The sequence below is a fragment of the Mercenaria mercenaria genome, chromosome 7 (assembly GCF_021730395.1).
Source record: "Mercenaria mercenaria strain notata chromosome 7, MADL_Memer_1, whole genome shotgun sequence".
In the NCBI taxonomy this organism is placed as follows: domain Eukaryota; kingdom Metazoa; phylum Mollusca; class Bivalvia; order Venerida; family Veneridae; genus Mercenaria; species Mercenaria mercenaria.
The window spans coordinates 65349539-65421627 of record NC_069367.1 but is presented as its reverse complement, the minus strand read 5'-3'; the positions used below and the strand labels follow the sequence as shown (position 1 = coordinate 65421627).

The 72089-nt window shown below is 34.5% G+C and overlaps 1 protein-coding gene across 1 annotated transcript; it reads left to right on the top strand.

The window, feature by feature from the left end:
* The first annotated feature begins 40411 nt into the window (after nucleotides 1-40411).
* LOC123555349 (somatostatin receptor type 2-like) lies at nucleotides 40412-71101 on the top strand. The gene is made up of 2 exons (XM_045345997.2): nucleotides 40412-40595; nucleotides 69528-71101. The coding sequence occupies exon 2, from the start codon at nucleotides 69542-69544 to the stop codon at nucleotides 70718-70720; it is 1179 nt and encodes a 392-aa protein (XP_045201932.1). The 5' UTR covers nucleotides 40412-40595; nucleotides 69528-69541; the 3' UTR covers nucleotides 70721-71101.
* Nucleotides 71102-72089: the final 988 nt, after the last annotated feature.

Below are 72089 nucleotides of genomic sequence, written 5' to 3'. Positions count from 1 at the left end.
ACACTTTTTATATAAGCACAAATAGTTTTCGGTTTGTTTATTTTGACTCAAACTAACTGTAAACACCTCTTGAAACACGGAAATATTTATTTTCCGTGTCTTAAATATTAATGAAAGTTGTCCAGGCAAAGTCAGAATACGGAATCGACAATAAATATAATTTGACTTTCTTAGTATTCCATTAAGTAATTAAGGAAAAACAGATTACCTTCTTTCTGCTTCTTCTCTATCTACATTGATGTAAAGAAATTGTTGCGTAAAAGCCTTAACACATGCAATATTGACATTTTAAGTTCATGTTACATCTTAATGGAATGTAGTATTTGTTAAATACCGAACATATTTGTTCATTATGCATTACCAACTTCTTTGCTATTTTTTTTATTTTTTATTATTTTTTGCATTGAAAAACGAAATACTTCATTTCATGACAATGACAAATGTGCAAATTTAAACTATTTTTAGACTGACGTGCCGGTACTAAATTTTATTAGGTGAATATATTCACTAATTCAATTTTTCAGAAGTAGAAGAAAGAAATGGACATATCTGTGGATTTTTAGCAATTTGATGCACATGACCACTTTTTTGCCACGTTGCATGAAGTCACTCTCACAAAACGAAACCGAATATCAGGTTTATGGAATGGAATGTAGCATTTACCACAACCAGGATCACTTTTGAAAGAGAATGGAAACGTTAATGTCCTAGGTTTAACAGTGAAATGTGATGTGAATACTCCATGACAAAGACTCGCACTTAAATATAGATAATGTTTATTAAGAATACGTACAATGTATAATTAATTAACTAAGTAATATGTGGCGAAATAAGCAACACTTTACTAATTGCCGACCGATAATGTTGGCAATATATTGTGTTTTTTTCCGGCCAATACAGGATGTTTAGGGTCAATATCCTTTAATTTGATTGACCAACTTCTTATTAGTTCAGCTACCTCGGCCAATATCTGGATCCATTCTTGACAAAAAAGAGACACAATCTTAGTTTACTTTAAAATTAATCACAAAATGTAATTAAAAAGAACAGATTACTGAAGAAGAAAGTGTACATCAGAAATTCGTCACCAGGTCAAATAAAAGGAAAAGCTTGTTAACACTCTAGAGGCCAAATTTAAGACTTATCTTCCTGAAACTTGGTCAGAATGTATATCTTGATGATCTTTAGGTCAGGTTCGAATCTGGGTCATGTGGGGTCTAAAACTAGGTCACCAGGTCAAATCATAGGACAAGCTAGTTAACACTCTAGAGGCCGCATTTATGACCACATCTGAATTAACTTTTTTTTCAGAATGTTAATGTTGATGATATTTAGGTCAAGTTCAAATCTGGTTAGATGGGGTCAAACACTAGGTCACCAGGTCAAATCAAAGGAAAAGGTAGCTACCACTCTAGAGGCCGCATTTAGGGCCATATCTTAATGAAACTTAGTCAGATTGTAAATCTTGATAATCTTCGAGTCAAGTTTAAATCTGGGTCAGGTGGGGTCAAAAACTAGGTCACCAAGTCAAATCAAATGAAAAGATTGTTAACACTCTAGAGGCCACATTTATGAAAATATTTTTTTGAAACTTAGTCAGAATGTTAATCTTGATGATCTGTCAAGTTCAAATCTGGGTCATGTGGGGTCAAAAACTAGGTCACCAGGTCAAATCAAAGGAAAAGCTTGTTAACACTGTAGAGAATACATTTATGACTTATCTTCCTGAAACTTGGTCAGATTGTTTGTCTTGATGGTCTTTAGGTCAGGTTCGAATCTGGGTCATGTGGGGTCTAAAACTAGGTCATCATCAAATGAAAGGAAAAGCTAGTTAACACTCTAGATGCCAAATTTTTGACCATATCTGAATTAACTTTATTCAGAATAATAATGTTGACGATATTTAGGTCAAGTTCAAATCTGGTTAGATGGAGTCAAAAAGTAGGTCACCAGGTCAAATCAAAGGAAAAGCTACCTAACACTCTAGAGGTCGCATTTAGGACCATATCTTAATGAATCTTAGTCAGATTGTTAATATCGATAATCTTCAAGTCAAGTTTAAATCTGGGTCAGGTGGGTCAAAAACTAGGTCACCAGGTCAAATCAAATGAAAAGGTTGTTAACACCCTAGAGGCCACATTTATGAAAATATTTCTATGAAACTTGGTCAGAATGTTAATCTTGATGATCTGTAGGTCAGGTTCAAATCTGGGTCATGTGGGATAAAAAACTAGGTCACCAGGTCAAATCAAAGGAAAAGCTTGTTATCACTCTAGAGGCCACATGTATTTCCTGAAACTTGGTCAGAATGTTTGTCTTGATGATATTTAGATCAAGTTTGAATTTGGATCATGTTGGGTCTAAAACAAGGTCACCAGGTCAAATCAAAGGAAAAGCTTGTTAACAATTTAGAGGCTACATTTATGACCATATCTTAATGAACCTTAGTCAGAATGTTAATCTTGATAATATTTAGGCAAGTTCAAATCTGGGTCAGGTGGAATGAAAAACTAGGTCACCTGGTCAAATCAAAGGAAAGCTAGCTAACACTCTAGAGGCCACATTTATGATAATATCTTAATGAAACTTGTCAGAATGTTAATCATAATGATCTTTAAGTGAAGTTCAAATCTGGGTCATATGTGTCAAAAACTAGGTTACCAGGTCAAATCAAAGGAAAAGCTTGTTATCAGCTTTTAAATTTGGATGACATGTACGGTTTTGCAGACTGATCTTAAAACTGAATTTCAGTGACCATGAATGTGACCTACAGACCTACTTTCTTGGTTTTTAAGATACAGTGTGGAAATTTGGATGACATGTACAGTTTTGCATACCGATCTTAAACTGACGTTCAGTGACCATAAATGTGACTTACTGACCTACTTTTATAATATTTTAGCATCAGTTTGACATTTGAACAGGTGAGCGATCCAGGGTCATCATGACCCTTTTGTTTTACATATTCTATCATGACTTTTGCCTCGCGCTAACGCTAATTATCGTGTTTTCGTTTTCATGAATAAATCTCAGTCATTCGCATGCTGTCTATTTTACAACATTAGGTAGATATATTACATTTATATCGGTAAATGGTAACACGTATCCTACAGACATTCATGGATAAATAGAACAATTGCAATCAGTGGTTTATACTATTTTTTGTTTGGAAAATGTGTTTCGTAAATCGTTTTTTTTTTGTCTATATCCTGAGGAATATTCGGCGAATGTTGATCAAGTTTCTTGTACTCTTTTCGAATTTCAGTATCTCACTACTAGCATAAATAGTAAGAAGAAAAAATTATCTATATCAGAAAATATTTCTTAGACATAAAAAAAAATATTTATTTATTTATTTGGGTTTTACGGCGCACCAACACAGTATAGGTTATATGGCGCCAAACAGGACTACAAATTTTGGTTTCACATCTCATTTACATCGAAATAAAAACATGAGGTATGGAATCAAAATTTGCATACCTGCTGGAATCACAGAGTTACAGCAAAACCAAGTGTTGCCCTATTAGTCGCCTCTTACGATCATTCAAGGGTAAGGCAGTGGTTCCTATTCTTTTCAAACATAGATCGTCCCAGAACCACATGGGGCTAGACATATTTTTTGCATGTGAATTTTTGGAATTCATAATTATTGTTTGTATCAGTTATGTAATAGTCAATGTACTGAAATGAACATTTAAGAAAATTAAACTAATATCTCTTGGCCGCGAAATTATCCGTCATATCCATATGTTAAAAACGAGCATGGTTTCATACTCATAATAAGCGAAGAATTTAATATATATGCATTTAAGAAGATGTACATTAAATTAAAAAGAAAATATGTCAATAGATAAAAATATATAAAGGATATTTGTTTATTTCATTGTAAGGTTGAAATATCTCACAAGTGAACACCAATTGCAATATTTTCACGAGAGTGGAAGATATTTTGATCGTTCATGCAAACAAACAAATTATTTTTATTTTAAATTTTGTCTTAATCACCCATTTGATGGTTTCTTACCGGTAGATATATTTCACTCTTATATTTCAATAGGTTACTGAAAACATGTTGTAAATAACTATGTATTTTGACAGTATTTAGGTAACATTTTGGTCTTAAACTTTAATTACTTAAGAGTTATTACGTTAGTTCATCTATATATCTAATATATGCGTCAGTATATCTGCGTTACACGTATTGCGAATTCACGTCCCCAAGTGACATCCGTTTTTTTTTGAAACTATGTAAAAATAAATGATTTCACAGTATTCTAAACCCGTCATTTATCAATCAAATTCATCCCTCTTCAAATAAAGTCAGACAAAAACACACAACAGTTTCTCAAATAAAAACATGTTCTCAAATGTATAAATAAATAATGATGGTTCGTCTTTAGGTAATGATCAATAATAAAATATGATGTAATATTCATCGTTGTGTACACTTACCAATCTTTTGCAAGGAACGTCTAGTCCAAGTTGTGTTGTAGTTATATCATATCACAGTAAAAAAAACCTAAATACAATCAGAACATAGATCTAGTTATATTTGAAGAATAAGATAAAACAATTGCTTCAAATGAACAACATTACCTCGGATGTACATTTGTAATGTATTTACGTGCTTTAAATGACTGGCTGCTGTGACGTAATATCAAAATTTGTCCGCGGGTAAACATTTATTAAAAGTTTCATGTACCTGTTTCGTACTACGTGGCAAGTGTATACGTTTTGGCTTCGGTATGATAATACATCAAACATGATGGCATTCTAGCGATTAACGACAATTTTAAGCACAATTCAGTTTAAACGCAGAAGTATACAGTGTTTCCCTTGATATTCGGCACATAAACCCGCTTCAACGTTCCTATATTTTTGCCAACATTACAATCAATACCTTCTCGGTAAATGAACTTGCATGACAGTGCAGGTTATATCAGTTATATCAAACATAATTGATTTTTAAAGTAACGTAACTTTCATTTGTATGTTACTTGAAGAACAATTATTATAATACATACCCAACAGAAGTAGTCACTTTCAAATAACATAGCCTACTCAGAATGCAAGCAGTTGTTAGTATGTGCGTTTTTGTGTTGGGGTGCATGCGGGGGCTGTAATGTAGCGGTGAGTGGTAGTTTTTTTTTTTTTTGGGGGGGGGGGGGGGGGCGTGGTAATGGGATGCTAGGGCATAGAAAAATAAAATTGGCTAGAGGTTAAACGCGGAATTGGTAGCAGAATAATATGAGTTGTTGCACGCAACATTTTATCTCATCACCAGTCACTGTTTTATAAATTGTACTGCGGACACAGACTTATTCGATCGTTGAACAAGTATAGGTTATATGGCGATTTTCCAGCTGTGAGAGGCTTGAACCCACATCGATGAGGAGCAAGTGATTTAAAGTCAGACACCTTAAACCATTCGGCCACGAGGCCCCATTGACGTACCTTGACATCGAAGGAATGTTATTGAAGGGTAAACAAACATCTAAAATATTTTTATGCGGAAAATATGCTGCTAGTCGATCATATAAAATATTACTGAGTATGTACACACGAAACACTATGGACGTTTGTGGAAAAATGGCATGACTTAAGGACTAACAGGTTATATATTTTGTTAATTTTGACAACATCAGTCTTGCATGTTGCATAGCGGCCATAAATCTCATACTTATCCACTCTATTTAATCAAACGATATTCGTTACCTATTGTGAACACATTATATGAAACATAGTATGATTGCGGTCTGGGCTTCAAGGGCATTTTCTTATAGATTTTATAGACAAAAGCTTTTTATGTAAGTTAGGTAATTTTCTCATGGGAAATTTAAATACCAATTCAATATTATGTTTAGAAAGTCAGTGTGTTGAAACTTAAATGTAAGATACAAAAGAAAAACTATTATCATTACTAATTATCTGTGGTCTACCAAAAGCCCATATAAATAAGTATAGCTTTAGAAAACATTGGGAGCGGTAACAATAATAGCAAAGATTTTGAAATACGCCCAAAAGTTTCGGAATTGTGGCAATTACTGGTTTCGTGGAATTGGGGTTTAGAATTAGGTAGTCAGCTTCGGAAGGTCGATTCTTTTGTATGTTGCTTGTTTTGGACGTCATTAGTTTTAAAGTCTTATACTTTGAAATTAAAAAGAAAGAAATGAAAAAAAAAAAAAAAAAAAAAAAAAAAAAAAAACGAATAACAACACATGAATGCCCTAGACAGCTAAAACAATGATGAATATCCAACAAGGGAAAGCCACGTTCTAAACATCCAGCCTCCCCAAACGTAAACCCAGCACGCGGACGCGCACACCACCAACACACACTCTCACACAAAGCAAACACACAAGGACAAAACAAACAAATAAAGGAACACAGTGGGGCACCGCCTTGGAACGGTCAGTGGCAAAGACACCAATGGGGAGCTTAAACCGGTTTATGGTGCACTTAACCTCACTCTTTCCCCCACGGGTAACACAAAACCGATCCTGAAAAAAATAAGATCGTAGAATGGTAGGCTTTGTTTTAAAATAATTTTCTCTTCTGAAACAAATTATCAACTTTTAAATTTGTTACTGCAGTGATAATCTGCAGACTGGATCTACTAATCAACAAGCCCCATACTAATCTCTTTAAACATGACACTTTAAAATGTCTGAATACGATAGCTGCATTGTACAGGAGACATTGAAGTTAATTGTTTATAGTTTATTGCTTCTGTTGCTTCTGCAAAGCATGTCAACAACTGTTGTTTTGCGGAAAAGGACATTAACTTTATGAAAAGAGAATGAATGCATTGCTGTTTTGTGTCTAACGATTCAGACTTTATTAATTACAAAAATGGTTTTCGTTTACGACGGTACTGCGCATTTGTTATATTTAAATGCAGTCTTATTTTACCTGTCAAACCATAAATGTATTAATCGCCGTGCTTATAGTACAAGATTGATAAAACAAATATAGCTAAGTTATTGTTGATCATGCTTTAGGTTTAAAAAAAGCAAGTTCCGACAAAAATAGATATTGAAACCGCATATAACCGAGTTGATTTATTTCTGTACATTTGCTGACTTTATTTCAAGAACCTCGGATTAAATATTTATATCGAAATGAGACGTCCGTCAGGCTAGATTGCCCTTTCATGGCTTTTCGATCGTATTCGATGTTGTTTAGCGCCACATAGATCAAATATTTGCTTTCTTTTGTTTCTTGAGTCCATTTAAATACGTAATAAAACGAAAAGTTCTTTGTATCTTTGTTATAATCAATTATTCAAAACCAGTCCTATTGTATAAAAGCTGGTTTCTATTTTTGCATTCATGTCTTGGCTGATATTTATACAAAAATGAATACATTATAAAATATTTTTTTGTACTTTCAGACTAAGCATTAAACGAGTGCTTTTACGTTGTAGCACATTTGCAAAAGTTCTTAATTGATGTCAGTTGCTAAATTAACTTTTCTGTGCCAAAAAAAAAAATTGGTATTGCTTGCATTACACAAAAATCATCAGAACGCCTATATAAAATCTAAGTCAAGAAAAGAGATAAACGACAGCATAAGATATATAGAACTGATTCAAATGTCTTAGCATTTTTCTAACATCCAACTTCGTTGTCTTAACCTGTACCCTGCTAAATTTCTAAAATAGACTGGTCTATCATTCAGTTCGGGTAGTACCACTTCTTATTCAAAGGAGTGTTCACTGAAAATTTACTGACTGAATAGCGAACACAGTCACTGTTACTTTCAGCTCTGCATCAATATTAGCTTGTGAATAGAATTCTCATTAAATTGTCCCATCGTTTGAGTACCTGTTATTTTCAAGGTAAAAATAGAATATGTTTTCATAGGTTATGTTTGAACTGTTATGCAAAAGAAAATATGGTGGCCAAATGATCTAGGAAAATTGACAGTTCCGAATTGCTTTGCTCGCAAGCATAACAATCAACGTTGCTAGATCACGTTAAGTCTTGATAATTTATGTAACTTATTTGGAAAGATAGCAGACTCCTGTATAAAGGATTCTGCCTCTGATCATCCTAAATGCTTACTTTTGAAGCAGCATTGTTGTATTTTCAATTAAACAGATTCTTCTGGCCCATAATCCACAGTGTAACGTGAAATCTCGATATGTCAAACATTTACTGCCATTACAAAAGTAATAAAGCATTTCAAAAAAGGGAAAGAAATCTTCCTTTATGCTTGCATACAATACCTACAAAAATTGTAAATTGACTTTATCATAAATATGCATCAATGTTGATAGATATTTATGGGACGGGCCAACCTCTAATGTTTCCAAAACTTGTGGCCCAACCCTTTTGCTTTTATGTAATTTGAATTCTAATCATACTGTTATTAATTTGTTAAAATAAGCAATCCTTTTTCATTGTATGATTTGTGTATTTGTATTTAAATTAGAAGCAATAAAATATGATTAAACTAAGTAGATATTTATGAGATACATTTATAAATAATACCACCTACTGCGAGATAGCGCGCAAATTTTTTATTTCTTACGATCAGTCCATGGTTCATTAATGTTCCAATGCATTGTGCTTGTAAAGCTTTCATACGAAGCAAACGGATGGTTGTAGCAAAGTTCCCAATCAACTCTATGATTTCATAATATTACTTTGGAGATATTTTGAAGTCGGAAATGATCAAATGTAAAGTAGAAATCTACTTGTAAAAGTAAGTTATCTATTGAAATCACAATATGAAAAGTAGTGCGTTCAAACCCGTGACAAGGCTAATGTGCCTTTATATTATTCTAAAACATGAATTATTCATACTTGCCTGTAGTTTTGTGGGATACACTACTTATGCAAGAAGTGGGTTAAGCACATTTGTTTAAACAGAAATTCAATTATGAAATGACAGGTGCTTAACGTAACATGTCCTGTATTCTGTACCACATGTAGCACCTTCCAACATCTCCACATTAATCAGAGGTGCAGGACTAAAGATTTCAAACACAATGTATTTTTGTCAAATCGTCACGGATAACATACGCCTCACTCGGAAGTCGAATTCATGACCCTGCGTATTGAGCTGGTCGGGCTTTAACTGTGGAAAATTTAAGGTATCAACTTGTTTATATTAAGATAGATGGCGAACTAAGAAAAGAGGCCTTACAAATATCTAGGCATTGCTAGGTACCCTACGCTATCATACATAAAAATGTTGTTATTATCTCTTCGATTCGACCCATGTAGATACCAGGCTCAGAAATTCATTTTAGATCGGTATGAGGCCCAAACAGATGACAGTTATTTTCTTCTCATTTTTGGAGTTATTTTAAATAACTTTCATTATCTATTTTATATTAAATTTATTTTTACATGAATAATCTTATTCGTCACATTAATTACTGTAGAAACTGAGGCATCTGCAGGGATTTAAAACTATTTTTAACCTTTAGTTAAGTAATGCATATATTTCTGATATATTATTCTAAACTGCTTATTTATTATACATAGAAATAAACATCGATATAGGGCTATTTTACTAGGAATAATCAATGTCAACTTTCTTACTAACTACAATGCCTTCTAATGTTTTATGTAACAAGTCATAAAATGTACCTGCACTATTTCTTCAGCAATTAAATATTTGTTCTTCACTTGTTCTCTGCACTGGTTCGAGCTTTCTCACACTCCATTATCGTTTAAACTGATAATTTATGATTTATCAATAGAGAAATTCACAGATATATTTAGTACATGACAATATATGATTTAATATTCTATATGCTTCAGAGTATTCACACCTCTGTATCAGGGTATAAGAGGAACTTGCAATTGATATGCAACAGTATGCATGTTTTTCTAAAACAACCGCATTGATAAAGCAAGTCTCAATTTGTGAATAATTTTGTAACTATCTATCACCTATACGGGTTTTTTTATTCATGTGATTTTTTCTGAGAAACTGAGAAAATCTTACAACATCTAAAGTAAAATTAGTCCCAGGAGAAATCCGATCACTTACTCAGCTTAGACAAGTCCGATTCATTCTTAATCAAAATCAAAATTTTAATTCGGTATCAGGGAAGTTTTTGGTCTAGCTTTGGTCTAAGGTACCGGCCGCTTAACCTGGAGGCCGCCGGCACATTTGCCACTTGGCTTACGTATTACTGGAGTGAGTGTGTCCATTTGAGCAAATGTGACATTGACAATGCACAGCTCATACAAGCATTTTGATATTGTAAGTACTTTTATTAGTATACATAAAAAGGATCACACTTTGGAACTCTAAGTGCCTATGTAACCACCCAGTTACGCATTTTGAAGGTTGGCTTACCAAAAGCCTACACAGGTTATAGGATTATAAATATATTTCAATATACATTCAAAGTTATTTCATTTTTTTCTCCAGTCATAAATATTGTGGGAACGAAAGTATATCGTGACTTGTCAAGGTGGTTCGTTGTTAAGTACTTGCACTCATTAAGTATTCATTACCGCTTGGAAAACTGATAAAAAATGTTAATTTGTAGATTGATTTTCCCGTAATGAAAGACAGCTTTTAGCATTTTAATAGCTAAGTGAAGTACTATAACTTACTTTCAATCTAACGAAACACGGAACATTTCAATAACGTGAAATAAGTTACATACATCTGGTTTTGAGATAAGATTTGTTTCGGTATTAAATGCATTAGTTGTCATTTGGTAAATACGAACTATAATATGAAAGAAACACGAACAAACGTTACATTATCAGTAAAAATTGTAAAGCAAGCAGGTCATATACTGGGCTAATTTCTGTATTTCTTTTTAAGAATCTGAGGGTTGCAGGAGCTCGTGTAAGAGTGTACGGAAGAAGGTGAGATACACTAGAAAAATGTACAATAATGAAAACCTATCATAACTGCTCGGCTACGCACGTATACAGAGTATTATAGTATGAAATCCAATTTCAAACATCAAACTGCACCGATGAAGCAGAAACCGACCCTAGGGGAAATTCTAATTGGTGATTTGGCACAAATGTATGCCCTTGTACCTAGCAGACGTCAAAAAATAATTGATCTAATTTTTGTTTATTTTCGTCTAAATTCAATAAAACAGGATGGAGCTAAAGAACGATGAAGCTAAGAAAGTAGACACTGACAAAAAGCTTTCGTTTTATTAGCTCACCTGAGCAATGCTCAGGTGAGTTTTTCTGATCGCTCGATGTCCGGCGTCCGTCGTCCGTCGTCTGTCGTCTGTCAACATTTAGCTTGTGTATGCGATAGAGGCTGTATTTTTCAATTAATCTTCATGAATATTGGTCAGAATGATAACCTTGATGAAATCTAGGCCGAGTTCGAAAATGGGTCATCTCGGGTCAAAAACTAGGTCACTAGGTCAAATCAAAGAAAAACCTTGTGAATGCGATAGAGACTGTATTTTTCATTTCTTCTTCATGAATATTGGTCAGAATGATAACTTTGATGAAATCTAGGCCGAGTTCGAAAATGGGTCATCTCGGGTCAAAAACTAGGTCACTAGGTCAAATCAAAGAAAAACCTTGTGTATGCGATAGAGGTGGTATTTTTCAATTAATCTTCATGAATATTGGTCAGAATGATAACCTTGATAAAATCTAAGCCGAGTTCGAAAATGGGTCATCTCGGGTCAAAAACTAGGTCACTAGGTCAAATCAAAGAAAAACCTTGTGTATGCAATAGAGGCTGTATTTTTCAATTCTTCTTCATGAATATTGGTCAGAATGATAACTTTGATGAAATCTAGGCCGAGTTCGAAAATGGGCCATCTCGGGTCAAAAACTAGGTCACTAGGTCAAATCAAAGAAAAACCTTGTGTATGCGATAGAGGCTGTATTTTTCAATTGATCTTCATGAATTTTGGTCAGAATGATTGCCTTGATGAAATCTAGGCCGAGTTCGAAAATGGGTCATCTCGGGTCAAAAACTAGGTCACTAGGTCAAATCAAAGAAAATCCTTGTGTATGCGATAGAGGCAGTATTTTTCAATTGATCTTCATGAATTTTGGTCAGAATGATAATCTTGATGAAATCTAGGCCGAGTTCGAAAATGGGTCATCTGGGGTCAAAAACTAGGTCACTAGGTCATATCACGTAAAAACCTTGTGTATGCGATAGAGGCTGTATTTTTCAATTGATCTTAATGAATTTTGGTCAGAATGATTGCCTTGATGAAATTTAGACCAAGTTCGAAAATGGGTCATCTGGGGTCAAAAACTAGGTCACTAGGTCAAATCAAAGAATAACCTTGTGTATGCAATAGAGGCTGTATTTTTCAACTGATCTTCATGAAATTTAGCCAGAATGATTACCTTGATAAAATCTAGGCTGATTTCGAAAATGGGTCATCTGGGGTCAAAAACTAGGTCACTAGGTCAAATCGAAGAAAAACATTGTGTATGCAATAGAGGATGTATTTTTCAATTGATCTTCATGAAATTTGGTCAGAGTGATTGCCTTGATGAAAACTAGGTCGGTTTTGAATATGGGTTATCTGAGGTCAAAAACTAGGTCACTAGGTCAAATTAAAGAAAAATCTTGTGTATACGATAGAGACTGTTTTTTTCAGTTGATATTTATGAAATTTGGTCAGGTTGATTGCCTTAATGAAATCTAGGTCGAATTTGAATATGGATCATCTGAGGTCAAAAACTAGGTCACTTGGTCAAATCAAAGAAAAAACTTCTGTATGTGATAGAGGCTGTATTTTTCAGTTGATCTTCATGAATTTTGGTCAGAATGATTGCCTTGATAAAATCTAGGTCGAGTTTGAACATGGGTCATCTAGGGTCAAAAACTAGGTCATATCTAAGAAAATGCTTGTTTTATCGCAAGAGACCAATTTTTTGGTCCAATCTTAATGAAAATTGGTCAGAATATTTGTTTCCATGAAATCACTAGGTCAAACATGTTTTACACTGTTATGGAGTGTTTCTTAGGTGAGCGACCTAGGGCCATCTTGGCCCTCTTGTAAATGTATTTTTACGTTTTGAGGTCAATTACCGGAACATACATGTAGATAACTGATGTGTACTCACATTGAAAATAGCAACAACTTTATTGCAAACATAAATATGCAGATATCATTTCGTTATATATGCCTGCTTTGTAGAGCTCGGTATTTTAAAGGCGTCCAGTAAGACGTGTATCTTTTCATGACAAAATTTAGTGAAGAAGTTTACAAACGTAAATGTTAACCTAAAACATATGTTGTATGTCCGCATCAAAAGACTAAAACTAAAACCCACATTTGGATATCAGAAACAAATTAAAAAACGAAAAACAATAACTATTTAAGAGGGAACTAAACAAACAACACTATGATAAATTAAAAGGAAACAAATTAAATGCAATGCAGCCAGGTGCATTCTTGAAATGCAATCAAATACAACAAAAGGAGGAGAGGCTAAGGAGGAGAGTAAAGGTTTAAGAAATGAGTAAATAGTATGAATATTTAGGCTAATGATATTATGTTTGTTCAATTAACGTCCTCTCTGATATTTATCAATATATATTTACTCTTCTGTTGTATGAAAATAAGTTATTTTAATTCTCTCAAAAGTTATGACTGAGGATTCATATCTGATCATCGGTGATTTTATGAACAAATTACTCTTCAAATTGTCTTCATATAAAATGGTTGTGATAATGTGGCCACATTTTTGTGTAAAAAACTGTAACAGTTCTGAATGATTTCACCCGAAAAAAAAACATCATGTTAATACTTGAAAATTTATTTTTGCTATAAGGTTTCCAACTATCTTTAAGATCGAATTTATTATTCTGAAGGTAGTTTAAAAAAAAACAGAAGTGTTAAGATGGAAATGTCCAAATGCAGAGGTGGTGTTACAACATACATCGAGAAAGTGCTTCTATGATTATTGTATACACAATATGATTACGCTGAAGTAGAACTATGAAACGCCAGGCAAAGCATGTTTCTTTTGGCAATTTGGCAGACGACTATACAACTTGAATCCTCCATGTATACTTTTCTGTCCAATTGTGCACAATCCTTTTTAGTACAATTTAATTTTATTATTCGATTTATTCATCCCATGCAGCATTCTTAAAATTCTCATGTTCTGTGACAAAGTGCAAAAAAAAAGAAATTCATTCTGTCATGATGCTCGTTAAAAAGTATAATCTTTTTTTCTGACCTTTACTAGACTCTAGTACGAAGAAATATTATTTACATTAATTCATATGTAATGGTCGCAGCTGGACCCAGTGTCTACTCAACATTTAAAAGCAGATTTTTAATATTAAGCGAACTAGGTTATATTTCGCTCACGATCTTTAGCATGTATTTGCGTAATTCTAGACAGTTTATGAATGTTATCACATTTCCTTCTTTGGTCTTGTAAGCAGTTATACGAAGACCAAGTTGTTATTAATTTTCATTAGACTGAAATGATCGAACGCAACCAAACTAATATTTTTTTTAACTGTATCTTTGAACTGTCAGGTAATAATATCACACAAGGTAAGGCGAAACGTTCATCACATAGCTTTAAACGGATTGCATGATCCGAGTAGACCAAAAGTAAAAACATTACTGTCAACTTACTGGAAGTTGTACCTGCGTATCTACTGCGATCTAATTTACGACTATTAGTAATTTCAGGATAGTAGTCAACATAACCTAACTCGCGTGCACACTATGTTTGTTCCGCTACAGGAGCGAGCTATTTATCAACTTAACCCTCATCATGCTGGACATAATTGATTCTGCTTTTGCGACCAGTGCAAATCATGATCAGCCTGCACATCTGTGCAGTCTGGTCATGACCTGTAATGTTCGCCATTCAGTCAGTATCTGTTTGGTATGCACCCCTTTTAATAGTTAATGGTTCTGTCCAAATTGAAAGATGGACCAGTTCATTATAGGAATTTAGCAGGTTAATGGTTAATATTTTCACATAACTAAGTTTGTTTTTTCAAATGCTTGTGTAAATAAGACTACGAACAATAATTACATATCAAATTTTTATCGAAGTATAATTTTTGTAAAATGCGAAGAAATATAAAGATGACATTTAAACACTTTTGCAATATAAGAAACATCTCTCAATCTAAGTTCATTTTTTTCGTAAAAGAGAAATATATTTTATGATAAAAATATGGCTGTCTTTGCAAATCTTTGGTCAAACTTTTTTAATTTTAGAGCTACCGAAATAGAGAATATAGCGATTAAATACTAAAGTACTAAACAGTATATAGAAAGAAATTGTGAATATGTATATTTTTGTGCGTGCAAGTTTATTTGAACGCTTTCTAGGCAGTGGATTCATGTTTTACTTCATATAGTGATGATATAGTCATGCGAAGTGTGTTGCACGTTTCAATACGTTAAGGAACAGACTCAGTTAAACTGTAAACTGTCATTTAGTTTTGTTGCATGTCATGATTCCAAAACGCAATCTGATTATCAATTCATTGTAAATGTCTTTGTTTGAGAGTTGATGATATCAATGTATACGCCGTTTCCCTATACCATGCTTAGAATACGCCGGTTCCCTAAACCATGCTTAGAATAAACGAATATTTTTACACATTTCCCTTCATACATGTTATGAAATATCATTATTAATTTTGTCGTTTCCTAACTGTATGTAGCCCTGATCGGCAACATTTATTGCATATATTAATACGGTAAGGTAAAAGAAAATTTAAAGTACAAAGAGTCTATGCTATTACTTTATGTTACGTCTTTTTATAGCTGACTTATCAAATCCAGTATAATATGATATATTCTGATCAAATCTATTTATTTCCTGTTGAGCGTAATGTTTCTGCAAGTATATATGTCGTGTAACAACGAAATTAATGAGTAGAGACTAATATATAATAACGTAGACTAAAAAACCATATGATAACCAAATAGCACCAACTATAATTATTTCTGGGACTTCCTGATCAACAAAAATTTTAGCGTGAAATGATCGCGAAAGCCTCTTGTCTTCAAATTATAATAACACTTTGATAACAATTTGAATGATTTTCTTTAACACATCATAATCTGTATAAATTAAAGAACGCCTGATTTTCAGATTCAGTATTTCCAAATTCATATAAAACCTTGTTAAATAAAGAGGTATCAACCGGGCTGTGCTTTTAATTGAGACTTACATGCATGGCTCATCACTAGACATATAGGACGTCAATTGATAACTGGCATACCTTCAGTCATTCATTCTCTTGAAAGTGAGTCATCTATGGACGTCAACCTTGTAAGTGAGTCATCCATGGATGATATTTCTACATAACGTTGGGTCTTGAAATGAGTCACCCGTGGATGGCTCATTCACATTTTTTCAAGTAAAAATCAAACTGAAATAGATGTGTGTGTAAAAAGGGTGGAGGAAATTATAGCTTTTAACCTAATATACAAAACTCTTACTGTTACTAGTACGAAATAATAAGTTTCTAAATATGACTTTTCTTATTTTGCCTAGGGCAGTCTTTTTGAGAAATGTCAAATTGCACACAGGAGTTGCTTCCCTTCAACTTCAGAAATCTCTACATATAGGTAAGGGAGATCACTGCGTAGAAGATTGAAGAAAAGAACTATTATTTTATTAATCCGATTCCTTTATTTCTTAAGCACCTACTTCTAATACGTATGCGGCATTATCGTTAATTTGACACATTTAAATGGACAGTAACCGAAAATTGCTTTTATAAAACATTCACTCAAAACACTCTATGTGCAGTAAGATGCGCATAAAGCCATTATAAGCAAAATTCGTTTTACCTCATATCATCATCGGTTAAAAGGAATCACACGGTAAACCCAATAATTTTATTGAGGGTCAATAGATGTTCACGTTGGGTTAAGCTAAATCTAAGTGGTAGATAAAACAAATCAATTACTGGCTGTGTTAGTGACCTAGAAAACATATATGTTCAATATGATAAATATGTGGGGTGGGGGGTTGATGGCGGGTGGTGTCGGCGTAAATTTATCATATTGACCCATCCCATTTGAAACCCAGTAATGAATATTACCCATTTAATATATCCTCTAACGTATCTACCTGAATCCACGGGTACTAAACAGTGCCTGCGGTACTGACTGTGCCGACGAGGATTGAAGGCACTTCGCTTCCTGTACCGCAGGTACTTCGTCAATGTTTACAAAACGAGCGAGATCGGTGAGTGATTTTTGTCATTTTTGTCATTTTGTTACTGCATGGAGTATTTTTTCAAAAATCGGGGAATGTAGCGGGGTGTAGATGTATCTTATCTACATATCCATGCTAAAATTTGTGGCAAATGATCAATTTCCTAGAAACGTAAGGACAAATAAGTTGAGAATGAAACGTGATTTTTTCACATCAGTGACTGTTTACACTCGATTTCTTTTCGCTGACCCAAACGATGTCGTCTCTGCCGTCGTAAATTATATTTATAAATGACATGTGATCTGCTAAAACATAAAATGTGTCCAGAAAATTCCGAATTTGAACGTTATGCCACTTTTGGAAAAGTGCCGCAGGCATTTTGACGATGCCGCAGCCCCTTCGAGGTGCCGCAGGCACTTTCAGAAAGTATCGGGACATAAATTTGGCCGAAACTAGACAGATGGAAGAACAGAGAATCAACATTTCCTTCAAGAAAACGAAAAGAAAAAGGGGTGTTGAATAGTATGCAGTGGAATGCAAGTCAGCTGAAGTCAGGTACCTTCATATTGCCGCATTTCAGAAAGCGGTCCGCAGAATAAAAACCCTATGCTGCTCGATATGTTGTTGCTGTTTTTTTTTTCAAAGTTTTGTTTGCAGGGAATAAAATAGGGTTTTACGTACATGTAAAAACTATTAAAATTCTCCCGTTTGATCGTTTATGAGCTATACTTATTAAATTCTCATTTTTTCTGAAAACATTTTTAAAATATTTTTTTTTTGTAGATATACTTAATATTTCCAGGAAACGTTAGGCTATTAAAATAACTACAGAAAATTTCAAACATCGATATAGTTTCTGATTTTATACCGTAATAACTGTCTAGCTAGTAAATGTCAGCTGTCCACAATGGGCTCTTACACAAATGGTATCGAGATTATAATGTGAATCATCGCAATAATATTTACAGGAAACTTCTGACTATTGAGACTCTTATTAGAAAACTTCGCTTTATCATGATAATTTCTTGAAGTATTCTGACAGCTACCTACCTATCTCGTGGCAGAGGTTATAATGCAGTAATCTGGTCAAAAATGTGCTTCCGTGGTGTAGGTGTAGTCGAAAGAAGTCCCTAATAAATAGATCTTAAGTTTTCTATTTTTCGCGCATTTTCGCATAAATCGGGAGCCAAATGGGCATCATTCCACTCGTGGAATTAATTTTACATAAAATAGGACATTTTTCATGCTAATATTCGCTTGTTTTCGAGTTGTTTTACGTGAAAATGAAAGTAGGGTTTTTATTCTGCGGACCGCTTTCTGAAATGCGACAATATGAGGGTACCTGACTCCAGTTGACTTGCATTCCACTGCATACTATTCCACACCCGTTTTTCTTTTCGTTTTCTTGAAGGAAATGTTGTTTCTCTGTTCTTCCATTTGTCTGTTTGTCTAGTTTCGGCCAAATTTATGTCCCGATACTTTTTGAAAGTGCCTACGGCACCTCGAAGGGGCTACGGCATCGTCAAAATGCCTGCGGCACTTTTCCAAAAGTGGCATAACGTTCAAATTCGGAATTTTCTGGACACATTTTATGTTTTAGCAGATCACATGTCATTTATAAATATAATTTACGACGGCAGAGACGACATCGTTTGGGTCAGCGAAAAGAAATCGAGTGTAAACAGTCACTGATGTGAAAAAATCACGTTTCATTCTCAACTTATTTGTCCTTACGTTTCTAGGAAATTGATCATTTGCCACAAATTTTAGCATGGATATGTAGATAAGATACATCTACACCCCGCTACATTCCCCGATTTTTGAAAAAATACTCCATGCAGTAACAAAATGACAAAATGACAAAAATCACTCGCCGACCTCGCTCGTTTTGTAAACATTGACGAAGTACCTGCGGTACAGGAAGCGAGGTGCCTTCAATCCTCGTCGGCACAGTCAGTGCCGCAGGCACTGTTTAGTACCCGTGGAATCGTTTAAATACATTTCATTAAAATTGAAAGTTTATCTGAATATCGTATTCATACTTACTGATGTGTTTAGTACATAGAACACCGCCTGTGACACTAGCCAATTTCATTCGGATCCCATAAATTACATCACTTAGAAAGTCTGGAATTAACAGTATCAATAGAGCATAACTGAAGACAGATTTTAAATTTAAAAAGAAAACTATTCACAGTGAATCTCAAATGAGTTAAGATATTTTTTTATGTTTTACGTGGTATAAAACATTTTTCACAGTCATTTACTATGTAATTAACAATATTAGAAAATTAATGTTAAAAATACGTTAAAGGCCTAGATCTTGGCAGTGAGCTAAGGGGTTGTCTTCATTGGTACAGTTGGGAGCTAATGACCTCCACAGTATGGTTCCAGTAAACAAAGGTCATTGTTTATTGGAAAGTCAGTCTACCATACATGTGTATATCTGTGTCAATAAGTCAGAATAGGAAAGAATGTATTTAATTGTCAAATTTTTTTAAAAAGGAATGTGATAACTTTAAAAAATTATACCAATTTTGGGCATTTCTTTATCAAAAGAAAAATGTTCATTTCTCAACAGAAACTCATTTATTACAAATTTCACCATGTTTTAGGAACAAAAGGAAGTTCTTTTATGTTTTTCAAGTACTATCTGGAGATGAGCATACATTCAAATTTGATTTTTAAAAAAAATGTGACATTCGCTCAACTAAATAAAATCTATATGAAGATAATATTAAAGTTTTGTTATACTATATGGATAGATAGAGTGTTCCTCAGAATAGATGAAACACTATAATTTGATTTTATCATGATGATTGCACATATAAGAGACAATCATTTTCCCATTCGTTTTGTATTGTAAATAAATATAATGGTACTTATGACGTTTTTCAATATTATGATATTAGCAGGTACTGTTTGTCATTAAAAAGAAATTATTGAGTTGTCACTATACCTGTATTTTACTATAATTTTTTATTACTATCATTAATAATAATAATAATAATTATTATTATTTTACATTTTATAAATGGAAACTGAATTTCTTTTAACTCCACTGCACATATCTTCATGGTCTATTGGTGACCCCTGTTGTGCGATAAGCAGCAGATAAGACGGGAGTTGTTTATTGGATGGGGGGGGGGGACATATAGTAGTAGCCTTTAACAAACAATTTGCAATCTTTAAGCCAACTACAATATTTTATCGAGTGGTTTATATAGGGCATACTCCAATTTCCTTGTTATCTTACCGTTTGTTTCTCTGAAATTCAAATAAAATCAAACTGATGACTTGGAAACAAACTAAATAAGAACACCTACGTATCTCACCTAACGGTAAGATAACAAGAAAATTGGAGTATGCCCTATATAAACCACTCGATAAAATATTGTAGTTGGCTTCAAGGTTTGCAAATTGTTTGTTAAAGGCCTAGATCCACTACTATATGTGCCCCCTCCACTCCCACCCGCCCCAACCCCAATCCAATAAACAACTCCCGTCTTATCTGCTGCTTATCGCACAACAGGGGTCCCCAATAGACCATGAAGATGTGTGAAGTAGAGTTAAAAGAAATTCATTTTCCATTTATTAAATGTAAAATAATAATAATTATTATTATTAATGATAGTAATAAAAATATAGTAAAATTATACAGGTATAGTGACAATTCATTAATTTCTTTTTAATGACAAACAGTATCTGCTTATATTATAATAATGAAAAACGTCGTACTTACGATTATATTTATTTACAATACAACAAGAATGGGAAAATGATTGTCTCTTATATGTGCAATCATCATGATAAAATCAAATTATAGTGTTTCATCTATTCTGAGGAACACTCTATCTATCTATATAGTAAAATACAACTTTAATATTATCTTCATATAGATTTTATTTAGTTGAGCGAATGTCACATGTTTCTTAACAAGAGCTGTCGGAGGACAGCAACGCTCGACTATTCAACAGCCTTGTCAATTGAATGAATACAAAAGTCGAAAAAGGGGCATAATTTTGTAAAATGCAAAGTAGAGGTATTGAACCTCTGTACTGCATGTCATATCATGACAGTGAACAAGTGTGTGAAGTTTCAATCCTTTCCAAAGTGTGGATACTGAGATACCAGCTTACATACAAAAACTTAACCAAAAACTGCTAAGTCAAAGGGGCATAATTTTGTAAAAATGCAAAGTAGAGTTATGGGACCTTCACAGTGCATGTTAGATCATGACAGTGAACAAGTGTGTGAAGTTTCAATCCAATCCAATTAGTGGATACTGAAATATCAGATTACATACAAAATTTAACCAAAAACTGCTAAGTCGAAAAAGGGGCATAATTTTGAAAAAAAAGTAGAGTTACGGGACTTGCTTAGTGCATGTCAGATCATGACAGTGAACAAGTATGTGAAGTTTCAATCCATTCCCATTAGTAAGTACTGAGATACCAGCTTACATACAAAACCTTAACCAAAAATTTCTAAGTCGAAAAAGGGGCATAATTTTGTAAAAAAAGCAAAATAGAGTTATGGAACCTGTGCAGTGTAGGTCAGTTCATCACAGTGAATAAGTGTGTGAGGTTTCAATCCATTCCCACAAGTGGTTACTGAGTTACCAGCTTACATACAAAATCTTAACCAAAAATTTCTAAGTCGAAAAAGGGGCATAATTTTGTAAAAAAGCAAAAAAGAGTTATGGAACCTGTGCAATGTAAGTCAGTTTGTCACAGTGAATAAGTGTGTGAAGTTTCAATCCATTCCCACAAGTGGTTACTGAGATACCAGCTTACATACAAAACCTTAACCAAAAATTTCTAAGTCCAAAAAGGGGCATAATTTTGTAAAAAAAAGCAAAAAAGAGTTATGGAATCTGTGCAATGTAAGTCAGTTTGTCACAGTGAATAAGTGTGTGAAGTTTCAATCCATTCCCACAAGTGATTACTGAGATACCAGCTTACATACAAAACCTTAACCAAAATCGGAACGCGGACGCCGACGCATGGGCGAGTCCAATAGCTCTACTATTCTATGAATAGTCGAGCTAAAAATCAAATTTGAATGTATGCACATCGCCAGATAGTACTTGAAAAACATAACAGAACTTCCTTTTGTTCCTAAAACATGGTGAAATTTGTAATAAGGTTTCGATGGAGGCCTTGAGAAACAAAAATCAAACAACACCAAATCATAGAAAGAAAGAGTTGTTTGACATGAAAATTGAACAGCATGTAAAACATGTATATTACTTTACGAAACAAGTGTCAGTATACTGATATAAATATTGAATTCCGGAAAAGGACTGCCTAAAGGGGCTCCAATTCCGGACAGTTAAACGCCTTTAAAAACTCACCATTTTCAAAGAACTGTTACACATGTTCGTTTTGATGCATTTGCAATAGCGTGCGAGTGGTGAAATTTCGCATAACAAGGTGGAACACAGTTTTCAGCAATTGTTTATCATTATTTCTTTACATATGGCATTCATTTTCAAAGGGAAACAACTTTTTCCGATTATTTTAAGTAATCTTTGAGAAAAAGTTGTCTCCCTTTGAAAATGAATGCCATTTGTAAAGAAAAAAAGATAAACAATTGCTGAAAACTATGTTCCACCTTGTTACGTGAAATTTCACCACTCGCACGCTATTGCAAATGCATCAAAACAAACATGTGTAACAGTTCTTTGAAAATGGTGAGTTTTTAAAGGCGTTTAACTGTCCGGAAGTGGAGCCCTTTTAGGCAGCCCTTTTCCGGAATTCAATGTTTATATCAGTATACTGACACTTGTTTCGTAAAGTAATATACATGTTTTACATGCTGTTCAATTTTCATGTCAAAACAACTCTTTCTTTCTATGATTTGGTGTTGTTTGATTTTTGTTTCTCAAGGCCTCCATCGAAACCATAAATGTTTCCGTTGAGAAATGAACATTTTTCTTTTGATAAAGAAATGCCCAAAATTGATACAATTTTTTTAAGTTATCACATACTTATTAAAAAAAGTTTGACAATAAAATACACTCTTTCCTCTTCTCACTTATTGATACAGTTATACACATGTAAGGTAGATTGACTTTCCAATAAACAATGACCTCTGTTTACTGGAACCATACCATGGAAGTCATTAGCCCCCAACTGTGCTAATGAAGGCAACCCCTTAGCTCACTGCCAAGATCTAGCCCTTTAACGTATCTTTTAACATCTCTAGTATTGTTAATGACATAGTAAATGACAGTGAAAAATGTTTTATACCACGTAAAACATAAAAAATATCTTAACTCATTAGAGATTCACTGTGAATAGTTTTCTTTTTAAATTTAAAATCTGTCTTCAGTTATGCTCTATTGATACTGTTAATTACAGACTTTCTAAGTTATGCAAATTTCCCTCTGCCGTAAACGGTATCCTATATTTTGACTCCTCGGCGGGATGGGCATCATTTAAAAATGCCCTCTTCGGTGAAGTTTATCATACGTGACCATACCCGGGTCCCTTTGGAGGACCAGAACGTTGGTGTTGACGTACGGACAGAGTTGAAACTTGCCAGGACTATCCCAAGTTGATTGATCGTATGACGTGTAAACACTTCGAATCGGGCCGTTGAATATGATTTTCGCATCGATTTTAATAAACGTCCAATTTAAACAGCTGAATACTTCTTTATTTTGCAAAGTTGGCGACCAAGATTACTTTTATAATGTGCTTAGGCATTTACACGTATGACTTTTAGCATGTGTAAATTTTGAGTTCTGCTCAACCCGGGGCTAGAGGGCGTGGACGGTAGCATGCATTTCCACTACCGTCCATGAACAGGCTCAGTCAAACCGAGCCTGCAACATTTTCGTTTTTGTTGTGTTGAGCGACCTGTGGAGTTTCCACTTTTTCTATTTTATTATCACAGCAGCGTTGTTTGTGCCGTGTGGCGGCCGTAAAAAGTCTCCCCGTACATTCAATCAGGGTTGTTATATTTCGATCTTCTCAGATCGTTCAGCACGACTTTTATGTCGTGTTACTGGTACTGTTTAGTTTCTGAGCATGAACATTTCGGCCTGGGTGGTTCCAATACTCCCGCTTTCATAGCTTTGGGTATTGTTTAATCACCCCTTGGATATGGTGCCTGCTTTTTAATTTTGTCTTTTGGCAGTTCCAGTGATATGCAGGCTCCATAACCTCAGATCCCCTTTCTAAATTCCAGTTTGTTTAGTTCTGCTCATTGTTTTCTCGTTTAGGGCAAACCCATTATTTTAACTGGGGGCCATACGCCGCTTTTCATGGAATTACACACTGGTGTAGCATTGAAGGTTCCATGTTCACCGCCGTATGAACACATCTGCGGATGTCTCTAAATTGTTTTTGTACTTTTAGCATATGTAAATGTTGAGTTCTGCTCAACCCGGGGCTAGAGGGCGTGGATGGTAGCATGCATTTCCACAACCGTCCATGAACAGGCTCAATCAAACCGAGCCTGCAACATTTCCGTTTTTGTTGTGTTGAGCGGCCTGTGGAGTTTCCACTTTTTCTATTTCGCCAGCATATCTTCATGGAAAGTCGAAATAAAAAATACAGCTTAAAAACTAACACCACTACTCACCGTTATTGATTTCAGACCTCTGTGGTATCCGCACCCCTCGGCGTGGAGGACATCAGGTAATAGGATGTGTCATCAGTTATGTTCATCAATGAAAACGTTTCATAACTCATTGTTTTTCAATAAAATCTGTTAGAAGATCATTTGGAAAAATAGAAATCAACAAAGACCCATGATTGTAAGCAATCGGGCAATTTAAGTAAATGATGACGTACAACGTTATCAGAAAAAGTAACCGTGACAATGTTTTATCGGTAGGGTTTTATCGATAGAAAAAAGCATCATTGCTCTATATATTGACGATATCAGCTTTGAATAATAAAAATTGTATTGTTTATCATGCGGCTCGGTGTTTTGCTACTCATGTTGTCACTATATCTCTTTGCAAGCTAGCAATTAATCCAGTGACATTATATTTTAGTGAATTGTACGGTATTCTTTAAAATGTTTAAAATGTGAAACGGAAAGAAATCATTCAGTTATAAAAGTAGACCAGAAAGAATTTTGTCAATACCCTTTCTTTCCCTCATTGCTATCTTTCTTTTATCAAGTTACATGAAATTCCCTTTAGCTTTTGTCACAGATGTTCATAGAAATCAGGGAATTAAAAGGAGATAAATTTATAAATATTATGCAGTATATAGGAGACACTTTTTTTAAAATATTCAAATTAGCGTTATGGTTCTTGTGTCCTACACTTCCTGTCATCGTCATCTCTCACTATTTCAATTAACTCCATTTTGTGAATATTTCTAATCGGCCTCATGTTGAAAAGGGTAAAAGACAAGGGAGTCAATTTTGTTAAAAATAACAAACAGATTTATGGGCCCTGTTATGTCAAATTGCGGTTACTGTGACTTTAACACGCAATATCTTCGTTGGTTTCATAAATATCAAATGAATACAACAGCCTATGGAGTTCAGATATGAATGAAGGAAATGTTGATTTAAGACATTACAAGTGCACAAGAAAAATGTCCCAGAAAAGACAGGTGAGACAAGACATATTTCAGAGTGAATAAATGGAAAGACAGAAATCATTTTGTCAAAAATAAAGTCAAAGTTACGGGACCTTAATACAGTCGGAACTATGTGTCCTAGCATATGAATTTGTCCTATAATCGTTGAACTAGACAATGCAAAAGTAATATGCCGCCCATCACGACAAATATAACCACTTCATAGACGATGGTGGAAATGTTTGCAAAAAATGGTCCTGGGATGAGCAAAACCTAACATCAGCTCATGTTACACGTTAAAACAATTTAAAGACAGGTGCATTCATATGTTGGTGTATATGGAAGTTTTAATGATACGCAGAACGCTGTTCTATGAAAAGCGACCCACGCAAATGTACTCCAGTCTTCTATGTGATGATCACAAAATAATGTACTAGGTTATAGCGCGCTAGATAATTGTTTCATCTGTATTTGATATCAAATGATATCGGCAATATTTTTAAAATGTTAAGGAAATATTAAAACATGCAAGACGGATCTTAATATTGGCCAAGTTTGCTTAAGTGATCGAAGTCGCATCGCTTTCGACAGAGTTGAATTTATCAAAGTAAAGGAATCGATATTATTCGAGAAATATTGTATTGGCCAAGGCGAAGAAAACTCTTTAACTTTGGAAATTAGTATAGAATTACCGCAAATAATTTGCTGTTAATTCAAATTATTAAATATGTATATAACGATAATACACACGATTCATATCCTAAATGTTATTTTATAGTAACTGTTATTGCTTGTACTATAAAGAATCAATTAAAGTCAGAAAAGGGAGAATCTGTTTTCGAGGTGAACTTTTCTATTTATGATGTGAGAACCCTTCATATAGAGAATTTTGAATTTCAATTTTATTCCCTAACGAATGTTATTGTGCCTTTGTTTCTTGATTGCTTTCCATAATTTCCTGGTGGTCGTTTCCTGAATAAATCATAATTAACGCTATTATTGGTCTTCCAAATGTCAAGCACGTGCATTGGTACAACTATATATTAAACACATAGAAGGCACTTTGTCTTTAGAATCGATATAAAATCTCGCTGTTTCTGTTGACAACTAGCTTTCATAACAAAATAAAAGTTAATTTGCTACAAATAATTGCAGAAATACAAGTGAAATTCAATACAGTGATAATTTATTTTCAAACGAACATTGCATTGAAATTGAATATGACAAAGTTTATTTATGTATTCACAAAGCGAAGAAATATGTCTTAAAGTTAGCACAGATGAAAATGTTTACGCTCCACATTTATTTGTAAATAAATACATTTGATTCTAAAAATAATAGCTTTTGTTATTTAGATATTCCTTTGACCAGTTAATATACTTTATTATAATTTGTTGCTTATAATACCATAGTACGTCCTTCTTAAAACTCCATTTATTAATACAAGACAAATTCAGTAAGACCCGGCAAACGTCCTTCTGCTTAACATTTTCAGCCTATGTTTGTGTGTACTTTGTCTCTGTATGGCCAGTAATTGTGTGAACTCCATGCAGCGTCTCCCTCTAGCCTGTAGTTATGTGAACTTTGACCAGTATTTGTTTATATTTATTCAGCGTCTCAATCTGGCCAGTAGTTGTGTGAACTCTATGCATCGTCCCATTCTGGCCAGTAGTTGTGTGAACTCCATGCAGCGTCTAACTCTGGCCAGTAGTTGTGTGAACTCCATGCAGCGTCTCACTCTGTCCAGGAGTTGTTTGTACTTATGCAGCGTCTCACCTCTGGCCAGTAGCTGTGTTATGCAGCGTCTAACTCTGTCCAGGAGTTGTTTGTACTTATGCAGCGTCTAACTCTGGCCAGTAGTTGTGTGAACTCCATGCAGCGTCTCACTCTGTCCAGGAGTTGTTTGTATTTATGCAACGTCTAACTCTGGCCAGTAGTTGTGTGAACTCCATGCATCGTCTCACTCTGTCCAGAGTTGTTTGTACTTATGCAGCGTCTCACCTCTGGCCAGTAGTTGTGTGAACTCCATGCAGCGTCTCACTTTGTCCAGGAGTTGTTTGTACTTATGCAGCGTCTAACTCTGGCCAGTAGTTGTGTGAATTCCATGCAGCGTCTCACTCTGTCCAGGAGTTGTTTGTACTTATGCAGCGTCTCACCTCTGGCCAGTAGCTGTGTGAACCCCACGCAGCGTCTCACTCTGTCCAGGAGTTATTTGTACTTATGCAGCGTCTCACCCCTGGCCAGTTGTGTGAACTCAATGCAGCGTCTGACTCTGGCCAGGAGTTGTTTGTACTTATGCAGCGTCTCACCTCTGTCCAGGAGTTGTTTGTACTTATGCAGCGTCTCACCCCTGGCCAGTTGTGTGAACTCAATGCAGCGTCTGACTCTGGCCAGGAGTTGTTTGTACTTATGCAGCGTCTCACCCCTGGCCAGTTGTGTGAACTCAATGCAGCGTCTGACTCTGGCCAGGAGTTGTTTGTACTTATGCAGCGTCTCACCTCTGTCCAGGAGTTGTTTGTACTTATGCAGCGTCTCACCTCTGTCCAGGAGTTGTTTGTACTTATGCAGCGTCTCACTCTGGCCAGGAGTTGTTTGTACTTATGCAGCGTCTCACTCTGGCCAGGAGTTGTTTGTACTTATGCAGCGTCTCACCTCTGTCCAGGAGTTGTTTGTACTTATGCAGCGTCTCACCTCTGTCCAGGAGTTGTTTGTATTTATGCAGCGTCTGACTCTGGCCAGGAGTTGTTTGTACTTATGCAGCGTCTCACCTCTGTCCAGGAGTTGTTTCTACTTATGCAGCGTCTCACCTCTGTCCAGGAGTTTTTTGTACTTATGCAGCGTCTCACCCCTGGCCAGTAATTGTGTGAACTCAATGCAGCGTCTCACTCTGGCCAGGAGGTGTTTGTACTTATGCAGCGTCTCACTTTGGCCAGTAGCTGTATGAACTCTATGCAGCGTTTCACTGTGGCAAGTAGTTGTTTGAACGTATGTAGCGTCTCACTCTGGCCAGTTGTTATCTACAATTTATGCAGCGTCTCACTCTGGCCAGGAGTTGTTTGTACTTATGCAGCGTCTGACTCTGGCCAGGAGTTGTTTGTACTTATGCAGCGTCTCACCTCTGTCCAGGAGTTGTTTGTACTTATGCAGCGTCTCACCTCTGTCCAGGAGTTGTTTGTACTTATGCAGCGTCTCACTCTGGCCAGGAGTTGTTTGTACTTATGCAGCGTCTGACTCTGGCCAGGAGTTGTTTGTACTTATGCAGCGTCTCACCTCTGTCCAGGAGTTGTTTGTACTTATGCAGCGTCTCACCTCTGTCCAGGAGTTGTTTGTACTTATGCAGCGTCTGACTCTGGCCAGGAGTTGTTTGTACTTATGCAGCGTCTCACCTCTGTCCAGGAGTTGTTTGTACTTATGCAGCGTCTCACCTCTGTCCAGGAGTTGTTTGTACTTATGCAGCGTCTCACCTCTGTCCAGGAGTTGTTTGTACTTATGCAGCGTCTGACTCTGGCCAGGAGTTGTTTGTACTTATGCAGCGTCTCACCTCTGTCCAGGAGTTGTTTGTACTTATGCAGCGTCTCACCTCTGTCCAGGAGTTGTTTGTACTTATGCAGCGTCTCACCCCTGGCCAGTAGTTGTGTGAACTCAATGCAGCGTCTCACTCTGGCCAGGAGGTGTTTGTACTTATGCAGCGTCTCACTTTGGCCAGTAGCTGTATGAACTCTATGCAGCGTTTCACTGTGGCAAGTAGTTGTTTGAACGTATGTAGCGTCTCACTCTGGCCAGTAGTTATCTACAATTTATGCAGCGTCTCACTCTGGCCAGTAGTTGTTTGTACTTATGCAGCGTCTCACTCTGGCCTGTAGTTGTGTGCACTCTATGCATCGTCTTACTCTGGCCGGTAGTTGTGTGCACTCTTTGCATCGTCTCACTCTGGCCATTAATTATATGCACTCTATGCATCATCTCAATCTGGCCAGTAGTTGCATGCACGCTTTGCATCGTCGCATTCTGGCCAGTAGGTGTGTCCATTCTATGCATCGTCTCACTCGTGTCAGTAGTTGTATGCATTCTATGCATCGTCTGACTCTGGCAAGTAGTTGTATACATTCTATGCATCGCCTATACACTCTGTACGTCGCCTCACGCTGGCAAGTAGTAGTGTGTATTTAATGCATCGTCTCACTCTGGCCAGTAGTTGTGTGCACGCTTTGCATCGTCTTACTCTGACCAGTAGTTGTATGCACTTTTTGCATCGTCTCACTCTGGTCAGTAGTTGTGTGAACTCTGTGCAGTGTCTCACTCTGGCCAGTAGTTGTGCGAACTCTATGCAGCGTCTCACTCTTGTCAGTAGTTGTGTGCACTCTATGCATCGTCTCGTTCTGGCCATTAGTTATATGCACTCTATGCATCGTCTCAATCTGGCCAGTAGTTGTATGCACGCTTTGCACCGTCGCATTCTGGCCAGTAGGTGTGTCCACTCTATGCATCGTCTCACTCTTGTCAGTAATTGTGTGCACTCTTGTGTAGTTGTTTGTACTTATACCGCGTCTCACTCTGGCCGGTAGTTGTGTGCACTCTATATATCGTCTTATTCTGGCCATTAGTTGTATGCACTCTATGCATCGTCTCAGTCTGGCCAGTAGTTGTATGCACGCTTTTCACCGTCGCATTCTGGCCAGTAGGTGTGTCCACTCTATGCATCGTCTCACTCTGCCCAGTAGTTGTGTGCACTCTATGCAGCGTCTCACTCTGGCGGGTAGTTGCATGCATTCTATGCATCGTCTCACTTTGGCCGGAAATGGTATACACTCTATGCATCGCCTCACGTTGGTTAGTAGGAGTGTGTATTTAATGTATCGTCTCATTCTGGCCAGTAGTTGCGTGCACTCTTTGCATCGTCTCACTCTAGCTAGTAGTTGTATGCACTCTTTGCATCGTCTCATTCTGGCCAGTAGTTGTGTGAACTCTATGCAGCGTCTCACTCTGACCAGTAGTTGTGCGAACTCTATGCAGCGTCTCACTCTGGCCAGTAGTTGTGTGGACTCTATGCAGAGTCTCACTCTGGCCGGTAGTTGCATGCATTCTATGGATCGTCGCACTCTGGCCAGAAGTGGTATACACTCTATGCATCGCCTCACTCCGGGAAGTAGTAGTGTGTATTTAATGTATCGTCTCATTCTGGCCAGTAGTTGCGTGCATTCTTTGCATCGTCTCAGTTGTATGCACGCTTTGCACCGTCGCATTCTGGCCAGTAGGTGTGTCCACTCTATTCCTCGTCTCACTCTGGCCAGTAGTTGTGCGCACTCTATGCAGCGTCTCACTCTGGCCAGTAGTTGTGTGCACTCTTTGCAGCGTCTCACTCTGTCCGGTAGTTGCATGCATTCTATGCATCGTCTCACTTTGGCCGGAAATGGTATACACTCTATGCATCGCCTCACTCTGGGCAGTAGTAGCGTGTATTTAATGTATCGTCTCATTCTGGCCAGTAGTTGCGTGCACTCTTTGCATCGTCTCACTCTGGCCAGTAGTTGTATGCACTCTTTGCATCGTCTCATTCTGGCCAGTAGTTGTATGCACTCTTTGCATCGTCTCATTCTGGTCAGTAGTTGTGTGAACTCTATGCAGCGTCTCACTCTGGCCAGTAGTTGTGCGAACTCTATGCAGCGTCTCACTCTGGCCAGTAGTTGTGCGAACTCTATGCAGCGTCTCACTCTGTCCAGTAGTTGTGTGAACTCTATGCAGCGTCTCACTCTGGCCAGTAGTTGTGTGAACTCTATGCAGCGTCTCACTCTGGCCAGTAGTTGTGCGAACTCTATGCAGCGTCTCACTCTTGTCAGTAGTTGTGTACACTCTATACATCGCCTCTCTCTGGCCAGTAGTTGTGTACACTCTTTGCATCGTCTCACTGCGGCCAGTAGTTTTATGCACTCTTTGCATCGTCTCTCTATTGCCAGTAGTTGTGTGCACTCTTTGCATCGTCTCACTATTGCCAGTAGTTGTGCGAACTCTATGCAGCGTCTCACTCTTGTCAGTAGTTGTGCGAACTCTATGCAGCGTCTCACTCTGGCCAGTAGTTGTGTGCACTCTTTGCAGCGTCTCACTCTGTCCGGTAGTTGCATGCATTCTATTCATCGTCTCACTTTGGCCGGAAATGGTATACACTCTATGCATCGCCTCACTCTGGGCAGTAGTAGCGTGTATTTAATGTATCGTCTCATTCTGGCCAGTAGTTGCGTGCACTCTTTGCATCGTCTCACTATTGCCAGTAGTTGTGCGGACTCTATGCAGCGTCTCACTCTGGCCAGTAGTTGTGTGCACTCTTTGCAGCGTCTCACTCTGTCCGGTAGTTGCATGCATTCTATGCATCGTCTCACTTTGGCCGGAAATGGTATACACTCTGTGCATCGCCTCACTCTGGGCCTTAGTAGCGTGTATTTAATGTATCGTCTCATTCTGGCCAGTAGTTGCGTGCACTCTTTGCATCGTCTCACTCTGGCCAGTAGTTGTATGCACTGCATCGTCTCATTCTGGCCAGTAGTTGTATGCACTCTTTGCATCGTCTCATTCTGGTCAGTAGTTGTGTGAACTCTATGCAGCGTCTCACTCTGGCCAGTAGTTGTGCGAACTCTATGCAGCGTCTCACTCTGGCCAGTAGTTGTGCGAACTCTATGCAGCGTCTCACTCTGTCCAGTAGTTGTTTGAACTCTATGCAGCGTCTCACTCTGGCCAGTAGTTGTGCGAACTCTATGCAGCGTCTCACTCTTGTCAGTAGTTGTGTACACTCTATACATCGCCTCTCTCTGGCCAGTAGTTGTGTACACTCTTTGCATCGTCTCACTGCGGCCAGTAGTTTTATGCACTCTTTGCATCGTCTCTCTATTGCCAGTAGTTGTGTGCACTCTTTGCATCGTCTCACTATTGCCAGTAGTTGAGTGCACTCTTTGCATCGTCTCACTCTGGCCAATGGTTGTATACATTTTTTGCTTCGTCTCACTCTGCCCAGTAGTTGCGTGCACTTTATGCATCGTTTATAAAGCAGTCCTTTAAAGGCTTTAACAACAATGTTGAAAGGATAAGTTGTTTTTTTTGGTATCACTGTACCAGCTATGCACATAGGTGATGGTTAGAAACAGTTGCAAAATATAATTAAGTAATTACGAGCAGATACAAATTAAAGGCTTTTTTAATTTTGAACTCGATATTTGACACTGACTTAAGCAGGAAGGTAACGAAAACAGTATCAAATATATTTGTAACTGACGGATAGACAGATAGAAAAATGACCAAACAAACGGACGATCGGACAAAGAAAAATATGTCTCCGCTGAATAAGATATGACTGTTTTAGAGAAAACAAATCTTACAGGAAACATATGTATGGTATGTCTTACACTGCCTGACAAATGTACCACTGACTTTAAAACTGTTGATTACATTTACAAACATAATATCTCCACCGAGCCCATACATTAACTACGTCATTGCAACATAATTATATCTCAGAATGTTAGGAAATTTACATACAATTTCTTATATTAAAAACATATGTATGTAGAGCATTAAAATTACGCGTTAGCATACATAGAGAATTGATTTGTTGTAAATGTCAATCAACGGGGTTCAATAATGACTATATATATATAGTATTATTTGTTTGTGAGGACCAGTCTTCTATTTTGTTAACATGGATAATGTTTATATTTCTATTTCAACACCATATTATAATGTCGTATGATCTCTTTCGTCCTTGTGTGTCATATATCAATTTTGCTGAGTTCCATTGACTCCCAATTGCGAAATATTCCAGAGGGCACACTGCTCATTAGACTATGATTTTGAACATACCTTCAGGTGCGGGCGGACAATCGACTTTCAAATAATAGTCAATATGAAGTTACGTAATGAATTAGTTTTACAAATAACATATCTGATACTTATTATTTTAACCCTGATCGTCTTTTACATTTAAGCTTTGATGTGAACCACAAGAGAGAAAAAGATGTTTTCATTTTTCTGTGATTTCGGAATGTAATCTTAGCCCAAATTTATAGCAACGAATACTTTCTAGGAAGAAAATTTCGCTTTGACCAACCTTAATGTAAACAAGAAATGGCTTTAAAAAGACAAACGGCGTAGAGGTAATAATGTTTGGCGCATGAAAAATTCAGAATTAAACAGGATGTACAGATAGAAAAGATTTGGATATGCATATACGAACACGTTATTCATTTGCAAATATTTCAACTAAGCAGCAAATTTAAATGATCAAGAGGTATCCTTTCAGTGATAGAAGGTCAAAATGATTTGACGTCCTAGGCTGATTCTGAAATAATTTCGTGTTGGGTCAGAATCCCCCATAAGTAACCCACTAGCGCAATATGTCGACCAGCGTACAATTAGTTGGACGCAGTTGACATGAAAATAAAGCCCAAGCTTTTAAATCACTAACAGTGGCCCCCATAACTCTATTTACTTGATTAAGTTCTCAGTTTTTTAAAAAAAACTTCAAAATCAAACATTTGCAGATTGGGATACCTTCAATAAATGTTGAAATCTTTTTTATTTGGGTAAAGTAATAGGCAAATACTTACATAATATATGATGGAATAGTGATTTTTAAATTTAATTGCACATTGTTGTTGTTTGCATAGTCATTATTTTTATGAAATTTAAAAATTTTCAGCTGACTTACTGGCTCCCATTGGTGTTGTTATTGTTTTTGTCTGCACTTGCCAGAGCGAGGCTCCAATGGGGAAATACCCCTGGTGTCAAATTATGTAGGGAATAACTCAGTTTCGTGAAATAATAACAAAGAATTGTTAAATATTCTGCTTTATTTTCACGAAGAATATGAATTTGCAGTGTGTGCGAAACTGCGTACAGTCCGACACCGGGTACACTGACTGTACAGTTACAATCAGCCACAATTCATTCATTCATAAGCGAGGTACGCAACCGGGGAAAAAGTTTACTTTCGATTTCTCTAGTAGTGATAAATTACTAAACTTTAAATTAGAATATATCATTTTAGTTTAGGGTAACAAAACTACTAAATATGTTCCATTTGATATGTGCCTTCTGATACTCAATGTCATTTAAGACTTAATAAATGGTTTATCTTCTCAGCGCGCACCTGTTCCGTGTCCCGAGTACTACAGAAACTAGGTCAAAACTCATGTTATTCAGCTAACGCCGAAAAATTTCTTCTATGTCATACAATACATCGCTGCCAACTTAGATAAGGTAAAGTTGCAATCAAATACTTCTTCACAACTCAGTAAAGGTAATGTCTGGTTCAATGTTACAGAACAGGAGGCTACTTTAATTAGAAATAACAGTTAACTTATAAAACTGCTAGAAGCCAATTTTTCGACCAACGCAAATGCACCCTTCCGTCTTCCTGTTAGTTATTGTACAAGTTACCATAGGTGATAGCGCACTAGATTTATATTCCCGCTTTCATAGCTTTGGGTATTGTATAATCACCCCCTAAATATGGTATCTGCTTTTTATAATACTATGACTGTATCGTTAGTGTTATTATAAAGAAGAGTTTTGATTGATTTAATCTAAATTCTAAACTTGAAATCTTATTCATTTTCTATAAAATAGCTAGGCTATGGTAAAGGCGAGACTAACATTTAGAGGTCAGCAATTTTAGATAAAGTATGAGAAATGCCACGGTGGTATCTATTCGGCGTGCTGATATTTAACATAATTATAAAATGTTACTGGATAGTTTTCCTTAAATATACCTTATTAGAATATATTATATACTAATTCCACTAAAATGGCATGAGAAATGGTCAGCAGTTGACACATCATCCTTTACGGTTTTGCTATATAACTCTGGTCTCCTCGACAGACTGCAGAGTGCCTTAACTTCCGGACAGAGCTGTAAGATCATCATGGGTGTCTCTCGATTTTGACATTTACGATTCTAAATTATTATTTTTAAATTTATTTTATTTTTGAGACTATTTCTGAAGTATGGATAAATAAATTTATGAAAGATAGTTTATTCATTTTAAATGTGCATCTAGAGAGAGAGAGATTTTATGTATTAATTAATTCAGGATAATTTTGGGTTTAGTGTAGTATAATCATATTTAAAGAACTATGTAACTTATGTTTTAATGTACTAAATAAAATCCACTATACGATCGACTAATGAACTTATAAACGGTTGATAGGGGTACTTTAGTAATTTTGTCCTTTGACAATTCCTGTGATATGTAGATCCCAGTTCTAAATTCCAGTTTGCTTAGTTCTGCCCATTGTTTTCTCCTTTAGGGCAAAGCCATTATTTTAACTGGGGTGTACCATACGCCGCTTTTCATGGAAGTACACGCTAGCGTATCATTAAAGGTTTCACATGCACCGTCGTATGAACACATCTGCCGATGTCTCTAAATTGTTTTTGTACTTGTAACATGTGTAAATGTTGAGTTCTGCTCAACCCGTAGCTAAAGGGCGTGGACGGTAGCATCCATTTCCACTACCGTCCACGAACAGGCTCAATCAAACCGAGCCTGCAACATGTTCGTTTTTGTCGTGTTGAGCGACCAGTTTCTATTTGTTGTAATATTATTAAATTGTTGACGAAACATTAAAACATACAAGAAGATGTCAACTTTATTCTGATATCGGCCAAATATGGTAAAGTCTTATTCCTGATCTCCTTATAGATTTAATTTACCAGAAATAGTAAAGTCAATTCGTGAAAAATAATTATTTTCTCTCCACTTTGTTAATCCATAATTACACACTGATACGTTTCCGTACCGAGAAAATAATACGGGACAGGAACGAGAACATATGTCCAGCGAGTAAATCAAAATATAATTTTCTGTCTGAGTACGCAGCTGTCAAATTCGCTTGTTATTGAATACTAGCTCTTACCATTTGATCTCTAACGAATGTGACCAGTCTCTGAATTTCAGCAAAATATACTAGTCTAAAGAAACAGTGTTTCACTGCTTGATGTTGTTTGTTTTTAGTAATTGAAAGCCTGAACAATATTAGAATAAGAAAAATCATATGTTAATGGGATTGTGTAATTTCTTTCATTACTGTCTCCCATGTGCATAGTGCTACCTAAATGCATGAAACTTGTTTCTACATATTGTTTAGTGAGTGATCATATAATGCAAATATCATGTAACAGCATCAGGTTAAGGAACAAACCAGACGAAACGCAGAATCTATTCGTTATCTTTCAAAATGTGATCTACCATTGATCTAAATACCATATATATTTCCTACGAGAATAGAAAAAAAGCAATGTAAAATATACCGTGACATCTGTTTTACTGGCTAAACACAGTTAAGTCATCCTGTTTTAAAGAAATATACTTTTTTATTGTTGAATGGTTTTCCAGATGTAATAGTTGTTACGCTATGACCACGAGCAACATACACTGTCAGTTTTTAATGTTATCTGTAACATTTGTTTAACAGAACTTAACGTAGATGTAATAGCGCGCTAAAATGTCACAAAGCAGAGAGTAAACACAAATTGTATTTATTTCTGTAATATCCACATAGACAAAATAAATTAAATATGAGAAGTTCTTATTAATTAATCACAAAGTTTCTTTTGAGAATAAAAAATAGTTGAAATTTGAGAAAGCGAGATATTTTTCTGGCAATCACAAAGTTCTTGTACACAGCCAATAATATAATTATCACTAAGAAATGAAATGTGTTGGTATTTTGTTCTATATTTAGTTTTACAAAAAGTATTCTTTATATACAAGACTTTAGAAACGCTCCAGGTGGCGTTTTTCTCGGACTTTAATAAACAAGTGACTTAAAGTTCCTACTTTGAAAAAGTTTACAATCATAGTTGTAATAAGTTTTAATAAGACAGCGAACAGCCAATCTGTCAATATTAACACATAATAATAATAATGCTAACTTAACAAAATATGACAAAGAAACTGCAAAACATGTGCATGATGACAAGACAAAAGAAAAGTTACATGAAAATAGCATCAGCCAAAGATGTAAAACATTTTAACTTGACATCCGGTCAATGCGAAAAGGTCTTAAATCTGCCAAACTTTATTCACTTACAATTAATGGTCCCGCAGAAATATACAAAACCCTAAAAGTATATGAGAGACGAAACAAAATAATGAATAATTTTCACGCAGAAACCAGAATTTTTACAGCATGAATAATATGCAAAATCGTAAAACATGCTGTCTTATTTTTTTGCATCATAATAACTAAAATTGTTGCCTTTAGTCTGATATTTCTTTGTCTGATGTACTTACAGTCATGAACGGCAGTTCTTATTTACATGTGACTCACCCCTTTAACGTTTTAAAACAGTAGGTCACTGGTGCTATTTCATCTGTCCGTATATTTATGTTTTATGAATAATTTATCCTTCAAAACAACTACCTTTTTTCAATACCGAAAATAGAATGTCATATTACTAAAGCTTACAAAAGCTGCATAATGCTCTCTTTAATATATGTTTTTGTTTTCTGACTGGTTTGTCATGAAGCTTCAGCGCAATAAATGAAGAGCGCAGGTTTAAAATAACTAGATCACATATCTTCTGTCATTTCATAATATGTTCGGAATTGACTTTGTTTGTCGATTAGGACATAAATGTCATTGACAAGAGTAAGTTGAACTGTTCATGTAATATTCACGACATAATTCCGTTTCCATTTTGATTTATATGACACGGATCTTAGAAAACTATGTTCCATAGTTGATATGACATTCATTCATATATAACGTTAATCTATACATAGAACATGCTATAATATACAAATATATTGTAGAATGTAGTAATACAACATTGCCATTCACAATGCCAGTCCAGTCGTATGTGTTTTAGGGCGTCTCTAGTATACTGGCCCTTCTCTTGTCCAGTCTTTGGAAATGAACCAGGTCATATGAAATAAATGTAATAGTACAATACCTTCCCGCATTGAGCATTTTCAGCTTTAACTGAGCAAAACGCCATAAAATCCTCATCCAGTGAACCGATAATCGAATTGTTTGTATATGTTTATATACCAAAACATCAACAGAAGACACATTTTAAAGGACACGCGAAGCATTATTATGATCAATTAAATTAGATATATAGAGGCCAAGCACGTATATAATAACAGAAACGATACATGTGGTCGACAAAGGTTACATTTTAGACATAGGAGGTTTAACTGCTCTTGTGGCTAGAAACCTCTTGACCTTTAAAAAGTAAAAATTTTATTATCAAGTCCATGCTCAAACAACTAAACCCGAAACTTAACACGATTTTCTAACTTCTGAATCATTAACACCACATCGGTAATAACAAGTACCGAAAACCAAATTATTTAGGAAATAATGTATAGAAAAACCGTGTTTTAACGTTATTAATGCACGAAAATAGGTTATACGTCGGCGGAATATTTTCACGAGGGCGTAGCCCGACTGAATTATTCTGGGGACGTATAACCGATTTGAGTGTATTAATTTAAGTAAAACACGATTTTGCTATATATTATTTCGATTCTAATATGCTCTTAATATAAAACAGTAGATAAAATATAATAGTAGTGCTCTTTCTTGGTCGCAGCAAATACATTGACATCATCGCCCGTGAACGTGACGTCATTTTAGCATAAGCGCGTTTTAACAGAAACAAGCATATTAGAATAAGAAATAACCGGGTTTCATGCATGTATTCCCGGGAATCAATTAACCTACATTATGTTTTTTCTTAGGAATACTGTTTGATATTTAGTTTGGAAAGAAATTAACTACATGCTACAGACATGTTCAGCGTTTAATCTAGCTCTACAACTGTTACAACTTTCTTATATTACGCTTCTACAGCTAAATAATTGATAAACTGTTGTTTCTAAATGTCTGATAGTGATATGATACCAATATCAGTAGAATGTCCGTCATCACGCAACAGCAAACTGTCCCTCATCAGGCATACTAGGATCTGAAAGTGAGACTGTGAGAGTGTATTTGTATGATTCTTGAAAAATCAAATATTCGTGATATGCAATATTAGATTTGGTCAGACGCATGAGTTTGCTACAAAGGTATATCTTGGTCATATAAACACCTGCATTTCAGTGTATATAGATATAGTTGTCATATTATATCTTAAAAATTACTATTCACATACTTCTCCATACATTTTTATTTCAGCAACTTGTGGCGCTCTGTGATCCCGTTAGCGGCACAGTTATGAACGTTATTGCATTTACGTAATTGAACTAATTTAAAATGTTATTACTATTTGTAATAAGACAACCGTTACGTTTGTTGTAAAGTATTACTCTGAAATGTACAACGTTTAAACTCTTTGATACTATTTCTTTTCTAACTTGTTCTGTCTTCATCAAAGTAAAAATAATAACAAATAATGATATGACGTCCTTTGAATAAACAGTTAGCGCACCATCGGCTTGCATATTACTATCGATTTAGGATTCAAATTACCAACAAATATTGCAAAACAAATTAAGAAAAAACAAAACAAATGAAATGCAAAACATTCGATGGTACAGAAATGAATAATGAAAAAAATCAAGTTTTTAACCATTACGATCTCCGGTACTTTATTCATACAGCGTTCTACATCGACAATCACCATATTCCAGGCAAGTATTGGTTACGGTAACAGCAGTCAATACAATAATACAGTATTGGATTCTCGGTCTCTTAGACTTCATGCACATCGTGATAGATGCGAGCATTTATAAACAATATTTCGCAGATAAAACACGTGATGTCTTTTCTTATATATAAATGATTTATTAGCACACGGACTTTATATTGCAGTATGACATTACCAGGATAGCAGCTATGCTTGTGGCTTAACTGTGTTTTAAGACACAAAATCGAAGAATAATTATCCTGACCAATAAAAACGTTTAGAGAGGTAAGTAAACATCTAATAAAATTATCTTATTTATAAATAAATGGAATAAATGAAACATAAGTTTCTGTGTGACCAACGTTGACATTAAGGATTTTCTTAATTAAAACTTTATTGAAAAGTCAAATTATGCGCTCAACGTTATGTTTAAAATGTACGTGTAGATGATTTTTGATAAGGATATCTGCATTTAAGTTTTACATTGTTTTGTGTGATTTAATTTTTTACAAACTCTTACTAGGGAACTGTCTGTTATAGATAGATAGATCTTTTATTTCTTCATAAGAAGAGAAGGATATAATAATACAAACATTATCACAATCATATGCTAGATATAATTCGTTTACAAGACGAAATATACACATTAATGGTGAATCTAACATACTTTAAAACTAATATTTTGCATCATATATATGGTTGATATAATAAAACCTGCCACTGAACAAATATTTCATATCAGCATAATTTTTATTGTCAAAACGAATAATAAGTATTCATTATCATTTTAGTGATAGCAAGTATATTTCAATGTAACTGATGAAAATAATATGCGACATAAGTTTAATTCCGAATAAATGCATGTGTTTTGTCCAAAAGAGGGTTGTCTTGGTCGAAATGAAAGTAAACAAAATTGAGAAATGGAAAATCAAAAAAAAAAATCCAAGAATACTGTATTCAATCGAAATTTAAATGTATATTAATTCCCTTAAGATATGATCTTGCAAAATCAAAATACAAGATCAACAGTAGGATATTATGATATAAGTAGTAATTACAATATACTCCAATGCACTCTATACAAATATGATTCATAACATTTGACCCTTTAACACTTCATTTCGGATGTAATCAACATATCGTGTTATACATTAAAGAACATATTTGTGTAACTTATAAAATCAGTTAATAGAATTGTTTCATGCATTTATGCATTAAAGTATTTACATACCAGTCGCTACAACCTCCGTCAATTATATGTGTAATTTAATATAAGCAACGACAAGCGAAACAGGGTCTTTTCGCCATTGTATGTAAGTGCCTTAAGGTGGACTTGAAACATTTCGTTCATTTCGAGCGAAATGAGTCCTGACATCATTTCAATGATCTGGTTCTGCAGGTTCAGAAACATGTGTAATTTACGTTTCCTAAATATTTGTGTAATATTAGCCATAAACTATATCTTTGCGACGTTTTTGTGAACAATACATGAGCAGATGTTTAACAATATATTCAGTATTTAAATTGTATTCAATACAGATAATTGTATATGTTCTTGAAAATAACATACTTGGTAGAAGTAACGACGTCCTAGACTAAGGTAAGTGATTTCTGTACAACTGACTGAAGTACCGGATGTTACAGGGAATAATTATTACATTCTATGTCTGATCGAATTCCTTTAGGGTCTTATCGCAAGCTGCGCGGACACAAAAGTCTCGATTCAATTTAAGGCCAATTGATTTCTTAACTATTTCTTTCCATATATTCTGTTTTGGAACCGTAGCGTCAAGTTGAAATTTTGTGAAGTAATTGGTCAGATTATTTTTACCGAATATTTGGTCGATATCCGTCATGATACCAAGTGCATGACACGGATTATTGACATATTTTAGAAGTGTTTGAATGAATAGACATTTAACGCGCTTTGTATTATCGAGGTTACACACTCTTCCAAAATAATAGTTTTCGTTTATCTATTTCACTTTCAATTAGTAACATTCTCATGAAACCTAATGTAACGTCCGTTCGAGTTTTGCTCGGAAGAGACTGCAAATATTTCACGCATTGTCTGTGTACGCGTTCGAGAGACTGTATCTGTGTTTCTGACAAGGAAGACCAGAACATACACCCGTAGGGTGCCCTTGAGAGTACAATCCATTGGTACAATCGTTTAATTGTGAATGGATATAATCCTTAATTGTAAATTCCACAGTCTGCGATGCTGAAGTAGGTTTTTCTTAGTTTATTACATGCTTCAAATACATTAGTCTCATTACTCATGTTTTTTTTTCGCACACAATACCAAGATGGTTGTAAAGGTCTTTTTCAGCAACCGTATCTGTATCTAACTTCCATATTCTCATAGGCGTTTGCTCGTTACCATTAACTTCATTAAACAGAACAACATTACTCTTATATGAGTTGTATAAGTATCTTTTCATTAATGAATTTTGATGGCATATGTTCATTAAATTGAAAAGACCGGTTTTTGTTAAGGGAAATTAGAACCATGTCGTCGGCTGAAGACGGACAACCGTAGCTTATATTATCAATCTTAAAACTGTGACGGGAATTCTCTAATTAATTCATTAGGTCATCTATGAACGTAAAATACAAATGTGAACTCATGCACTGGCCCAGCCTGGTTCCTTGTAAAATTGGGATCCAGTCTGATGTGGTGCCTTGCGACTTAACACAACTATATTATGTCTTCAGACATGTTCAATACTATCTTAAAGATGGTGAAAATGCTGAAAAGCTTTCGTTATATTAAGACCAGTTTTATACAGTTTAAGTATTTGCATTTGGTGTGATATTCTGTCGAATGCTTGTTTTTCGTCTAAAAAGCACGTGTACAGTCTCGAGCTCGTTTCTCTAGCAAAGTATACACTTTAGCGTAGCAGGAACGATGTCATTTCACAACAACTAAGGTTCTTTTGGAACCCTCCTTGCAGCGAGTTGTGTTTTAATTCACAATTCTTAATCGATATAGTTCAATATGACTTTTATATACAACTTCAGTATTGTAGAGCATAAGGGCAGTGCACGTTAGGAGTTTTGGTATTTCTTGTCTTTATTAGAACCTTTATACAAAGATGATATTATTCCTCTTTTAAGTTCAGTAGGAATGTAAGCGAAATCAGACATGTTTCTGAATAAAACTAATAACACTGTTATAATAATAGGACCACCATGTTTAAGACTTTCGTAATACATTTGATCATAGCCGCAAGCTTTTCTATTTATACACTGATTTAAACACTTTCTTCAATGTGTAGAGGGTGCGCTGGTATGAGGTGTGTGCTCTGTATGCTCTTTTTGATATCTGATAGTTCATCGTTACACTGATTGAATTCAACACTAACATTTTGGTTTTGCGTGGGAGAATACAATTCCGTGAAATAATTCGCTCAGCCTGTATTAATAGTCTACGGGGTATCATTATTTCGCCATCGAAAACACATTTCAAACACAGACACTTGGGGGTCAGCACCCCTCCCCCTCCCAATCTGACCCTGCTAACCTTCAGCCAATGTATTTTCGCCTTTTAAAACAAACTGAGCACATGCCTCGATCATACAACAACTTCTGTTACAATTGCATCATGTTTAAAAAAACTCCCATATTCTATCAATGCTCAGAAAAACACAAGACAACTTACTCTCAGCGTTTCAACACAAATTGCTTGTCCAAGGAATACGAGAACAGATTCGAGCTTGATGTTGTGCACTGAAATTTACTAACAGAGCCGGGATACAGAGGTAATCATCAGTGGTTATAATAAAAATACTCGCAATAATATCAACTGCCGCGGTGGTCGAGAGGGCAAAGGCACTGGTACAGAATACTCTGTTTTCTGTTAGGGCCCAGGTTCGCTCTCCGCTCTGGACATTATTTTTTTTAATGTACAATGTAATATTTTCATATTATTTTAATGATATAATCTCAAGATAAAAAAATCATAAAAAAAAGAAAAAAGAAAGATTGTCCATAGCTGGGAGCGAACCCGCGGCCCTGACAAAAAAAATATAGCAATCACGGCAGATGACGTCAGTAGCGAGTATTTTTATTATAACCACTGATGATATCATCTGTGTCCTGGCTCTATTGGTAAATTTGACTGGGCAACACACTGGCACCAGAACAGAAAGAAAATGTCTCTGTACATGTTATACCTTACCCCTAGGTATTCTATAAGAACCATGGTCATGAACGGGAAAATATACTAACCCGTTTCAATCGTAAATTTCTCATTTTATAACGCACAGTTCGGTGAATGGGTACCTAGTATATTGAACAAGCAATAATTTATCTTCCATCGTACACCAGTCACATTGTCTCAATATTCCATATTGCTGAGATTATCAACATAATTTATGCTTTCGTCAACGTTACAGAAAAAAACTTGCTTGACCTTCCCTAATGAACATCCGGTCTAGAGGTCACGGCAGTGTGCACATGTTTGGCGAAATGTAAACAAACAAAAACAGAATTAAAAAAAATCACATTTTTACAATAAAACTCGAAATGATGAATGAAATTCATCTTGTATATGACCTTTAATTTGAAATCGTACATTGGTCTGCATCTGTTCTGTTTATTTTATTCATTTTGCACGTTTATGCTGCATTTTCACATTTTAGCGAACACGTGTAGTAAAATGACGATTGACATACATTTTCACATTAGCCAATCAGAATGGTTTTGTAATCTAGAACGGAACTTCAGATCACCAGGGAAGTTCAAGCAAGTTTTTTTGTGTAACGTTGAAATAACTATAAACTACGCGTTGTTTTTCTAAGATACGATGTATTGAAGAAATATGACCGGTACACAATGGAAGATAAATTACCACTTGTTTGATATTCATAGTACACATTTACCGAACTGCGTGTTTTAGGTATGAAATGCGCGATTGAAACGGGTTAGTATATTTTTCCCTTCATGACCATGTTTCTTATAGAATACTTAGGGGTAAGGTATAACATGTACAGAGGCATTTTTTTTCTGTTCTGGTGCCAGTGGCGCAACACCAACCAAACTCGGATCGATTCTCGTATTCCTTAGACAAGCAATTTGTATTGAAACGTTCGGAGTTATCTTTACTTTTTATTGCATTGATAGTAAATGGTAATTTTTAAAACATGCTGAATTTGTAACAAAACATATTCAATGTTTGTGATATGTGCTTAGTGTGTTTCAAAAGACTATAAATATTGACTGATATCTGTCAAGGGCGGAGAGGGGAGGGGGGCTTGACCTCCAAGTGTCTGTGATTTCAAACACAGGTAATTGTCTTTTGACCTTTCTTCTGCGTTTATTTATCATTTTCCAGAATGTGTTATTATCTATTTCAGACGTTACGTCTATCTCGTGTTCTGGAGATTCAATATATATAATTATTTTTTATGAGTTGTACTAAATTTGATTTTGCAGCCTTATAATTCTTGTACGTATTGAGCTCCATTCCTCTAGGACGACCGTCGTTAATCCATGTCCTCCTGGGGTTTGTCATTTCATGATGTAATCTAGTTAGCTCACTGTTCCAGTCAATAAGGTTTAATGTAACTGTAATACAACTATTTGTAGAGCGATGTATAGCTTCAACAATACTTTTGTATAAATTGTCTATGTCTTCGTGCGATTCAATTTCTCTATGTATACACTTCAAAAACACTTCATCATTTTGCAAATTATTACAGTATTTATCAATATGTTCTTGCCTTACACTTCGTCAGTTGATATACCGCGTCGTTTCATTAACACTGCATTTTGCATTAGCGGTTGTCGATATATATCTGTGTGATTAAATTCAAAGTTTTAAAGGATCATGGAGTCCATTCAAAATATGTTTAATAGAGTTCCGCTTAAGCCGGTGCTAGGGGGCGTGAGAGGTTTTGCACATTCCATTACCTCTCATGAACAGACTCAATCAAACCGAGTCTGCTATTCTTCTTCTTGGTTGCATTCTTTGCTTCCAAAGGATCGTTTTACAGATTATAATAAAGACATTAGCATTAAAACACTGATTGTATACTACCGTTGAGATAAATTTATTCTCTAATTGCACGTTCCGGTATGATGAAACTTTCTTCGTTTTCATATGAAGTTCATATGCAGGACAGGAAATAGAATGTTAATACCATAAATATGTATTCAAAATGCTTGTCAAATACAGCGAAAACGTTCACTACCGCAACAAAAAAGGCAATTAAATATCTACAATTATATATAAAATAAAATGTTGCAAGATGTATAAAGAATATTATGAAGCCAGAAAGGCTGTATGGCCTACAATCAGATTTAAAAATGAGTTATTTTTATTTATCTATATAACTACAACTGTAGTTTGGGTGAAATACATAGCATTGTTTTATGATACAAGAGAAGATTAGAAACGAGATACTTGATATCTAAGGTGATTTTCATCCGTAAAACTGTATTTTAAGTATAATTGTCTTACAACGTCTAGTAGAAGTCAGTTTTACACATGATAATTTTGATAAGGCGTGTCTGATCTGGCCCCAATTTCACGAACAAAATCTTAAGTAATTGCTTAGCTAAGTCTGTAATTTCAAATGCTTGTTTCTGCCCTTTATGCGTCTTCAATGTTGACGTTTTCGTTTATATCAGAACCGTATTATGACTATTTCACAGATCAAGACACAACAATTCTGAATTTTACAGAAAACGAAGAATAGAAATATGAAATATACTTCAGCAAATACTTAAGTTCTTTATATCGTGCTTAAATAGAAGTATCATATTTCCATGACTGAAATACGTACTGCAGACAAGTACTACTTACCACAGTATAATTTAGCTATGCATACATTGTAACATTTAGAGAAAAAGTCAACATTAAATAAAAATAGCATAAGCAAGAACACGATTTTAAAATAACCGATTTAACTAAGTAATTACTTAAGTTATTTTCGTGAAAGTTGGGCCTGGCCTTCCTGTTACCTGTACCTTGGTTTTACCTGATTTCTCTATAGAAGTACGACAGTGAACTATTTCCTTATCTGTCTTTCTCATGTTTCCTTTTGTCATCATGAACTGCAGCAGGTTGGTGCTAAGTTTCGTTTTATTGCCCATTGCTCAGAATATATGTTCAGCCGTCGGATGGAAGTGTACTTTTAAGATGCATGCACTTTTAAAATGTTTGCATTTAATTATACTAAATAACTTTAGGGTAGTAATAGGAACTTTATATCTTGATCGTTTAAATTTATTGTCAGTAAAGATTCTAACAGAAAATTTTCTATCATAAAATTCAGAAATTCTGAACAGTAAAATGTTATCAAATTGCCTTTGATAATTGTTATAAACTTTCAGACAGCTAACAGCGTGGAAAGCAGTACTTGTAGAGTTTTGAAAAAAGTCAATTACACTTTTATCAGATAATTATCATAATTAAACATATTTTTAAACTGAAAACATTCAAACTGCAACTAACAGAGCCTTAATGGTTAAATATAATCCCTATGCCTATCTAGACTTGTTTGAATATTGTAAACAAATTTAATTGCACATTTGGTATACAAAGGCACTTATCAAACACTCAATTTTGAGAATGTCTTTTCATACTTGCATTGAAAAGTAACCAGAGACTGATATCATATTCATAAAAAAAGGAAAATAATAAACAAAAATGTCTGAAAAGGTAATGTAAATTCGTTCAAGTCTTCATTCCGTCTATAAGTTCTTTTAAAATCGTTTAATGTAGTTATGGAATTTTCAAAATCGACTTGATAGTGATAAAATTTGCGAAATTTTAATATTTTATCAAAATAGAAGATACTTTTTTTAACTGCATTCCTTATTTCTGAAAAATATCTACCTTTTTCCAGGAAAAGTAGATTCTAAAATGGTGCCCGTAATAATTCAGCAGTGTTCAGATGTCGTCACGAACAAAAAATTGCTGCCTCTAGCGTTAGGCATTTTTAAAGTTCTTTTTAATAGTGCTGCAAGTTATTTTTCAGCAGTATTAATGTCTTTTATGTACAATTACCAGTTTAATATATCGGAGGTTGACAGTCGGTTCGTACCGTCTAAAAAGAATTCTTTAAAACTTCTTACAACTGTAAATTTGAAATATAAACTGCCGAAAAAATGATGGGGTATCTTGACTCAAAAAACGTTCAAGGTGTTATTTATTTTGCCTGCAAATATGTAGAGATTTTTTATATATTTCTGTCTTGAGGTGCATAGCTGTTCTTTCGTTGCACCTCTGATTTTACATAGTGTCTTACAAGTGCATGCACACCACACCCATGCAACAACTACCAAACATTCGGGTAGTTAACCAGGATTTCAACGAAAACCTGAGTTATTAGATTGGGGTATGTCGTTGGTCGGGCGTATGGGCGGGCGGCGGCGTCAAACTGGTGTTTCCGGTCAATAACTTTTGTTTCGGTAAAGATATTTGAATAAAACTTGGTATGTATGTAGCTTATATCAGGACAAAGGCTGGGATTGATTTTGGGGTTTCTGGGGTCAAGGTCAAGGTCAAGGTCACTGTTACTTAAAATAGAAAAAGGGTTTCCGGTCAATAACTTAACTTAGGAATGAGCTATCATGATGAAACTTGGTGTATAGAAAAAAACTTATATAAAGTTGTAGCTTGGGATTGATGTTGGGGTTTCTGGGATCAAGGTCAAGGTCATTGTTACTAAAAATAGGGTTAAGGTTAGGGTAAGGTTAGGGTTAGGGTTAGGGTTGTGCTTTAAAGTGGTGCACTGTGATTCAGTATACTTTTTTATTCTTATGAAAAGTGTTGAAAACCTGGTTTCGTGGCATTGTCGCGTTTCTTGTTTTATCTTAAAATTTTGTATTGAAACCTTTGACATTTTAGACCTGTTAGAGTTCAAATGAAATTGCAAAAAGGAAATAATTGAATCCCGATACATAGTTATATGGTTAAAAAAGTTTTTTTTTCATCCAATAAAAAACAAATTATTTCATTAGCTCAGTTGTTAGAGAGTACGATTTTCGTTCGAGAAGACTGAAGTTCAAAACCGGAAGCAGGACGGTTTTCTTTTTACATCTTCCATTGTCACAATAACTTGTGCAACTACTTTGGCAATGTGGAAATTTATTTGAAATCAAACAGAGCTATAAAAAGGGAAACATTAGAATACGACATTGATGTCAAAGAATCATTCAGAAACAAACAAAACATAGAACGTGATTATTTATGTTTTATTTCCAGTCATTCAAGAATATAATATTATAAAACGGTTTTACTTCCGTTAAATTTGTAATATTTTCATTCATTTCCATGAATCAGACAGAGTTGTTAGCTATTCATGATTTCTTTTGCTGCCCTTTATACAAAGGATAGTTTTACTGATCTGATAAAAAGGAGCGTTAAAATTCAATGTTTTTGAGCGAAGCAAATAATACGACACATTTTGTTTAAGTGCAAATAAGTAAAAAGAAAATAATTGGTTTACAAAGAAGAAACGAATGCCTTGTAAGAAAATCAATCCTGCGAACATGGATTTTCAGAAATAAAGATTGACAGTCCTTCCGCTCGACCGACTGCACAAATCATTAGTTGGCGTACTAGCCAGCCAAACGTAAAGGGATAAACAATAAGCTCCGTTTTATCCAAACGGACATATAAAACGATTTATATTCGCAGCGGCTTTTGTTTTGTTTTAACATGTCAGTAAACCAAAATAATTTTCGTTCTTTATCAAACTGCTTATACTCATAACATTTTCATTATTTTTCAGCTGACATTTAAAAAAGTTTCATTTATTCAGATGCCATAAGACAGAACAAAATTATAAACATAGGGTTTCCTTGGAAATTGGATGAGGAGATATATGGTTTGACCATTCTGGACATCAGTCATTAGAAAAACATTTCTGTCTTTATTTATCTCAGTACATGTAACTTATCGAGAAAACGGACGGCTTTAACTACTTTATCCAGTATACACAGCGATAGTAATACGTATATTGCTTCTGCACTGGAATTTCACAAAATAAATCTGTATGACCTATATGTTTACGATTTTTATCAACCTCCATGACATTGCCTACACGTACAGACAAACGGTCCAAAGGTGAATACTTTAAACCCTCAAGGATGATTTTTACTCTAATGTACATATAGATAAAATACATGTACTTAAACGTGTCCTTTTACGACTATATTAGATAATTAAACATTTGCACTTATTTCGTATTGGCTAAAATTCCAATATCTTAGATGATGTGGTGTCTCTGTGAATTTCAGTTATATCCCGCCAAAATGCATTAAAGATGGCTGACAGTACTCATGTTTCCCTCCAAAAAAGTTACCGCTGTAATTTTGAGACATGACATTTTACAGCTGTAACTTTCAACTGTAATGTTTGACAGCTCTATTTTTGAGACTTGCATGTTTAACACTTGTAGATTTACCTGTAGATTTCAACTGTATTTCTGGTCATAATTTCTTCTTACAGGTGTTTTACAGCTTTTACAGACGTTTAACAGCTGTAAAACAGGTCCTACATGGTTAAATGCAAGGGAATGACGATATGGACCTGTTATAACCCAAAGCAAATAAAAGGCGGGGATAGAAAAAGTAAATGATATGCCTGTGTAAAATATATATGTTACGCATGCCCTGCCTAAACAGATCAAAGTATTTTATGTATTATTGATCTTAAAAAGGCGAGAATCTGAACGCATGGCGAGGCCTCGTTATAAAGCCCTCAAACAGCTATCAGTTTTGCAGTTGATTTCTTAAGTTATTCAAGACTGCCTTTGATATGTTAATATTCTCATAAATTTGTTCTCAGCTGCTTTACGAGCATTGTAAAACATGAGGAGTATTACTGCATGTTAAACTATACGCTTATGAAAACATTAGAAGAATTCACTCGGTATTATTTAGTACATAGATTTCCTTTAATCTCCAAGTTTTACAGTCTGACGAAAATATATTACAAATTATTCATTCATTAATACTTATGATAAGCTTTTGTTAATGAACATTAAAAAGGTATTAATATGCCTTATAATTCCTTGCAATAAAATGCAGGCGTCAACATTCATCTACTGCTTTACATATGAAAACACGAGTTACAATTTCACCTACAAGGGAATCAGAATAAAATGCACCTCTGATATATAATAAAATATAGTTTAACCTAGAGAATACTCACAAGTTTTCAACATTTATTGAATGCAGCCAAATAGAAGTCGTAAAACTATGTCGAATACATATAATATTTCATAGTAATATGCATGTTTATCATTGCGTAGAATAATGAATAAATGGTCCTATTTGTCAAAATAACAAATTCCGACATGTAACAGTATCAAGACAAAGGTTAATCTAGTGCTTTTGCAGTTTGGTCATCAATATTTCCATTTGTTTCTATTAATATTCTTGCAAACAGGGTTATTATTAAATAGAATTCTAAAATTATGACGTCACCATCCTATGACCTTTATTACAAATTAGCGAACACATTTGGGTTGCATTTATGCAGTATTTTTGGCTAATATATATTTCTTAGATTCGTCATGATTAGTCAATGATCTTGCAATAATTCACGTCGAAAATTATATTTATTCCAAACACCAGTTGTATTTTTATCTCTTTATATCGGAAAAAATTACTTTAAATTAGAAGACTTATGTGGTCGCAACTCATCTTCAGAGTAGAAAGTTTCTTAACAACTGTGAAATCTTAAAATAAATCAAGTAAGCGTGATGCGAATTTTATAATCTGACTACATGTACATATGTATATATAATTATTTAACGTTCAACGTAGCCATGGATAAAAAGTCGATGTTTAACCCTTTGAGCTATGTTCCAAAAGTTGACAAGAGAACTGCACACAGTAAGGTATAACAGCGGAGCCAAGAACTTCAGAGTCGCGAAATAATTAAGAAATAATAAATATGTCCCTATATTCGCATCCGAACGACTGCCCATATTTTATTAACTGATAAAATTATTGGAACATATTTATTATTTCGATTCTAACCACGCGAATTCTTCGCATTTTACAGCACTACATTTTAGCTCGATACGTCATTCGTCTGGCCATATGCTATTATAAAAACCTCCCCACGAATGGAAGGCATTGCATAAAACGGAATTTTCCGATATTCAGTGAATTTTAATTGAAGTATTAAGTAGTTACTGCTGTGAAAATGTTATTTTCAATAACATCTAGTGTCGGATATAGAAATCAGAAGTAAATACTTCATTCAAAGATTATGTATTTTGCAGTTTCTAAAAATAGTACACGTCTCCTACATGATGGCACTGAAACATACATGCTAGAACATTGCGGCAAATAAACACGTAAACACTTGAGTCTAGAAGATTGGAACATGAATTATAATTTATTTACTGTCAAAGTAGAATCTAATTGATATTTGTGGTGCCTACAACGCAGAAATTGTAAACTACGCACACGACCAGATATAGATGCACTGATGTTGAAGTTGAAACTTACTGAGCTGAAACATTTTCTTACGGTAAAAATATAAACAAATAAATTCATCAGTTAAAAGTTGTTTGTTTCAGAAAATTTAATGTTCTTTTTATTACTACTACTTAGCACTGAAAAATGCGAATATTTAGTCGGCATATAATGGAAGCAGAGTAGAATCTCACAGTCATGTTACAATCGTGGGGTGGAATGGAACAGCTATATTTCATTGTAGATTCATGTATAGGCGATTCCGCTATAAGTTTATATAGGAACTGCTGCAGATCGTGTTAGAATTAAAGTTCTTGTCAAAACAACAAGGTCTGTTAAAAATCGCTAGGTGCGGAACATGGACTTAACCGAAAACGCAGTTCTGCAGAAGGTGTATGTTTTAATGTTGAAATGATTGTCATTTACTCAAATATAAAAAGACTAAGTTAAAAAAGCTAGAATACAAGGACGAAACAAAGAAACAATGAAATGGTCAGCTGTATAGTTAAAAGTGGTTCCTTGTGCGAAGTACTCACAGCCTCCATCCCCGCTTGTGTTCCAAAGTCACGGGATAATAAAACTCGTAGTTATCCACGTCAGATGAATCCTTAACATATAGAATGTTCACAAAAGGCCACGATATATAAAAGACAAAAATGATGTACAAAAAATGTATTTAAGCAAACCTAAATGACAAATTGAATATACATATGTACCCAATGCCATTAAAGAACTTTCCTTGCATCGTGGCTTTGAAAATCAATGCAGATAATCGCGTGTTCCAGTATACCGTTACTTTATTGTACAATACCAGTCATCTATCAAATACAGTTTCATTAAATGTGTCTTGTTTACGCCAATAGTCTAAAGAATTAAACTTTCTTAAAATGATTGCTTGATTTGTCAATTTCGGATAAATATTAAATTGATATTAGCAAGCACGAACTTTTATACAGTAGATCTAAGCTATTATTTATTAATTTGTGGGATGTTAAGCTTTGGGGGGAAATCAGTGACAACTAATTCAGTGATAACTTGTAAGATAACATGCACGTAGTTATATTCAATTGGTATGCCGTTGTGAATGCGGCAATACATTTGAAATTTGGAAGACCTTTCAATTTATCTTTCATTTACAGCTTCACATTAAGAGATAAAGTATGCCACTTCCGACTTCTATATAAACAAATGACTATGTAGTTTCGTAGTGTTCACTATAGAACAAAGTATGTTTAGAGAAAAACAAAAGACGAAAAAGAGCGAAAAATGGATACACATCAATACTGATCAAAGGATTTTATTTGGTTCCTAAACATTGAGTCTGACTGATATACGATACATGTTAACAGTAAAATTCTTTTAAAAGTTTAAACCGTTTTTGAAGCAGTTTATTTCTTATCTGACAGAAAGCTGTTTTTAAACATTATTTTTTTGTTTTGTTTTTTGTTTTTGATGCATTATTCCTTGATGTTTGCAACTTCCATAATTGTAATAATATGACCAATTAAACGCAACATTAACTAATGTAAAGTAATCTGACGTATTCCATACAACTTCTATTTTAACAATACGAACTAGGTTTTTTAACAGGATCTGCTTGACGATTTTGCTGTAGGGTGTCAAACAATATGACCGGATAGTGTATGCTTAAGTCTTAGTTTACTTCCATTTAAAGCTCTCTAATGCGCATCTTTCACTAAAATTATTACCTCTTAGATACTAACTTTAAATAGTTTGCACTGTGCATAGCTATACATGTATTTGACGTGTACTGTTGCAATACTTATACACACACACATGATAATTTTATATTGACACAGATGCTATAATATAATTGTTCATATTTTCAAATATAAATTTTGGTCTTATACATCTTTAAACAGACCAGCGTTAGATGAACATCATATGTTTTTCGAAAATATGCTTGGTTTAAATTGTACTAAAAAGTTCATGTGATGTGATTACTTCATTACAGTGTTACTTTTTGAAAGGAAGAGTCGTTTTGACTTATAACATACGCTTGTCTTGGTCTAGTTTAATTCTCGAATTCTATCCGATAGTGCCAGATATCTTGAAAGCTGCCAAAAGGTATTATGGTGATACGTCATAATAAATACTTAAGTGTTTGACTGTAAGATCATTGAAAACAGTTTTACTATAAAGTAAAGAAAATATTCTGTAACATATTTTTGTCATGTAATTTATATTTTCTTTCAGTAGACAATACAGTTTCAAATTATACCAAAATTATATGAGCTTACCATGCATCACTATTTGATATTTTTAATAGCACTGTTATATAGAACTTGCTTATTTGTGGACCGAATACCTTAATTTTATTAAATAAAGCATATGCGAATATCTGGGATAAAGTATATTCAAAAGCATGTATAAAATATATCATCCATGAAGTGTTTTATAAACTTCGTGTTTATAAAATGGAAAAGAACACTCATAATTTGTTTATCAATTTACCGAATGATCAGAAAATACTTAAGCCACAATAATACCCTAGACATATCTTTGTTACACAATCGCATGGGTACTTAATATCTTTGATTTAAATTATTTTTCGAATTCCTTCCGCATTTTACACACATTGTAGTATACTCGAGGGGTAACAGATATTGCAAGGTCAGAGCTAGGCATATGTCATCTGTGATAATTTGTTTAAGACATTGCGCCTGAAATCATTCGTTCTCCACCACTGATTCATATGGAGAAGGGAGAGCAGGTTAGTACAATTAGAGAAACTAGGAACACTGTATAGAAAAGCTGTCGGTCATTATATGGCTGAAATAGTGCTGAAAACTGGCGCTAATCTCAAAAGAAACCAATTTATGCATCAGAAGGATCGTCCTAAATACTTTCTTTTCAGCAAAAATACATTGACAAATAAACATTTCATATTTTCCTTAAGATGTTTCTTTTTCCTCGTAGTATGTGCTTCAAAAAGCAACACACTGAGTTAAATGTATTCCTAATATTGACCGCTTCGGTAGCCTAGTGGAGAGTATAAAGAGAGTAATACTAGGACTGGTCAGCCCGGTGTCAGTATAATGTGACTGGGTGGGGTATCATGTCACCTGTTGTTCAAATCAGATATATGTTCTCGTTTCGACCTTCCTTCTGAATGCATTTATTGAGAGTTTAGTTTTCGTGGATTCGTGATTGAGTCAATCCACGAAATTAAATCCCAACAAACAAGTAAATACGTCATTTAAGTTATGTTCAACTGAACTCCACAATTAATATCCAAATAAGCTTGGAAAACGATGAAAATTCGTGTCTACAGTAGAAGAAGAGTACGGAGTTCCACGACTAGCAACTGATTGTTTCGGAGGAATAAGACCGCAAAAAGTGTCGGCATCGAATCAGACGTCGAAGTTGTATGTGACACCACGCCATGAAAAGAATATGCACACATGGAAACAAACGTTCCCAAAGTACTATGTGACATATTCCAGGACTCTCATCAACGTGATTGTAACGCGTATTGTATCATATCTGTATTTTTACTGTTCTTTGGAAACTAGGAGAGGCAGACGCTGGCAAGTCCGTAATATGATTCACCAGCAAAACCAATTTCTTGTGTATACCAACATCAAAACGTAGAAAGGTTCCCCATTTCAAATTCACACAGGGCATTGAATTACCGGAAGCTAGACAAATTGCCAATGCTAAGTTTACACTTCCATCACTCATGTTAATGTTTTCGTCAACCGAAGCAGAACAACATAGTATTTGATGAGTTTCCACAAATTGATTCTCAGAATATACTAGACGCACAAAACGAATAACACCAAGTTACAACTAAACTTATGCAGAAACCTGCAGTTCAATATGTAGCAGCAATCTTTATGTGGAGTTAGTCAATCACCAAAACAAAAAACAAATCATTTATAGATGACTGGATCGGAAAGTGACAGATAATCCATACAGATCATTCACAGGTTTCCTCTTGATCTGACACGGGGAACGATGATGACGACCCGCCGTTATCTCCACCACTCAGTTCATAAATTAAAAGGTGGTGAAAATCAAAAGGAACCCACCTCCCGAGTCGTTGAAGAATTAATCTATTAGTTTAATTTCCGCCCGTCCTACGCTAACCAATTCAAATGAATGGTTTTAAATGTCAAGTAAAATAATCCAGAGGAAATGCCATAGATTAAGACTAATTGTAACAAAATTATCCTCATCTCATCATAATATAGTCATTCACTTATTGTCGAAGTGAAATATTTAAAACAGAACTGTCAAATATCATTTCAAAATTATCATAATATAGTCATTCACTTATAGTCTTAGTGAAATATTTTAAAAAAAGAACTGTCAAATATCATTTCAAAATTATCAAAATATAGTCATTCACTTACCGTTCCTTCTCTTGAGAAGGAATATATTAATTCGGTAAGTCACACTTGACTGAGCTACTGATATCGAAAGCTGTTGTAATTACAAGCTGGCCAATTAAACTCCGTGACTAAGAAATAACCTCTGACGTTAAACTATTCTTTCTCAATTGAGGCGACTCTCTGACTGAACGCGTTCCATTGATTACATAATACTAAACCCGAGGATGATTGATTGATTCTTTTATTTCCTCCATTCTTGAAGAACATAACATATGTACATTCAGTCGACCAGATAGACATATATCAACAAATTTAAATGTAAACAACCAAATATTATCGTTATACCTTCAAATGCATGGTTAATATGTGAATACAAACCCCATTGCGGCCCTCTAATTATGCGGAACAAATTCACACATCGAATCATAATGGATTGACCGGGTCAATGTCTTATTGCCGTATTTACTCTACTGAAAGAGGTAACAGATTTAATTTGTTGTTGGGTTTAACAATTTATGTTAAATAACTAGCGTAAATACTTACCTGACATTTTTGGCAGTATAAAACAGTCATTGCAACCAAAAGATGATCATTTTATATTTATATAGATGTGCCCTAGAAGGAACTTTTGCTATGCTTTAACTTGTAGTCTAAGTGAAGTATTTAAAAAAGAACTGTCAAATATCATTTCAAAGTTACCTGATGTAAAATTTTATAAATCCAAGTTCAGAATAATCGTCTGATTGGACATCAGTAATTATTAATTATAATGCATTTCTACACGGTCTAATTGTTTTCGATACTAATATTCAGTGCAGTCGTATAAAATGTTACTTTTCATTGCCCAATACGTTCTGTTTGATATAAAGTTGAAACTCACTATCTCGAGTTCCAAGAGATCGAGCATTTCATTTCCAGATAGCGGAAATTCGTCATAAAATGGTATTTTGTGCACGTTTTTTCCACGACAGGCCTTGAAAATGTCTTCGGGATTGCCGAAATTTAGAGATAAGCGAGTTCATGATATCGACATTTCAACTGTATATACCTACTAAATTTGAACCAACTCTTGAATATCTTGAATAGCTTAGACAGCAATTATGACAGTCATATTTTAATGGGAAGTTTCAATGACAGCTACACTTTTAAGTCGAATTAATAAACCATTTATTGAAAGAATTACACTCAGCTTGTTAAATGTTAAATCAAAACAAATCTTCATCCTGTAACAAGTATCTACTCGATTTGTCAACCAACCATGATGTTGAATGGAACGTACAAAATGACTTTAATAATAATTGATTTTCCAATTCTTGTCTGAAATACTTAGAAAATAAAACTTGTGATAAAACTTGGAAAAAAAGTATTTTAAATGACTATGGCGGCTTAGGCTAAAACGGTCGTTTTCCAGTATAAATATACCTAACTTAGTCTCATCGAAGTTTTACATTATGACTCTTTCCAGCAAAAACTGAGTATCCCGATAGGTACAATTTAATCTGTCACCCTTATTACTAAACAAACGAAATGTTTGTTCCCAGGAATAGATTTTAAGTAAGGAAAAGGGCAACCGTAAACTAATTAGCTTTCTGTCAATTTCCCTTGCCACTATTATTGTAACTTATTCATGAAATGACTTCTGTAAATAAAATATACATAAACCAAATTTTTACCGTACACTTCTTGTGCTTTGTTAAATTGTTTTAGTAAGAAGTACGTTTTGCAGCCTACGTCAGCGACATTTTCGAAACATCAACTTTGTTTACAACATATTTTGTAACGATGGATTTAATTATGTTTTAAAACTATAGAAAATAAACTGAACATTTTCTACTAGTAAAAATCAGTGTAAGATTATTCACGTAAAAATTAAATTCCACTGAAACAGGTAGGTATTAAGTTACTTTTGTCATTCATAACAAAAAACCCATTTGTTAGTGTTTATGCCTTATTAAGTTACTAAAATTGTTGTTAACGGATGATTGAGCTATCTTTCAAAAGACACGTCAGGTAAAACTCTTGTTTTATACAGTAATTCTTAAGTTTCCTTGGTGTTTTACAAGTTCTTGAACTATTTAACGTTTTCCTCAGATTTATAAATGTTCTTGTGACGACATGTTTTTATTTTATTTGACATTAAATTTTAGGAAGGCATACTTAGATGAGGGGTACCGCTGTTAGTAGTTTAAGCTTTGAACTTTGCTTAAATAAATGTAAATATAACGAACATACAATTTACTTTAGAACTACATTAAAGGAGAAAAATAATTTCATTTAATATTCATCTAAGACATTACGATAAAAAACAAGATATAAGGTATTTTAAATATCTCTGTTGCCATGGTTACTTTAAACGTTAAGATAAATAGGGTACCATGTTAAATGTTCTGCTAATAATATTACGCTAATATTCCGTGTTGGTCATTAACAGAATGGCACTGAAGCCGTCTAAAATCCCGTTATCATACATAGTTGTTAAAATGTGAGAGAAAATGCGTTAACATGGAAACACGCGTCCCGAGACATATACATTTTAAGCTACAATTAGAAAGCTTACGCACATACGAATTGAATTATCAATTACGCAAACTTCTGTGGATTACAGTGAAACCGAAATACACTGAAAAGTGTTAAATATCCGTAATTTCCTTCTTCTTGCAATATAAAATACCTTCCATGAACCGAGCCTGCAACATTTTCATTTTTGTCGTGCTGGGTGACCTGTGGAGTTTCCACTTTCACTATTTTGTATTTTATTGTGCGGAATGCGCTTTACGGTGCAATGCAAATTTTTATAGAGTTGTTTCAAAACAGTTTAATGTCAAAACAATCCGGCACCTGTCATAAAATATGAACATGAACTATAAAATCTACTTGTATTGCGAAACATACAATTTTGACATACTATATGTATATACATGAATGATTTTACTTTACGTTTCTAGTTTAACTTCTTCACGTCTTGTGACCTTTTTGTGCCGATTAACAGTAAGCTCCAACTCTCACTCGATACACACGAAAAGAATCAATTTTGGCGTAATATATCTATTTACTATTACCATGACCATGTAATTAGGGAGATAATTGCCTTATTTTTTACAATAAAGGCACATTAATCAATGAAGAGAGAAACGCTTTCCTATTGATGTATATCCATTACGATCACATCACATCTGCTCACCCAGTTGTTCAAGGAAAAACTGTTAAATTTTTGTTTTGTCTACCAGTTTTCTTAATCTCAAGGGACAGCGTGTGATGTAAAACCAAGTACTACAGAAAATTTAAAACAACTGCCTTACACAGTCAGACATGAAAGATCATCTTCTTGCCTACCATGACAGGATTTTCCCAAACCCGAAAGACAGCGTGGAATAGAAATCCGAGCGCTAGTGAGGTTTTTTTATCCACATTGTCCTGAGGTTTGGAAAACATTTGTCTTACTCAGGCAGACGTGTTCAGTAATTTTCCGTCTTCATTTTACCGTTAATACCATTGCACTGTTCTCAAAAATATTGTAAATTAAATATCGCTCATGATAACATTATATGACGTCAAATTATGACATCAATATGCGCGTTTGAAACTTATCAATTCCCTACGTAAAAGACAATGTATTCTCCTACACGGTCAATTTCATCTTTCCTTGCAAAGTAGGCAAGAATACCTTATCTTACCCTGCTAGATAGGCAAGAATAGTTTTATCCAGAACGACCGCCATCTTGATAAATAAATAGCAGATATATTTTGCACACCCGTTTTGGAAAATACAAAACGTTTCCTTTATCGCCCTTTTCAGGTAACTGGCTTATGTAATTGGCGAACATATATTTTAGCCAGTGCTTTAACAACTGGCTATAGCTCTAAATCAACTACAAAGTTTCAACCTCGCGTCATTTGAGTTTTCCCTCTATTTCTATATGACCGCATCACACAAATATTCTATTTAATTCTATACCAGTTTTCTTGCAAATGTTACCAATGTGACTGTCAAAATTTAATTTATAGTCTATATCTAAACATAGGAGCTTAACAGTATCTTCACAGGTTATGCTGTTATTGCCAATTTGGAAAACAGGGTTTTTAAGGAAGGATTTCTTGCCAACAGCTATAGTTTGGAATTTGTCTGGATTAGCTTGCATTTTATTCACTCTAAACCAGTCAATAAGAATATTACTTTCATTTTAAAGACCTGAATAACTTCACCAAAATTGGATAATGGAATGACAAAGTATTGTCATCAGCATAATTATATAGAGTGCTGTTATGTATGAAGCAAAAAAATATCATTTATAAAAACATTAAATAGAAGGGGACCAGCGATGGAGCCTTGTGGTACCCCTTTTCTTATACTTGCCCATGAGCTAAGAATATTTCTAACAGCAATTTGCTGATTACGATTTGAAAGGTAAGAATGCAGTAGGTCTGAGGCAGGCTCTGATAATCCATATTCAGTTAGTTTTGATAATAAAATTTCGTGGGGCAAACAGTCAAAAGCTTTTGAAAGATCCATTAAGATTGCTGCAATGTATTCATTATTATCTAGATCCTGCCTCCAATCCCCCAGCAATCTTAGAAGAGTTGTTTGGCATCCATAACCTTTTTTGAAAGCACAGACGAAATTATCAAAAATATGTTCAAAACAGACAGTGAGCTGTTCAGATAATACTTTTTCAAAAGTCTTTGATGGGATAGGTAATATTCTTACTGATCTTTACATCTAACTTGTCTATGCTCAGATATTTCTGTTCGGTTTTCACATTGACACTATTATAGGTCATATGGCGACTTTAAAGCTTTTGGTGGTGAAGAAATACCACAAGTGGCCCTACGGGCATTATATCATTACGGGGGGCACCTGAATGGAACAACCGATCAGTAGGCAAGCTTGATGGTTTCCACATATGATGAAAACCACGCCAAGTGAGAAGTTCGAACACATATCAGGGAGGGGCAAGTGATATAAAGTCATTGGCCTTAACCATCTACTCGTTCTTGGATACCTGCAGATAATTCAACTCGATTTCAGCTATTGTATCACTAAGAAGATATCACCGTTATAAAGATGATGGTTTATTACAGCAACCATTTAACTTGTTTGTATTTCTCAAAAAGTATCAAATGTTAAAATCATAATGATTATCGATACTTAAATCCTCTGCAAAATGTTCTAAGACGGTTATGATATGCAGAACTATTCGCTATATACTTTATTGGATTATTAATCTTTAGATTTCATGCAAATCTTGTTGGATTTGAGCGTTTGAAGATAACACATAATGTCTTGATTTATAAGCTAACATACTTATTACATTAATTGTTACATGAAATGGTCAGGATACTTTTGCTTGTAATTTAGCTGTTTTTAAAGATATTAGAAAAAATATCGAAAAATTTCTATTCAGGAAATATACGTAGAGAGGTAAGTAGATATCTAATAAAATTGTCTTCTTTGTAGTATAATAAATGGACATGAGTTTTTTGTATGACCAAGGCTGACATTTAAGAACCAATGTAAGGCTTTCGCACTTGAATATTTATTGAGACAGTTAATTTCAAAAACGAATTATTAGCAAGTGTACACATATATATATTTTGAATAATAATACGTCCGGCATATTTCTTATACGAATATCTACAAGAAAAGTCTACCTCGATCTGTTTACGTGAAATTCTAAACTTTTTTTGTCCACAACTAAAGCATTTCGTGTTAAACGGTCCGTTGTAGGTATCATATTATATAGGCCATCTGTATGACTAAATTTCTTGTAAGTTTACCAATCAAAGGCATAAGCATTAAATGGCTGATTTTATAGAAGGTAAAGGTACTTCGTCATTGCATGTTTCGGCGGAATAGAACTTACATCGTAGGTTAGAAACGTTTATAACATAAATATGAATACAAAATGCTTTACAATACATTGAAAAGTTCAATACGGTAAAGATTCTACTGAAACGGGTGTTCGAAAAATAGGTAAATCAGCATCAATGGTTTTACGCATTATTGTTGATATGAGGTACAGGCGAGGCCTCGTTATAAAATTAGGTTCTAGAGTTCTCAAACAGCTATCAGTCCTGTAAATGTAGTATTTAAGAATTGATACATAATTAACACAGTTCTAAATGTCTATAAAATTGCTGAACAGTTACATAGTGTAAAACTGAAGACGAAATTATGATTTCGTTATAATTTCAAATATTTTTTTTTCTATTCAAGGATCAAGTTCATCAAATGAAAAATAATTCAGTTTTATTGTTAAATATTAGAAATAAAAATAAAAAATTACAATTTTAATCAAGGTCTCTTAGAAGTCTACCACTTTCGCTGTAAAACGTCGTTTTTGGAACATCTGGAAGACGTTAGATTTAACTCGCTTCCGCGACCTAAATTCAAACAATGTGGTTCGAAAGCCAGTGTCTGATGGGATTGTTTAATTTCTTGGCTGGCATAGAAAGATTTACTGATTCCCAACATTAGTTATTAAACATTTTATCTCTGTTTATATATATACATTGCCACTTGAAACAAGACGACTTTGAAAGTCGCAAGTCATCCGAACAGTGGATCATTTCTATACAACTGCTACTTTGTTTAAAAAAATTTGTGAAATTTGCAAATGAATCAAGTATGCATGATACAATACTTATAGCTAAGATCTATAGAAATTTAACGTCACCATGGAAAAAAATGTTGACCCTCTATTTAAAAAGTGCATAATAAGAGCAGTGCGATTCAAGGTACAGCAGCAAAGCCAAGAACCTCAGGGCATCGCAATGTTACTGTTATTATAAAAAACAAAGATTCCTTAGGAATCGCTACGTACTAAAAGCACAGTCTCCTCGAAACGAAACTCTCATCAGTTTATTGAATGAATGTTTAAATGATTGACATTGACAAGGATAAAACACAGTGCCACATCACAAAATGGTCAGTGGCATAAACATCAATGAGCTGTTAAAATGGATTCTTTGATGCGCAGCAAAGATCACTCACAGTTCCGCCATTTCTTGTTCCAAAGTCAAAATGTCGGTGTAACTAAACGTTTTCTCGGCCAGGCGAATCCCTAACACACAGAAAAGGGCATGCTTGATAAAACACAAGAATGCTTCTGCAAAAACACATGAAAAGCACATAATACTCGCAGAGAGGAGTGCTGCAGTATAAATAGATAGATAGATAGAATTAAACATATACTCGTAATCAATGTCATTATAGAAGGCAGAATAACACTATATAAACAACTTTCAAAGAGCTCAAGTTTTCGATTACTTTATCATTATTTATCTCGGTATTAAATAGTCAGAATATCTGTGTGGTGCGTTTGCCAATAATCTAAAAAATAAATGTTCTTCATAAAATATTCATTTCATTTGTCATCTAGTAATGTAAAATTCCTATGAGGTGGATCTGCGTACAAAAATATGATACAGACGGCAAGATGTATCTTTTTTACGGATTGTAAATCTCCAGAGGAAATATCCATGACAACTAAATCAGTAATGATTTCTAAGACAACTTTCCGGTTGTGTACATGTAGATGTAATTGAGATATCACTAGGCTTTAAAAGGGAACAATGATATAATGAAAACATTTCCATTTAAGTTTCATTTTCGGGTAAACATTTTGAGGTAACGTTTGCCACTTCCGTATGGAAACAGTTTTTAATGTTTTATTTTCACTCAGTCAAAAAGGTATAGAAAGGAAAATCAAGAAACGAAACAAAGAGGGAAAATAAATGCAAAAATTACTGATTAAAGTTGTTATTTAGTCCGTAAAACATTGAGTCTGATTGATAAACGATGTCTTGCGTTGCAATGAGTAAATGGTTTTTTGAAGAAGTTTATTTCTAATCTGACAAAAAGCTGCTTTCATTTTTTTTGTTCATTTTAAGCAGATCGGCTTAGGGTAAACATTCCTTTAAACTAAGAGTCTTCGTACGTTTTCAGTCGCTATGCTTGGTTAATATTGCTTATAAAAAAATAAATGTAATGTGTATGTTTTATTACAGTCTAACCTTTTTGATGGCACCAGTCGTGTTGACTCAATAGTTTACACACATTTGTCTTGGGTATATTTATTTCTCTAATTCTTTTTTTTTAACACCAAGGAAATCTTTTATCTTTCGGAACGCCATTCCTAAATTTCATACTTGACTTGTTAAATTTGAACTGTTCGATCCTGTCATGATACGCTTGTGTAGAAGTTAAGCAGCACTAAAGAGTGCATATGACTGAAATACACTCACTAATTTGAATGTATTCATAAACGCACATACCAATAAAATTTAGTACACCTGGGGTACTGCATATTCAAAATACGTACAAAATCAACAAAACTTTAAAACATGTTGCATATTTTGGATTAAACTGTGACAGGCGTTTTATAAACTTAATTTTGAAAAAAGAATATAAAAACCAGTTTAATGCTTCTCGCATTTTGCAATGATCGAATGTATGTTTTTAAACATTCTGTAGTTCTGTACGTTGTTGTGCCCCATGGAGAAGGACCATTTAATATGTGTTTTAAAGGTATCCACTGGCCGTCGTTCACTAAAATATCTAACCCTTGGGTAACTTCAAATGTAGAATATCCTCATCAAATGTATTTAATATACTAAAGTATAAATTAATTGTTTGTGTTGAGCTATGTTCATAAAACATGTAATGCAATAAAAGTTGATTGTTAAAAAACACTTTCAGTTTTTTACTGGCTGTACACATATACTGTGATTATATGTAGCTATACGTGTATACAGTATGTACTATTTCAAACATTGAGCATACTGTAAATATATATAAACTTATTAGTTTTTATTTACATAAACTTTATGTAGTAACTGTTTTTGATTTTAGATACGAAATTTGGGTCTAATTGGGTGTGTACAGTAGAAAAATGATATCTTTGTGTACTTCGATATTTTAGAATTATTGTATGTTATTAACAATAGTTGATGTAGATGTGATTAATTAAAAATATTTCAGTATATTACATTAAATTCTTAGAAAAATAGCAAATGGTGGGTTAGCTATTTGTTCAGTATATTTACTTAATACTGCTCTCGGTTTCTGTTATAGTCTGGTTACTTCGACTTTTGGGGTTGAACTTATTCCAACATAAACGTTTTGGTGTGGAATAAGCAGTATGCAATGAACTGAAACATAGAAAAAAAGTCCTCAAAAATATCATGTCACATTTTTGAGATATTGCATCTGGACTTCTGAAGTAACGTTTACATACTAATACTTAATATGGTTGTTAATGTGCATATGCTGTATTGTTCTTCTACTGATAAACTACAGCATAAATGTTTTCTTTGAATATCAGTTAAAAGATATTTTAAGATCTCTAGCACTTACTTGTAGCCTACCTTTAGAATTTTACCATCGTTGTCATAAAGCCTTGCGGGGTCAATATTCAGAACATAGATGTCAATATTTAGAACAGACTTTGTAACCAAAGTTATACATACATATTTCTAAAACAGACTCGTTGGCACTGGGGTTAATACACCAAACATGTGTATCTCAATGTCAGAAACAAAAGAGAAAAAAAAACATACAAAAATGTATCCACAATGTTACTGCGATGTGTGGGATACTCAATATTTGCTCGAAATTCGTAAACAGTTACGACAATTATTTATGCTTCTTGAACTGCTTTATTATGTGATGCATGCATGTGAAAAAGAAATGATACTAACATTTTGTTAAATTGATTTTATTGTAGATAAATCTGCAATACTTTGTGAAATTAAAATCTAAAGGAAGCTGCCCTTAAATATCACCTAATTTTCAGAGTTTGGCTGGGATTTCTTTTGAGAACTATTTTCCTGTATTGTATACTTACCTAAAGATTCATGTTGGAATAAGTTTGAATTTCGGACATTTTATCTAGTAATATAACTATGTGTGCTTGTGTATACTTTATTTTATTTAGAGTGCAGTATTGATAGTCGCGTTCTTTCAATGTTGCTGGTCCCGTTCAACATTTTTTTTATCTTATTTCTTTAACGGCTGCTTTCTACACAAAATACACGTATTTCAATAATTCGTGCCTCAGACATTTAAATTTATCAGCTATTCTTACAACAATACAATACAGTTGTATTACTTCATTAGCCTTAAAATTACATATATTTACTGCATTAGGTTTTACGATGCATCATTAATTAACCAAATTAATTGTAATTAAACTTCTTTAATGGTTTAGTTTCAAGATAATTATCGTCTTTCGCATTTTACGACAGTATCTGAGGTATAAAAATGTTACACAATTTAATTATCACTTCCTTGTTTTACCGTAAGAGGACAGCAGGCATCAGTATCCTAATCAGTAGCTTAACCAAGAGGAACAAGACAGGCGCGGCTGTCAAAGCTTAACCTCTTGCCGATGTTAAAAAGAATTTCTGTGTTTAAGCTAGGATGATTAAAAACTCGAGTTTGTTTGCATGCTGACGTTCTTGATATATCCACGAAATTTCTTTGTGTAATCGTTGTAAATTCAATATACAGTGACAGTATAAACAACAAAATGTATCCTTTAATGTCATGCTGTCCCACAGAAACAATTCTGCTGCTGTGATCATACAAGGAAGAGAACCGTTTGTAAAGTTACTCGTGATACTTTTTTATTGTAAACATGTAAAATATATATTTTCAAAATATATGCATAGCGACTCATTTAACATATCGGATTTGACATTTTTGTCAATATGCACTATAATAATCTATTACGGATCTTATATTTGTGTTGGTATAGTTTTAAAAGGTTCTCACACCCTTAGTTAATATATGCATTAACGTTAACAGCCTAGAAACAAGATATGAAACAAGTGTAACTAGCAGTTTATTCTATAACTATTTGCAATTTACACATCTTGCTGAACATATTTCTTAAAGTATATTACTCCATGAGTATGCATCATTGGCAGCTCATTTCGAAGCAAATATTAACATAGGCTTTGGTCAGCAAATTCTTTTTTCTACATTAATATACATTAATGCTAGGGAGCATAAAGTATGTTGTTAATGTACACCTTCCCTATCTAAAACTGCATGTATTATTTTGTTGGCTGCCACTTTATACATATTCATTTATTGCTACATGCGTACATCATACATCCGCCGTCCGCAGTAACATGCCATGTAAAGTAGTGCGTAATGTAGGATTATCAAATAACTGAATGAAAGAAGTCTATTCTTAAGCTAGAATATTTTCTTCAATTCGCCTTGCGTTTGCGGGTCTCAAATGTTGTTGCGACATTAAATCTTATTTGAGAAATAAAAAAGAAAAAACATTGTTTGCACTCTAGAGGCCACATCTTGTATCTAATCTTCAATAAAACTTTGTCACAATGTCTCCTTAAAATCTAGGTCAAATTTGAACTGTCTAATGTCCAAAACTAGGTCACCAGGTCAACTGTAATTCGATCAGTTTGAGTCTAATCATGAAAATAAATATGTTTAAGTTCCTAGCATTATTGTGTCATTAGCTGATGACTGACACCAGCTGGCAAATTTATAATTTGTCAATCCTACAATATTTTATGGGAAAATGATACTGGATCGTGCATATTAATTACTAGAATATCCGGGAGAATGTGACGTATTGATGGAGTATGAATGTTTCATGTGACAAATTCACAAATATTCCATACATGAAATATAAAAACTTTTGGACATGTTGAAAAGTTCTGAAAAAAAGACATTTACGATGTCTTGTTATTTTACAACCGTGTTAAGGTAGTTCTGCCCGTTTGAAAAAAAAAATCGGAAGTAATGTCGTAACGTCATTTATCGGGATAGCATACAATAAAGTTTGAACTCGGTATACGGAAACAAAATCATTGTATGAATTAATGGCAACCCGACTGTAAAACGGCAACGTACACAATTTTAACACGTTAAATAACTCCAAGTATTGTCCTAAATTGTAGAAAAAACTTCTAATCGCGAAAGAAAATATCATCTAAATGTGATTTTCCCACAGACTTCCATTATGTTAACTGATGTGAAGTCCCAATTTATCAGATTAGTCTAGAAAAAAAGAAAAATAAAGAGAACAAGCTTTCTTTTTTATTTGCCGAATTTTATAAGTGTCTTCCAAAGTTTTTAAAAATAAAAAAATATCCATTGTATAAATAAAATGATCCGGACATGCAAAACTACCTAAAGAGATAATATCGGAACGGCATAGGTTGTGAACAACATGTTCATAGATCAGCTTTTGAAGTTTGATTATTTTATATTATATTATGATACCAGTATTACCTTAGTGAGTACATTTTCTAAAATTGTAGGCAACCCTGTGTCACTTTCAGATGTTCAGGCAATTGCATTATATATGCGATAGACAATTCTGCAAACAAGTTCAATTGTATATTCGTTTGCCATAAATGACTATGTCTTTTTCAGGTATATCACTCAGTATGAATTCAACGACACAGATGAAAGCAGTTGAAACACCACTGCTAAGGAACAATTCGTTTTTTATCCATAAAAGTGAAAACGAGAGCTCAGGCTCCCTAGAGCTAGAAACTGAAGTAAATCTACAATACCATCTGGCAAGAATGATAGAGACGTATTTTGTTCCAATCATGTGCTCCGTAGGTATTATTTCGAACATCCTAGCAATCAAAACATTTTTACACAAAGGTTTGAGGAACTATTCATGTAGCCGATATCTTATTGCAAAGTGTGTTTCCGATACAATGTTCTTGTTAAATCTTTTTGTTATATACATCAGTCACAGTTTGAAGTATGACTTAAATACGGCAAATAACATATGCCAGTTTGTTATATTTATAACTTACGTGTCAGGATTTGTCAGTGTTTGGACAGTTTTACTAGTAACAATGGAAAACTACATAAGAATCCGATTACCATTTGAAGTCAAACGATTATGTACAACGAGAAATGCGAACATAGTGATATTCCTTCTTGTCTTAGCAGCTGTTTGCATCTACAACTTCGCCTTGTGGATAAGTGACAAAAATTGTAACCCAAGACCGGAGTACTCAACTGTTACACAGGCGTTCATATATATAGATACATTATTAACTTTAATTATCCCTTCAATACTATTAACAGTTTTGATCATAGCCATTCTTACAACATTCCTTAGATCTGACAGGAAACAGTTTAATACTACAGAGGTCTCCACTCGTCTTGTGAATGCAAGCATAGCGCGGAAATCGAAATCGAAAGTAGCAGTTGTAACTAAACTACTTCTTTCAGTATCATTAACATTCTTTTTATTGACTGTAACGAGTCATGTTGTACGGATAAAACTATTAATCAGTTCTGTTGTGAGCGGGAAATTAGAACTGTCAAACACAGAGGCGGCCATTCAAAGAATAGCTCAATTATTCTTTTATTTAAGTATGGCAGTTAATCTTTTTATATTCCTAACATTTGGAGATAATTTTCGTAAGGTATTCAAGAAGACGTTCCTGACATGGACATCAGACAGATTAAAACAGTCTGCAGATGATATATCCCGAAGAACTGATGTATCAAGATCAAGGGTTACCCCTGACGAAAATGAAATGTCCACACTAGAACACAAGTCTGCAGATCGCTTAGAACCAGGAGAAACATATCTCTGATACAGTGTTAAGTTAACTGTTCTGTCTCCATATAATGATAATCAATTGTTTTCATTAATAAAGGCACTGGCCTCCAGATCATACATCAAAAACAAAAAGAGAAAATGTGTAGGCATCGGGAAATTAATTGCTATATTTCTTAAGGAAGCTTTGAAACTTAGTTACTGAAAGATAGTATGTTATGGCAAAACATTGTAATTACTTGTTTGTAACAATTTTAAAACATACATTTGAAAAGCGTTTGTAACGCTTTCCTTTTGCTAAACTGCCTTAATAATAAATATCTTGGCTCACACATTACCGTTGGTATATACAAGTCTGAATTATTAGCTTCTTAAAGTTGTATAAATGTACAGTAAGTGTTATATTTGAATAATAAATACAATAATGAAAATAACGATTATTTTATAAATTTTAAGTGCCATGAGACCGGGCTGTACAAATTTTCCCCGTTTTGAACTCGGTGATATCATAGAATTCATTTATATTTAAACCAAATGTTTATAGAGCCCGTTTCATGATAAGCTTTGCATAAAAATACAATCACAGTGAGAAATTTTATCCTCTACGGCGACCTGGCCGGGACAGCGCGAATCTCCCAGAATCGAGATTGAGAGAGGGAGAGAGAGAGAGAGAGTAGCCCGAATGAAATAGTCTACACGTTTTAAATCGACAGCCTGCAAATTTGGATATGTAACATTTGTCTGTTTGTTTTGGGCTTAACGCCGTTTTTCAACCATATTTCAGTTATGTAACGGTGGGCATTTAACCTAACCAGTGTTCCTGGATTCTGTACCACTACGAACCTGTTCTCCGCAAATAATTAACAACTTCCCCACATGAATCAGAGGTGGAGGACGAATTATTTTAAACATATTTTATAAAAGACGTTGCGTTTGAAAGAATTCGTCCTCCGCCTCTGATGTGGGGAAGTTGGCAGTTACTCGTGGAGAACTGGTTTGTTTGTTTGTTGTTGTTGTGACGTCAGCGAATGGCTTCGGCGACAGCTGAAAATCTCAGAAAACCTCAGAAAATGTCTGATTACTCTTGTAAAATGTATCAGGTTTATATGCTGTCGAGTGTGGCAGGTGTGTTTTAGTGTTATTTCTTAACTATGCTCGCTAAATTGCGATCACCCTGTGTTCCGTGCGTATTTTCAGGGGACTCTGGGTTTTTGACGTTTCATTCCTGGTGTTTATTTCATATATATAGGGGGTATTTTTTGTAAAGATAGACTTCTATGGTCTTATTGATAGAATTTCAGACTCCTGTGCTCAAAGTGATATGCCATTGAAAAAGGGTGTATGGATATTAGAGAAGTGTCCACATAGTGCCGATGCAAATTTTGTCATCGCCATTATTACCACTA

What these genes read in the sequence shown, in the direction of transcription:
- LOC123555349 (XM_045345997.2), top strand. Translation starts at nt 69,542, where the DNA reads ATGAATTCAACGACACAGATGAAAGCAGTTGAAACACCACTGCTAAGG.